The 66,353-nt window shown below is 40.5% G+C and overlaps 2 protein-coding genes and 1 pseudogene across 2 annotated transcripts; all 3 read right to left on the reverse strand.

Moving 5' to 3' along the window:
• Positions 1–2,017: 2,017 nt before the first annotated feature.
• Positions 2,018–13,232, reverse strand: LOC102431278 (annotated as a pseudogene).
• A 10,164-nt stretch (positions 13,233–23,396) lies between these two features.
• LOC102426724 (interstitial collagenase) lies at positions 23,397–30,825 on the reverse strand. Its single transcript, XM_006094671.3, has 10 exons — positions 30,657–30,825; positions 29,986–30,230; positions 29,744–29,892; positions 29,382–29,507; positions 28,455–28,610; positions 28,195–28,312; positions 26,145–26,278; positions 25,026–25,188; positions 24,156–24,259; positions 23,397–23,961 (listed from the first exon to the last, which is right to left on the reverse strand). Exons 1-10 carry the CDS (start codon positions 30,756–30,758, stop codon positions 23,852–23,854), a joined length of 1,407 nt encoding a protein of 468 aa, XP_006094733.1. The 5' UTR covers positions 30,759–30,825; the 3' UTR covers positions 23,397–23,851.
• A 27,827-nt stretch (positions 30,826–58,652) lies between these two features.
• LOC102427039 (stromelysin-1) lies at positions 58,653–66,130 on the reverse strand. The gene is made up of 10 exons (XM_006094672.3): positions 65,948–66,130; positions 64,525–64,769; positions 64,278–64,426; positions 64,015–64,140; positions 62,179–62,343; positions 61,856–61,994; positions 61,109–61,242; positions 60,545–60,704; positions 59,308–59,411; positions 58,653–59,059 (listed from the first exon to the last, which is right to left on the reverse strand). Exons 1-10 carry the CDS (start codon positions 66,050–66,052, stop codon positions 58,959–58,961), a joined length of 1,428 nt encoding a protein of 475 aa, XP_006094734.1. The 5' UTR covers positions 66,053–66,130; the 3' UTR covers positions 58,653–58,958.
• Between the last annotated feature and the right edge of the window lie 223 nt (positions 66,131–66,353).

Consider the following 66,353-nt stretch of genomic DNA (forward strand, 5'->3'; position numbering starts at 1 on the left):
CTAGACAGAGTGATATGTTTCTCTATGTCCAGGGTATGATTGCTAGATGATAAGCTCCAAAAAAAAAAAAAAAAGGCATTTTTGCCTTCAGACTTTCTTTAGCAGAATTAGATTTTGACCTGAGTTATCTGGTTAAATGTTATGTGTCTGTGACTCCACATAATTCACTGTAGAAGACATGTATTGCAGATTTAAAATACCACAAACTTAGTGGATTCAAACACACATTTATTACTTTAGTTTCTGCGAGACCAGCGTCTGGACATGGCTTAGCAGGGTCTCTGCATAGGATCTGGAGGCATTATCTGGAGGCTCCACAGAACTCTGCTTCCAAGCTCCCTTGGGCTGTATTTCTTTTCTTTTCTGTCTCATGACCACCTCCTGAGGCTATTTACTGATGAGTCCCAGCCTGTGCACAGCTCAGCATCCCTCCATCTCCCCACTACAGTTACTGGATCCCTTCCAGCAGGCGCAGTCATGCTTCTCCCAATTGCCTGAACCAAAAGTGACCAAAGGTAGGAATCACTAATACAGCCACTGCACCTCTTTCTGAGAATCCTCCCCAATTCACCACTGATGTGCAAGTTCAAGTTTGTCAATAGTCCTTGGTTTTACGTTGGGTAACTTGTTTTGTTTCAGTTTCTTAATAGATTTTTGTTCTGATACTAGACCAGCCTATGACCAAACTTTTGCTGGTGGTTTTCTCCCCCACATTATTCTCCCTTGCCACTCTGTCATTTCTTTAATAACATCTTTATAATTATATATTTATTTGTGTTCCCTTTGTTTGATGTCTACTCTTCCTAGACAAAATGTAATGAGGTAGCGTTAAATGTGCTTCCCTCACTGTCCTACACCTTGCATCCAAGACAGTGCCTGTCATTTAAGTGAATGGATAAAAGAATGAACAAGTTTCTACATCATATCTGGTATGGCGTAAAGCATAAAACTTAGAGGTGATAAACCTGTCATACCATTAGCATCTGCACACAAACTCTTATCACCAGGAACTGCCAAGTACAAAATGGTAACAAGTAACAAGGGAATACTTCAATGAGACAGTGAGGATATGAGACATTTTGTCTCCAGGGCATTCAGAGAGCTCCACGAAAGAAACTTTTGGATTAAAAAAGAGGTGGCTAAATTCCAAGCTATTTCTGTTTTCTCATCTGTAACGATGACCTGGACTACATGATTTGTGAAGTTTCTAAGATCAAATATTCTAGAATTCCATTTCTCTATTTTGTCCAGAATCAGTACTACGGGACAACTATTGACTAAGGTTTTTCCTCCTTAGATGTGTAAGGGATGCTTACAATATCTGGAAGGTAAAAATAAAGATCCTGTTGGTAGAGGGAAGGGGGAAGGGTATGTGATAGCCAGTGTGTGTTCCTACTACACTTACTAGCAGAACATCTGTTCAAGGATCATTCCACAGTGTGGTCATTTTGTTGAAAATAAATTATTCTAGCCCTAACTGGTTTGGCTCAGTGGATAGAGCGTCCACCTGCGGACTGAAGGGTCCCAGGTTCGATTCCGGTCAAGGGCATGTACCTTGGTTGTAGGCACATCCCCAGTAGGGGGTGTGCAGGAGGCAGCTGATCGATGTTTCTCTCTATTCCTCTCCCTTCCTCTCTGTAAAAAATCAACCATATATATATATTTTCATATATATATATATATATATATATATATATATATATATATGAAAATAAATTATTCTAGAAAGTAAAGAACAGGCCAAAAATAAAAATCTTTATTACACAGTAAATAAAACATCCATGGAGATGTGCACGTTCTCTGCCTATTGCACATGAGTACTTCTCACTTCCCTTTAATATAATCTAACAGCAAGTGAAGTGGTCCAGATAAATGCCCATGACATGTGAAGATGACTGCAAGGCTCATCTTCTTTGGCGTTGCACATGCAGAAAAAAACAATCATTCTGACTCATAATAAATTATGTGAAACATTATTAGATTCATTAAGAATGGATCTGTCTTTTCCATATCTCACCTAACATAACCAGTTGTTACTCTTCAATATGTGTGTCACCATCCTGACATTGGGGTCAAACTCAAACTTTGCTGATCCACTGAAGAAATAGAAAAGTCCTGTAAATATAAATGAGTAACATAATGAGGAGTTCTTCAAATAAATCAATTTTGCAACACATAACTCAGAGTGAGTTAATAATAAATGGCATTTAAGTGGTTACTCTACCAGTGGTCGGCAAACTGCGGCTGGCAAACTGCGGCTTGTGAGCCAAATGCGGCTCTTTGGCCCCTTGAGTGTGGCTCTTCCACAAAATACCGACTTCTGCGCATGGGCCATGAAGTTTCAATCGCACTGTATGTGCATGCCCACACGTGGTAGTTTGTGGTATTTTGTGGAAGAGCCACACTCAAGGGGCCAAAGAGCCGCATGTGGCTCGCGAGCCGCAGTTTGCCGACCACGGGCCTAAACCAAGGACTGTGCTAAAGGCTTTGCATGCTTTATTTCACCTATAGTTATTCTAAAAGTGTAAGGTACTGCCAATGAGGAAAGCCCTGAAAATTAGGGAAGTATTGCAATTTTCCTAAGGTAACATCTCTAACGAAAGATGGAGGAAGTACTTCATCTCATCTGTCTTACTCCAAAGCCAGTGCTCTAAAACATGAAATCATACTACCTTCAAATTGATGAAATTCTGTGATATTTTAAAAATTTAATTTATTCTCTTTCTTCCCAGTCCTTTCTTCCCCGAATAGGTCCTAAATCACAGTTTGGGAGGAGATTGGACCCAAGAGAATTAGGCCAATGATAAAATGCACTGGGGGTCCAGTTCCTGCTGAGCACCGTTAAGGTTATCTTAGTAACAAGACCATCAGCCTTATGAGAATTATGATTGTTAAGCCCTGGCCACTCTCTCCAAATTAATTAAGAAAAAAAAACAAATTTTATTTTATTTTATTTTCATCTTTTGTACTTCTTTTTTTTTATTATTGCTTAAAGTATTACAAAGAGTAGTACATATGTCTCCTTTTTTTTTTCCCCTTGACATTCCCCTGGCTTCCCCTACCCCCCAGTGTCTTGTGTCCATTGGTTATGCTTATATGCATGCATACAAGTCCTTCGGTTGATCTCTTACCCCCCCGCCTCCGCCCCCCAACCCTCCCCGGCCTTCCCGCTGTAGTTTACAGTCTGTTCGATGCTGCTCTGCCTCTGTATCTATTTTTGTTCATCAGTTTATAATGGTCTTTATTATCCATAAATGAGTGAGATCATGTGGTATTTTTCTTTCATTGACTGGCTTATTTCACTTAGCATAATGCTCTCCAGTCCCATCCATGCTGTTGCAAATGGTAAGAATTCCTTCTTTTTTACAGCAGCATAGTATTCCATTGTGTAGATGTACCACAGTTTTCTAATTCATTCATCTGCTGATGGGCACTTAGGCTGTTTCCAGATCTTCGCTATGGTAAATGGTGCTTCTATGAACATAGGGATGCATATATCCTTTCTGATTGGTGTTTCTTGTTTCTTGGGATATATTCCTAGAAGTGGGATCACTGGGTCAAATGGGAGTTCCATTTTTAACTTTTTGAGGAAACTCCATACTGTCTTCCATAGTGGCTGCACCAGTCTGCATTCCCACCAGCAGTGAAGGAGGGTTCCCTTTTCTCCACATCCTCTCCAGCACTTGTTGTTTGTTGATTTGTTGATGATAGCCATTCTGACAGGTGTGAGATGATACCTCATTATTGTTTTGATTTGCATTTCTCGGATGTTTAGTGACTTTGAGCATGTTTTCATATGTCTCTTGGCTTTCTGAATGTCCTCTTTTGAAAGGTGTCTATTTAGATCCTTTGCCCATTTTTTGATTGGATTGTTTATCTTCCTTTTGTTAAGTTGTATGAGTTCCCTATAAATGTTGGAGATTAAACCCTTATCGGTGATAACATTGGCAAATATGTTCTCCCATGCAGTGGGCTTTCTTGTTGTTTTGAAATTTTATTTTCTTATCTGCCCATTACCAGGAATTAAATCTTGTCTATTTTGAGCATATGGGAGGGCTACTATTTATTTACAAATGAATTATTTAGTGCAGACAATTGCCAACTGCAACTGAAGGCTAGACTTGGCACCTTGAGATGCAATAGAAGAGAGTGAGAGAGGAGAATGACACACAGCCATTAGTAACCTGGCTCTCACTGGTTGTATTATTATACCAACGATAATGACTAAGCTGTTAGGAAGTGTCCTTTGATTTTACGTGCAGATGTAAAACAAAGACTTGGAAACTGTTCAAGAAAAACAAATTTTAATCTAATCTGCATAAATTAGAAAGTCAAAGTTTTCAATAATTTGGCTTAAAAAGACATAAGACCGAATAGTTCGCAATAGTTTTGATTCTCCAAATCATTTTGATATAAAATGCTCCAATGTGTCCCCATTGGCAATGAAACGAGTGTCTTTGTACCAAATGCCTCTAATACAGCATCAACCTTCGGCTCATCTCCTGGAAAATCATCTGCTAACAGTCTGGGGAAGCCTTGCTCCATGGACTGGCTGTTTTCGTCAAATCTGTACTGAATGAAAGAAATACAGCTCAACATTGTGCAGAGGCCCCATTGCATGCAACAGTATGAAGTAATGTGACTGCTCCAGTGTGGAATCCTGGATAGTTCTCAACTGGTGGAAGGAAGTGTTAAACATTTTTATGGCTAAAAACGTATGTGACTTCCCTGGACTTTAAGCTTAGCACATAAATCAGAATTTTCTCAGGAACAAAGACATAATGATATTGTACAGAGGCTCCATGTGTATGCCTGAGGTTGGTTTTCTAAACCTAGACACACAGAGCCAAAGTGCTCTTCTACCAGAAAGGCATGAAGATTGCATACACATAAAACGCAAAGTGAATTAAATCATTTGACTAAAAATAAACGTTTTGTTCTCTATCACACTTGCCCCATAAACTTTGTCTTTATAGCCTGACACACATAAGCTTCCTATGGTGGCCATTGTCTAGACCTCAGTTAGTCTCTCCTGATGTCTTTTTTAAAAAGATTTTAAATTGATTTTGAGAGAGAGAGAGAGAGAGAGAGAGAGAGAGAATGAGAAATTGATGTGAGAGCGAAACATCAATCAACTGCTTCCTGGGGATGGAGCCTGCAACCCCGGCATGTGCCCTGATGGGGAATCGAACTGGCACCTTTCAGTACACAGGATGATACCCAACCAACTGAGCCACACTGGCCAGGGCTCTCCTGATGTTTTTTGGAGTCTGGATATATGAGCCAGTAATCAGCTGTTGTGAGAGCCTTTTATTATATTTGGGAAGTTGGTTCCCTCATAATCAGAAGGTTTGAAGTTAGACAAAATTAGAGGGTAAGAGTGGTGAATATCCTTAAAGAAAGAAATAATTTTCTTAATTAATTAAGCTGCATACCAAGTCATTCCTATTGTGTCTTACCTCCAGTATTTGTCCTTTACAAAGAAGTATGTTTTCTTTTCCTTATCAGAAACAGCTGCATCCATTTTCCTTATGGCTGGAAAAAACCCCGGGTGTGGATGCCTCTTGGATACCCTGCTTGCACCTCATTTCCTCTGATGGCCCAGAACTGCTTTCCTATTGAAAAAAGAAACCCAAGAAATTCTGAGAGAATCCTTTTGGTTTTAGAAATGATTTTAGTGCATTATTATGAAAAAGAGGAAGTCTTGGTTTTAATTCTAACCACTAACCCAATGGCCAGTTCATAGCTGATACTTAATAAATATTCTCTGAATGAGTAAATGAATAAATGAGTGAACAAATAAATGGTCCACTGCCCTTTCTGGGTCTTATATTTATTATTTATAACTAACAGTGCCCAGTCCTAGTTATTTCTTATAGTTTCGGTGACTTCTCAATCTAAATTTCTCACCTAGTACTCTTTCTTAAGCTTTGCATCAATCTATCAGCTCCTTTTGACTTCCTCTTGCATCTCATGGTCACCTGGTCCAGTCTGTGCTGCTTCTGAATTCCCTGGGCATCCATACACATTTGAGTGAATCAGGACAATGCAATTCTATCAGTCTCTTTCCTTTTACTTTGTTATACTACCCTTCCCATGCCAACCCCGAGCCCCTTCCTCTCATCACAGCCAGGTTATCTAATCTAGAATGTCAATTTCTTGCTTCACCTGCACTGAAGGACTTGTACCTGTCTGAGAAGTTCCAGATACACTATTAATTTTGTGTAAACATTGCTTCTGCCTTAAAGACCTTTCCACTCTCTATACACCCCACGTGTCTCCACACGGCAAAGTTCTTGTCCTTTAACACTCATCCTAACATCACCTCCTCTCAGAGATCTGTGCTGACCCTTAGGTGTGGGTCACGTGCTCCTCCTCAGCTCCCAGGGCACGTGGCCTCCCTCAGTCCCAGCTCTTACCATGCAGTATGCTGAGGGCTTCATCTCTGCTGCCTTCTCTAGAATAGGAGCACCTTTTAGTTTCAAACTTCACCACTAACAAGCACGGTTCTCGGCACATTGCACGTGATAAATAAATGCTAGGAATATTCGTGGATAGCAGCAATACCTTAGAGTTATAGAAGCCTAACAATGTCCACTGTAATCTCACATTATTTCATTTAATCCTCATAAAAATGGGGTTGTTAGAAATACATATTTTATAAAAATCCCCATACAGTTTGAAATTTAAAAATACTCCCGAATAACTTATGAGTCGAGATAAGATTTTTTTTTTAATGAACAAGTGAAAATACTATATATCAAAACTTGTGAGATAAAACAAAGGCTGGGAAGAAAGGGATATTTATAGGCATAAATGCTTATATTAGAAAAGAAGGCTACAAGTTAATAAGGTAAGTTTTAAACTTAAGTTATAAAAAGTAGTAATAGAATAAATTCAAAAAAAACAAAAATGAAGGAAATAATAAGGATATGAATTCAAAGAAAACAAAAATGAAGGAAATAACACAGATAGAACATAATTAAATATTGGTCTCTGCAAAGACCAATGGAATTGTCAAATACCTTATTATCTTATGAAATCAATAAAGAAAAGAATGACACAAAGATTCAACATTAGTAATGAAAAAGGAAACACAACTTCGGCAATAATCAAAATGACAATAAAATAATACTCTGATAATTTATAACAGTTGAGTTGAAAACAGAATATATTGAGAAATTCCTGGGAAAACGTTTATAAAAATAACTCAAAAAGTAGAAACTCAAATAGCACATAACAATAGAACAGACTGAAACGGTAGTTTAAAAGTCTGACTAAGGAGCCAACAAGCCTGCATAGTCCATTAGGTAACTAATCCATCCCTGCCCTGACACATTATGTTACCTCTTAAGGCTTTATAAAGCAGGACATTTCTACTCATCTTATGCTTCTCCAGAAATATCTTGGCTATTTGTGGTCTTTGCTCTGCTGTGTAAAATTATGGAACCAGTATGTCAAATTCCATGAAAGCTTTGGCATTTGAATTGAAAACTCCCTGTATCTATAGATAAATTGGAAATTTTACTATATTAAAATTTTCTATCCACAAATATGGGATATCATCTATTTACTTAGGTCTCATTGAGTATTTTTAAATGGAGCTTATAATGTTCTTTGTACACATCTTATTTAAGCATTAGCAATATCTTACAGTAATAAACCATCCAAAATTTAACACACTGAAGAAAATTCATGCCTTGATGAAATGATTGCAATCTAATTTATTTCAACAAATTTTAAAATTTTATATAGTACTTATCTTTCAAAATAAAAATGGTATCTTTGCTAGGAATTTCATATGCAGCATCTAAGTCTGATGGAAGAGAGAGCCAAAGTGCAGAAATCAAATGAAATTCACATTGGAGTTTCCAGGGGGATCTGCGTCAAAAATACCAGTAATACATAAAAATTAATTACAATCATCTTTTTCTCTGTAGATACATTTTTAAACAGAACATATTCTTCTCTTTATTTCAATCTATGCCAATTCAGAAGTCTGTATTAGACTGTCCTCCTTAAGATCAAAGGGTAACAAAATCTGTGGTGGAAAAGTGTTAACAATGTACTAATTATTTAGCATAGTGTCCATTCTAAAAGTCTGTAAAATATATTATGTGCTCATTTTGAAAAAAAAAAATAACAGAAAACAATAGACTTATTTATGCTTGAATGTGAATAGAACATCTTTGTAAAGAAACAAAGGAGCCCTAACCAGTTTGGCTCAGTGGATAGAGCGTCGACCTGCGGACTGAAGGGTCCCAGGTTTGATTCCGGTCAAGGGCATGTACCTTGGTTGTAGGCACATCTTCAGTAGGAGGTGTGCAGGAGGCAGCTGATCGATGTTTCTAACTCTCTATCCCTCCTCCTTCCTCTTTGTAAAAAATCAATAAAAATATTTGGGAAAAAAAGAAACAAAGGAAATTGGTAGCAGTGACTGCACAGGTGGGGAGGACTGGGGATTGCATAGGTCAGAGATGGGAGTTTTCTTTATCTCTGTCTTTGGGTGATGTTTTAATATTGTGCCATAAGCATGTATCACTTTACCTAAAATTAATGAATTTTTAAAAAAGTATTTGTTAGCAAAGGTAAAGATGTAGTGCTGCTTCTAAAGAGCCACCAGAGCTTTTTGAAGAAATTACATATGATATTTAAATGCAACAATTACTAATTCACTTATTCAACACATTTGTTGAATGTGCCAGGCCTACTCTAGGCTCAGGGGATATAAAAATTTAAGTAAAAAAAAGAACAGATTAAATCAACTATCTCCATCGACCTTGCATTCTAGTGACCAAGAACAGTCTTTGTATGTCTGGAAAAATGATCTGGATGATTTTAAGAAAATAATAAAATGCAACAAAATCAGATATAAGTGGTTTTAAAATGTCGTGGAAATATTTTGCTTAACAATCTGTCAGTTTTTCCTCTCTAAGCATTATACATTAAAAGAAGATAGGAAAATATAATTTTCTGGTCTGACCTGTCTTTAAAGAACAGGATTTCTCCCCTCAGGGTGCTGACTGAGTTGAATGACAAAGTGGGATCACACCTGGCCGTGTCTGAGGACTTGTTTGTGACTTTGCCAACAGGTCAGTCCGAGGCTTAACCCTATATTGGCTCCTCACAGGCAAACAGCCTCTTTAGTCCAGAGACAGAGTTTTAGTCAAACTAGGGGTGCCATCTAGGCCTCAGGTGTTTCAGCTCCAGGTCCAGAAAAGAGGGGAAACCATGGCAACACCACGGCCGACATCAGGACCAGATGCATTGATCAACAACCCCTACCCTTGCACAGACCAATGAGTAGAGAGCATGACCCTGACGACAAACCTAACTCCCTTAGTCACCATGATTAGTGGTTTTCCCTCTACATAACCCTCCCCTGAAAGCCATCAGGGAGCCAGGTCTTTGAGCTAACCTGTCTCCAGGTGGGGCACACTTCCTAAAATACAGTAAACCCTTACTTTCTTTGCTACAAGCTCCTTTTTGTGTCTTATTGAACTCTGATGTTGGCAGGCAAATGCCGGGGTCCAGCCCCAGCGGGCCAGGAGTTCCCAAAGGTGTGGACGGAGTCGGCAAATGATTTACCCGGAGACAGCGTTCATAGCTCTCTAGCTCTCTTTAGTCTCCGTGGATCTTCCTGTGCCTGGCTGTGGCCACAGAGAAAGATCCAGAGGCAAGCTGAGCCTTTATTTTATAGTCAGAGGTAAACAAGGTAGTGGTTTCCATAGTTACACTGTTCTTGTGAGTTTCACTTGTTTTGACCATAGTTACACTGTTGTGAGTTTCACTTGTTCCCTCAGCCCATTAGCTTCCCAGATAAGATCTAGGGAGGTCATAAGGTCAAGCCTAATTATGCTTAAGGGGACTGTGCCCTCTAAGCTGGGACTTGTTTGTGACTTTGCCAACAGGTCAGTCTGAGGCTTAACCCTATATCGGCTCCCCACAGGCAAACAGCCTCTTTAGTCCAGTAACAACTTCTGTTTTGAAAAGTAAAGAAGTAATTGGGAAAGACTTTGTATGCATATATGCAGAACCCATGGACAGAGACAATAGGGTGCTGAAGGCCTGGGGCGGGGAGGTGGGGGCAGGCTGAAGGGGGTCAATGGGGGAAAAAGGGGACGTATGTAATACTTTCAACAATAAAGAATTATTTTTTAAAAATAAATGGGATCAAAGTAAAAAAAAAAAAAGTAATTGGGGGACATTTTCCCAATTGGATATAAACAATAGCCAGGATACATGTTCATATAGACTTAATGCAATACACTATCCCTTGGATATCTGCAATTTGATATAATGAGAAGTTATTCTTAATGAAGGTTCTAAGATCAGACAAAACCTACAGTCATCAAAGAAATACTTAATGGCCCATTCTATATTTTGCTTACCAAAACAGAGAGTAAACTTTTAAGACATCTGGAAATGTTTTTGATAATAATTAAAATAAAAACATATTCTGTAGATGCTTGACTCATTGGAAAATCCAGAACATCCCATTTCTGGAATAATCTTAGTTATCAAGACTATTACTATTAAGTTATTAGTTACATTTTCTAAGTATAAAAATAATCAGCACCAAAATTATTCTGAGAGAAGTACAACTAACCCGACGCATCCTTTGTCCATTGTTTGTCATCATCAAAGTGAGCATCTCCATTAATCCCCGGCCCAGGTGGATAGGCATGAGCCAAACCTTTCCAGGTCCATCAAAAGAGTAAAAGTCACTATGTTCTAAAACAGAGAATCTTTTTTATTGAGAAGATAGGTAATTAGAATCTCTTTGGACCCTTTTTCAATAGAACATCACCAGGTAAATTGATGCATTTCACGTTTGTTTGTTTCTTACTTCTAACTGCAAATGTGATCATTATGTCAGCTTCTCCTTCATAGATCCTGGAGAATGTCAGTGGAGTCACCTCCTCCCAGACTTTCAGAGCTTTCTCAATGGCAGAATCAACAGCATCTCTTGGCAAATCCGGTGTGTAATCCACAATCTTGAATGAGGACAATTGAAGAAGATAGTATTTTCTCCTGACATAGCCCCTTATAAAATCTCAGTATTATGTGGAAACCTCTCAGGACCCATTCATTACCTGTAGGTGAGGTGAGTCTTCCTCCACTTTGGCATGCCGGGAAAGGTCCTGAATTCTCCGATGTCAGGGACTCCGCACCTGGGCTTGCCCATCACTTCCAGCGTGTCTGAGTTCACCTTCCCCATCACCTTCAGCTCCAAGAACTTCTGCATTTCTTGGATTTTTTTAAACAACAGGGCTACTGTCCTTCCTTCTAGCAAACTGTTTTGCGTCTTTTGCAAGGTTGTAGTAGTCTTCTAGGTAGTGCTATTGGAATAAAATGTGCAGTTTTTAGGTCATTCTTAGGATATTTTAGCCTTTTGGAGGACATTTGTGCAGTTGCCCACTTCATCTATTTGAAGTATTCCTCCAGTTTGCTGAAATCAAAATAAATGTCATATACTGTTTTGCATCCTTTGCAAGGTTGTAGTACTTTTGTAGATATTGCTAATGGATCAATAAATGCGGTTTTAAGGTCATTTTTATTATTTTTAGCAATTTATCCAAATTTCAGAATTTATTTTAGTCATTGCCTAGTTTATTAAAGCAAAAGTAGTTATCACACTTAATCTGATTTTTAATTAAGACCCTCATTTAATTATTTTATCTTCATACTAAATTTTAAATTCATTGCAATTTAGCTTGTTTGCCAAGTAAGCAATTTAAAGTTAAAAATTCGGGTCCTGCATGCTTAAAGGAAAAGAAGCCCTCCTTGACACGACTGTGTGGAGAGTTTGGGTGAATATATATAATTTTACCCACTTTGTTATGCTGGGGTCCAACCCCAGCGGGTCCAGGGACCCCAAAAGGTGTGGACGGAGTTGGCGAAGAAGGAATGACATGGGGTCAGCGTTCAGTTGATCAGCATAGTTGAGGTTCTCCCTTCAGGGTTCATGTCCCTGTTCGGGCGCCAATTGTTGGGGTCCAACCCCAACGGGTCCAGGGATCCCCAAAGGTGTGGACGGAGTCGGCGAAGAATGAATGACATGGAAACTGGGTTCAGTTCATCAGCATAGCAAGGTTCTCCCTCCAGGATCTCCAACCAAGTTCTGTCTAGGATCTCCAGCGAAGTTCTGGTCAGGATCTCCAACCAAGTTCTGGTGCCATGTTCTCTCGCTAGGTTCTCCAGCCAGGTTCTCCAGGTTCTCCAGCCAGGTTCAGTCACCAGGTTCTTTTGCCATGTTCTGTCCAGGTTCTCCAGTGAAGTTCTGTAGCCAGGTTCTGTCCAGGATCTTTTGCCATGTTCTCTGGCTAGGTTCTGGTTAGGATCTGATGATTATTGTCTTGTTACATCTGTATTTATACCAGCCGATTTTAATCCTGTCAATTTCTATTACAAAGGTTAGGGCGTTTCTTATCTCCATTCCAGGGAGTAAAGATTATGTAGCTTAACTACCCGCCTGGCACTTAATTAAGGGGTTGTATCCCCTCCCTAACCTCAGGGAAAAATCCCCACCTGGGGAAACAACCTTTCTCGGAGAGGTGACCTTGGTTAAAACACATAGTGCTAAGGGGAGCAAACATATTAAGAACAGTATGCTATATATGCCAGGTCCCTTGAAACATGCTGTGCAGATGTTTCTTTCCTGCAGCGACTGTGTCAAGCAGCAAGGATGGACCGGTTACCCGCTTTGTTAATATAGGCTTGGTTCAAGACTGAAGTGGAATACATTCTTTTGACAAGTAACATATGAACCAGAAATTATTTGAAAATTAAAATGAGCAAGTTCTCCCTCCCTAATTCTTTTAACTAACTAAATTCTGAAGCAAGAGACATTCCATGCATTTTTAATTTGCTATTTTCATTTATAAAGTCCCAAAGCTGCTGCTACTATTTCATTGTAAAACCTTGATTAATTCTAGCCCTTCCTGTGCCTTTCTTTCCTTCTCTGTGAAAATAAAGGAACTTCCCACCTCCAGCAACTTTAATATTGTCTAATGCTAAATTGTGGCAACACAGTAACCTCCAATCCGGTCACATTTGCTTCACCACTGAGGGGGGAGAGGGGGCAGTGGTGGAATGGCTGTAACTTAAGGAAGTACCTGGACGAGATCCATGTTAGGGCCCTCCTCCTCCTCCTTCTTCGCTGCTCTATTCAGGGGATAAGCCTAGCAGACTGACAGACATAACAGCACAAGGATGGTAAGATGGTTCATTCTCACTCTTCTTCCCTCAGCAAAACACTTTCCTTGCTATTGCTTTTTGTGTCTACCTTCTAATGGCTGCCCTTTTATAGGGTGGCCATGCTCTAGCTGAACAGCACGATCATCCGTTTTCTTAATCTGAATGACATCAGAAATGTTCACAAAAATTCAACGTAAAGATGATAGAGCTAGCCTATATCAGTAATTTCCCCCAACCTCCTAAACTTGAGTGATAAAAGAATGATAAGTTTCCAGGAAATGATACTATGTCTTGGTAAAGGGGGGAAAATTGACCAGGTAATTTTTGTGTGTTCACTGAGAGGTAGCTGACAAGCCTGGTAAAATGTCATGTGTTTAGAGGACAATTAAAAACCAGTGTGATTTTCTTTTATAAAGTCAGTATTTTAAACTCAAATATAAGTGCATTAGGAATAAGTAGATACATGGAAAGAAATTTTAAATACAATTATGGTCTAAAAATGGGAATTGCTGTCTAGGAAGATATTGTAAGCAATGTTTTATTTCTTGAGTCCTTGTTTGAAACAGCTACTCCTGATTTTCAGATGGATTTACTGGCACCGGAGGAGGAGGAGTGTGAGAAGGAAAGGCCTGTGGAGAAGGGGAGGAGCATGACGATTCTTCTCTGCTGTTCACTCAATTTTGAAGGGATATTATGGATTTCAGAGTGAATAATATGCTTCTAGTAATCACTCCCTGGAAGCTTATTAAATGGAAATAAATCAAATTGCATATTGGGCTGAAATGTTCCTCCTACTTTTTCTTCTTTTTTGCTTTATAAAAATTTTCTTTTTATCCCCTTTACCTCAAGCCCCAAGTGCAGAGGAAGAGATGGACTGAGACTTCTAATGAAGAATGATTTCAAATCCTCCTTATCTAACCACTCACTTCTGCCACTATAACTTTTTACATAGTTAGTCTTCAATAACTGTTTTCATTAAATTAACCTATTGCTATAGAGGGCCCTAAAATTCTTATTGTATAGAATTATATTTTTTTTCCACTGAAGATAAATTAATTCTACCATACCTGAATTATATAACTTTAAAGTGATGGGAGACTAAATTAATGAGTGTGCAGGAGGGATCCTCTGGGCACGGCCCACCACTTCTACCTTACTTGAGGTAGACTGGACAGGGTGGGATTTCTAGGCTCTGGGAGAGCCAAACTATGCACTGAGCCAGCCTAGTCAACCTGTGGCATAATGCAGCTGAGAAGTTTGCTCTGCAGCATGATGCAGTGTAAATGGACATCAGCTTGAAAATTAGAGGGGTGGGTGGGTGGTAACATTGACCACCAGACCTGGACTTAGAGCAAGTATCTATTTTCCGTGAGCCACTGTTTTTTCATCCATAAAAATGGGAGTGGATGTAACCTTATTCACAGGGTTAGGCTGGGAACAAGTCTCTTATTCACTACAGTGTCTTTACTAGACAAAGCTTGTTGGCATGAAACATCTGTGGCAATGCTCTCAGTCACTTAGCAAGGTCTGAGATGCCTCATCTTTGAGTCATAATTTTATTGGTGTTGGCACATCCTGTTGATGGATCTTATCATGTGGTTAGGATACAATAAAAGTTCTTGTACGAAGAGCTGTGATTAGATTGGCTATTTTCCAAGTACATGTGTCATGAGAGTGATGTTAGTGTATAAGCTTGTCCTATATTAAACCATCACACCTGGAAAAATTAATGATTTGAGGTGAGAAGGGACCTATGTTTGTCTTTAAGAAATTCATTACTTGTTAAAATTCTGGAGTATGTACTAGTATGTGTTCAGGCAAGTATAGCATTATTCTTACAGCAAGGTGAAACCTTTCTAGATATACAGCTGCTACTGTATGCCAGGCCCTAAATATGTTATTTCTAATCTTTAGAACAACTCAACAGGGTAGAGATTAGGATCAGAAAAAGTAAGTAATAAGTTAAAGGTCAGCCAGCTAACCTGATAAGAGATTACTCAGAATCCTAATTATTACAACTTATGTTTATATAAAACCTCTTGCCTTAAACGTTGGCTCTTTCCCAACTTCTTTCTCTCATGTTTTGACAGTTGTTTTACTCATTCTTAAAACTTTCCCATGAACTTGCCTTCAACTTACCTCCTTACTCTCTGTTCCCCCCCTCCCCCACCAAATATCTGATTTGACTTTTCTTTTTATCTATGTCCACCTCCTTTGTAATCTGTGGCTTTTGGCCTGGGCTGCACAGATGTTGCTCAGATAGAACATATGTCTACAATCCTTTACATTCTATAACTAAGACTACTCAAAGGTGGAAGGTGGTCCAATTCTTAGAAAAACTGGTCAATTTTCAACAACTAACAGCCTCTGATACCAAAATTGTGTGTATATATTATATATAAATGATTATATATATGATTACATATATGATTATATATGTATATGAAAAATATATAAGATTATATATGTACTAGAGGCCTGTTGCATGAAAAGATTCATGCAATAGGCCTTCCCTTCCCCTGGCTGCCAGCACCAGTTTTCCTCTGGCACCCGGGGCCCAGGCCTTCACTCTGGCCGGAACCGCCTTCACAGCCCTTGCTGCTCAGAGCCGCCATCAAAGCCCTCGCTGCTCAGAGCTGCCATCAAAGCCCTCGCTGCTGTGGCCGGAGCCGCCTTCAATCTTTGCTCCTCCACTTCACGCCTACGTATGCAAATTAACCGCCATCTTTGTTGGCAGTTAATTTGCATATCTTGCTGATTAGCCCATGGGAGGCGTAGCGAAGATACGGTCAATTACCATGTTTGTCTATTATTAGATTAGATATGAAAATATATGTGTATATATAAATATAAAAACCAAGCGACCAGAATGACGAAATGACTGGAATGACCAGAACAACCAGAACTACCCCAGCTGACCCCACCCCCAATTGACCCCCTCACCCGATTTGGGGTAGGGCTGGGCAGCCAACCTACCATGCCCCCTTCCCCCTGCCGGCCTGGTCCCGATGGCCCCCATTGGGGCGGGCCGGCCAGACCCCACCCATGCACAAATGTGTGCACCGAGTATATGTATATATATTCCTAAAATCCTAAGTCAGCTGTGGCATGACGCCAATGACAACATTTTGCAACTTCTTGTTTCTTCGGATACTGATTTTATTACAGATTTGGTTATTCTGCTGTCACAGACTGAGAAGTCCACCTCATTTCCTATGCTTTTAATACCAATTTGACTGCTTCAGAATGAGAATACAGTTTATTTCTGGATTTTTTCCCATTTTATATCCCTCAGAGTAATTTAATCAAATATTTCAGGTCACCAGTTCTTGCCATGAAAAAGATTATCTGCTGAAGGAAGGAAAGTATCAAAGTAAGGGTTAGACATATCTCAGAATTGTGGCTTCAGTGCTTGCTATAAAAATTAGAAAGCAATTAACATAATTAAAATATAGCAACATAAATAGTCATTATTATTAATAACAGTTGGATACATAAAATAATGCTACCATATTTTCTATTTGAATTAGGTTTCTTTGTTGGGTTGGCACATTGGGATGGTAGGCTTTTTGGTGGGGAGAAGCTTGTAACTTCTGGCCTTAGGAAGATGTGGGGAGGAAAAGGCACTTGTTTATTCAATGGTTTGTCCATGGCAGGCTCTATGCCAGGTGATTTAGCCTTGTGCATCCTCATGACACTCCTAGGAGTCATTGAAAGGCCACGTCATTTGCTTAGGATCACAGAGAGTAGACTGGCAAAGCAGAGAGCCACCACTATGGTGAGTCAATGAGATACCAGTGTGTCTCCTCACTAGTGTGTTCCTTCCAGGTTCAGTGAAGGGAGTGTCCCCTGGGCCTTCCCAGGGAACAGATTCCAGTGATGGGTTCTCTAATCTCATGTAATATAACCATTCTAAGGTTTTCATTTACATATGCCCTCTGACTCCTTCTGTAATATGATGCCACCTCATATACTATAAGACATTGTAACAAAGATTTGAGAATCCATGTCAGCAGAGCATCTGACAAACTCCTGGTTTCCTTGCCAGAATATCAACTGGGGTCATGAATGAGTGCAACATCTTCATAAATTCTTCCCTGTCCAGCCTTGTATTCCTCCATCCCAGTTCAATGCCTTGAAGGTACACTCCTATACACGCTCCCCTGGTTAAGGGCCAGATCCTCTAATTGGTTTGTAAGTGATTTGCTGTTATAGCTAGAATTCGAACTGTGCTGAGACCTGACCTTAGCTATTTTCCTGAAAATAATGATGGGTACAGGAACCACTTTTTGAGAAGTTAATATCTTGTGTTATTGACTCATATAAGGTATTTGTTGATTCTCTATGCAAGGGAGGCTGCATTCCTCTGGCAAGAGGGAGCTACTACTTTTGCCCATATGGAGCTTTCAGGGAAATGTAGGTGCTCAAGATTTTCATTCTTATGCCCCAATTATTCCAGCTCGAAAGGGCCCAATGCAATTAAATCTGGGACTGATTTTCAGCACAATCTATAATAGATACAAGATTTCCTTAAACATTGCCATTAATGTCTGTTGGCTTTCATGGTGTAGCTGGAGTAGGTATTTGGTTGTCCTAAGCTTATTACTTTCTTCTGTCAAATTCCCAGAGCAGTTAACCAGCCAACTTTACATGTATAATTACCATTCCTCTCATACTACTGAAGTGTCACAACCACCTGATTACTCAACACATCACCATCCATGTTTATCTCTTCCAATCAACAACAGGTGAGATTCTTAGTCACTGATGCCACTGCAGTCCAAGGGTTATCACTACCCCACTTTCAACACAAATTATCTTAACCTGGTATTCCTAGAAAACAAAGCCTAAGTGTAAGCATAAGTACCTATTGAGACATATGATCCAGAGGGCTGGATTGAGGGCCAGGGAGAGCAAAGCAGGGAAAATGAAAGAGACAGAAACAAAGATGAATTGTCAACTGGACAGAGATATGAGAAATATGTTGCTCCGTATGAGACTGAAGACCCACTTGAAATATGTTTTGGAGGACATCCTTCTGAAGAAAGAAAGTGGGGTGCCTTTATCTATTCATTCCTCTTGTTACAGAAGACCAAAGAAATACCAAGCACACTTCCTAGAGAAAGGGAGGGACCCCATTTATTAACACTAGTGGACTCCGGGAATAATTTACAAATCAGAGTGAGTAACACGCAGAGGGCTTCACTTTTTATAACCTTCTGGGGTCTTTGTCTTGCAGATATGGTTCCGCCCCCTTCCATGGCCTTACAGGAAGGCCCCCAGGTGTTGGTGGTCCCCAGGCCATATCCAATGATCTGTCCTGGGGCCAGCAATAACGACCTTCCCCTCTCCCCCCCAGGGCAGTGCATTGTTCACAGTTTTTATGGCCTGACACTCCTTGCAAGATCAGTTTCCTCCTCACTCTCAGGTGGTAAAACATTTGCTCCACAAAGGATTATTCTTTTCACTTCTAGGTTGCATGTGCAGGAACTCTGAGTCCCCTGGCAGAGCTTGATGCAACACCCACATAGGAGGCAGAAAAGGCATATGGGGCGGGGGGGGGGAGGGGGGCGCAGGCGGCAAGAAGCCCACTGCTGAATAGGCCCAATGAGAACAGCTGTCAGTTAAGAGGCAGGTTTAGAACCTTCACAGAATAGTCGCTACTGCTGTGGTTGGGATATAAGATAGATGAGGCCAAGGGAGAATCTGAAGGGGTGTCTGGTAATCTCTGTGACTCAGTAATTGTGCTCTTAGGAACATAATCAACAGAAATGCCTAGAAATGTGCAGCATTATTTGTAAAAGTTACCAAATGAGACAACCCAAAGCCCATCACCAGGGGATGAAATGCACAAGCATAATGCTGAGCACAGTAAGGCATATCAAAAATAATATATACTTGATTCAATTTAGTTCAAGAATAGACAAATTTAAGACAAACGTCAAAAAGTGGTTACCTTAGAGCAGCAGTTCTCAACCTGTGGATTGCAACCCCTTTGGGGGTTGAACGACCCTTTCACAGGGGTCGCCTAAGACCATCGGAAAACACATATATAATTACATATTGTTTTTGTGATTAATCACTATGCTTTAATTATGTTCAATTTGTAACAATGAAAATACATCCTGCATATCAGATATTTACATGACGATTCATAACAGTAGCACAATTACAGTTATGAAGTAGCAATGAAAATAATTTTATGGTTGGGGGTCACCACAACATGAGGAACTGTATTAAAGGATCGCGGCATTAGGAAGGTTGAGAACCACTGCCTTAGAGGAATCCTCCTATCTAATAAAAGAGAAACATGGTAATTAGCCGTACATCCGCTACCCTTCCCATTGGCTAATCAGGGCAATATGCAAATTAACTGCCAGCCAAGATGGCGGCTGGCAGCCAGGCACTGAAGCGAACAGGGAGGCTTGCTTGCTCCAGTGATGGTGGAATCCAACGTTCCCTGCCTGACTTGCCGGCCTCTCAGCTGCAACTCTAAGCAACTATGTTGCAAATATAGAAGCTAAACAAAACCCCAGAAACCTGCGTTAGTCAGCCGGGCTTCAGCCAGCTGGACCGCAACATTGTATCAAATACAGAAGGTAAACAAAGGCCAGAAACCTGTTTTCAGCAGCCGAGGTAAAGCTGGCCCAGAATAAAAAATGAAAAAGAAAAAAAGGAGCGGTTGGGAGCTTCAGTCACCTGCCAGCCTGAAAACGGCCCTCAGCCCCTCAGCCAGACTGGCCAGGCACCCCAGTGGGGACCCCCACCCTGATCCAGAACACCCTTCAGGGCAAACAAGCCGGCCCCCAACCGTGCACCAGGCCTCTATTCTATATAGTAAAAGGGTAATATGCCTCCCAGCACCGGGATCAGCGGAGCCGCGAGGCCTCCCAGCACCGGGATCAGCGTGACAGGGGGCAGCGACCAAACCCCCTGATTGCCCTGCGGCTCTGTGTGTGACAGGAGGCGGGGCCACAACCTCCCTATCCGCCCTGCTCTGTTCGTGACAGGGGAAGGCACCCCAACCCCCTGATCAGCCCTGCTCTGTGCCTGATAGGGGGTAGCTCCCCAACCCCCTGATCTCCCTGCGGCTCTGTGTGTGACAGGGTGCGGCGCCCCAAACCACCCCCCCGCCCCACGGGCCCTGCTCTGTGTGTGACGGGGTAGAGCCATAACCTCCCCATCGGCCCTGCCCTGAGTGTGACAGTGGTGGCACCCCAACCCCCTGATCGGCCCTGCTCTGTGCGTGACGGGGTGGCACCGCAACCTCCCTATCGACCCTGCCTTGAGTGTGACAGGGGGCAGTGCCCCAACCCCCTAATCGGCTGTACCCTGAGCGTGACTGAGGGTGTCATCTCAACCCCCAGATCTGCTCTGCTCTGTGCATGACAGGGGGCAGCACCCAACTCCCCAATCGGCCCTGCTCTGAGCCCGACCAGGGGCTGCACCTAGGGATTGGGCCTGCCCTCTGCCACCCGGGAGCAGGCCTAAGCCAGCAGGTCATTATCTCCTGAGGGGTCCCAGACTGTGAGAGGGCACAGGACGGGCTCAGGGACCTCTCTCCCTCCCGAGTGCACAAATTTTTGTGCACCGGGCCTCTAGTAGAGTATATGGAGTGGATACTCCTGTGCTGTTTTCCAGGACTTTAGCCCCAGGGCAGCCATCCTCCTGGCTACTGTGAGGTTTGGTGGCTTCAGCTCCCAGTGTTCCCTGTGCCTTTGTCAGACAGGGAGCTATGCCCCTCCCCTTGAAACCAGACCTCAACTGATGACTAATTGACACAGGGGCACAAAAGGCTCATTCCTTTGCCTCAAGGTGAGACTAATTGTGATTCAGTTTTTGCTGGGAGCTCCCTGCTCCTGAGATCAGAACAATCTCTGCCTGAGACCACATACTTTACCATTCTTTAGCATTTTTTCCTGCTCTGAAAAGTTTCCCCCACCCCTCTTCTCCTGGGAGCACTTCTCCCAGTGACCACAATGAAAAATTCCCATTTCAGGCTCTGATTCTAGTGAGCTGAGCTAACACAGAGTTGACCATTGCTGAGAGAGACTCCACAGGGGCCTGCTGTGATGCTGGTAATGCTCTATTTATTGTTAACTTTGTGATAACTCATTGATATAAACATTTATGACACGTGAGTTTTCTGCATTCACGTTATACATCAATATAAAAATGTATCCTAGAAAGAAAGACTTGGCCAAACACTGTGAGTGATAGGAGCAGAAATTGAATATTGGGGACCAACTAGAATTGTAAGAAATATTAATCATGCTCTGTTAACCGTGAGTTTTGTTCTGATTAAAGAAGGCACATTGTAACTGTCTGGGAGCTCACCTGGAAATGCAGCCCATCCTCCCCATCCGGGAGCTTCCTATTATCAGGGAAAGATTAACAACCTTGTTGCAGAAACCAGAGCTGCCAGCCCTTTGAAGACCCCCAGCCTTTGTATATCACTAGCCCTTCGAAGGCCACCAGCCTTTATATACCCACAGGCCATTGCAAATCTCCAGCCCCCATTACCTGTAAACTGTCCATTTGGCATATACTTTTTGCCTACTTTCCCACGTAAACTTTGTCCTTCTACCCAATATAAGCATCTGGCTTATGGTGGGGTGCAGAGCAGATTTTTGAGGCTGACCTACTGCTTTCTCATACTGCCCGAAGTATTGGATTAAAGACTCATATATGATTCAACCCTGTCTCTGCTTAATTGGCTCAAGTAGTGACAGGCAGCACGGACCCATTGATTGTCTGGTTACATGAGCACCTTCTGAGCAACTTGAAATTCATGGTGCTGGAAGCTAACCGGAATGACTTCTACGTATATAACACCCTCCGGAATTAGGCATGATAGACTAGATAGCACTTGCCTAGAAAAACTAGATTATGCAGGTTTAACAAAATCTAAAATCTTATGTGGATGCAAAAAGGCCACATACTAAACCTGACAAGCTCAGGGGAGGACTGTGTAGCACCTTACAAACTCAGAAACCTAAACTAACTACACAAGATAGTCTTAAATTACAACTTTCTAACTAAAAGCAGCTCATGGTGGATAGTCATGTCCTAGGTCGGTATTTTTTCCTAACAAAGGTCAATCTTTACCTTAACTGAGACTGTCTGTTGTCTTTTTTACATCTATGATAACATACCTGCTAACACATGTTTGGAATATCAAAGTAATTTCCTTTTTTTCTGGACCCCTCAAAGCACAACCATGGAACCAGAGCAGAGAGCACAAATCTCATTGTTATTGTATTAATGGTTGACTGTGAACTATCTTCTTCCCACCAATGTAAAAGAAGTAGGTGTGTATTTCCTTTACTTTTTACCCAATCCCAGAGGTGTCCCCACTTTGCTTTCTCCTGCCTTCCTAAGGTATCGTCAATGGATTTCATGTAACCCCCTTATGCCTCCTCCTTTGATTCTAATGTATAAAGTAAGGTGCAAACTGCCATTCCCTGGAGCATTTTCTCCATTGGTTGAGATACTGCTTCCTGGCAATTGTCATCACTTTGGCTCAAACTCATAAAAATTCTTACAGGTTTGGACATTTCTTACATTGACACTTAGTAGCTTAACACAATAAAAGACTGAAGTTTGGGGTAACTGTTTGGAGTAGTGGCCCAGCAATTCCGGCTTCTTCCATCTTGTGGAAACTCTCCTAAGACATGCTCCTAAAATCGGCACAGCAGAGGAGGGAGGCCCCTGGAGAAATTTGCACCAGAAATCAAATGTTTCCATCTGGAAGTGATATTGATCACTTCCAGGCACAATCCACTGGCCAGCACTAGTCAGGTGCCACTGCCCATCCCTCCCGACACCAACTACAGGAAGTTGGACTGTAGGAAAACATAACCCTCCCGTGTGCCTGGAAGAAGAGAGAAGAATGTACCCTTAGAAAACTCTACCATGCTGTTACTGCTTTTACCTAAAATTAATTTTAGAATCCTAATATGGAACATGGAAAATAGACTTTCTTCCCCTTCTATATGATATAAATTCCATAAGAATGAAAAATATTTGAAGTTTCTGTATTTCCAAATTTCCCACATGAATATTTTGCATGGTTGTCTACTTCCCACTTCAAATTTGAAAATTTAGCTCTGTGAGTGGGGCATTATAATCAGTAATAAAAGTATTATAACTTAACCATAATAGAAAGTTTTTAAAATAGTAGAGACAAAGATGGCTTTATTATAAACATAAAACATTTTATTTTCTGTAACAAAAGCTCTCCCTGGCATTTCAGGGTGTTAGTAGGTAGTGGCTGCGCACTTTTTCTCAAGCTGCTTTTTCTCTGGTGTAGACTCTGATCTCTGCCTCTTTCTTTCTTGGGAGGAGACATTCATCACCGTGGCTGCTCCCAGGTTTAATGTAGAGTCTTACACTTTGTAAAAGAGCTTCTGTCTTTGCAAAACTGGCCCATATGTATCGATAAGCTATGAAACTTGACCTTTCTTAGCACTCATCTGTAGAACTAAGTTATAAAAGTACATAAAATATTGCATTCTAAATCATGCAGAATGAGGTGTAAATAAAATTATACTAAATAGCTCAGAATTTCTAAAAAATATATGGCTTTTCAGGAAAATTCCTTCCTTGGGCTCTTGAAATATATTTTTCTGTTCAATGTTGAAACAGTCGATCAATTTCGTCTACAGTTGAACCAGCTGTTAGCTTTCTGGAGAGTCAAAATTCTCTTTGTTTTAGGATCAAATTTGTACTGCCTTGTTCCACGGAAGAAATAGAGAAATCCTAGAAAGAAAACAAAAGATATTTACTACATTACACAAGTCATTTCTAGGTTTAACTTGAATTCTTAAAAAACCCAAGTCATTTGTGAGAACAAAAATTTTTTTTTGGCATTTGCTGTTCTAAATAATAATACTGATGCTGTTTTATGGCAAAAAAAAAAAAAAAATAGAGGAAATAGGTATATATTCACTTACCATCTTTCTGGAAAACTGCATCAACTTTGTTGCCAATTCCAGGAAAGTTAGCTGCTATCTGTTTGGGATAACCTGCATCCATGGATTGTTGGTATTCATCATACCTGGTCCGGAAATGATTAAATGTGTCAGAACCATTTGTTAAACAAGCAGCCTTCTCAAAATCACTATAGGGCCGTGGTCGGCAAACTGTGGCTCGCGAGCCACATGCGGCTCTTTGGCCCCTTGAGTGTGGCTCTTCCTAAGCCTTAGGAGTACCCTAATTAAGTTAATAACAATGTGCCTACCTATATAGTTTAAGTTTAAAAAATTTGGCTCTCAAAAGAAATTTCAATCGTTGTACTGTTGATATTTGGCTCTGTTGACTAATGAGTTTGCCGACCACTGCATAGGGTATTCACCAACAAGAATGTCATAAGAACTAATTCCATAGATCATGTGTACAATGGGGGTGGGGTGGGATGAGGTGAGGTAGGATGTTGGGGAGACTAGAAGATTTATAAGATCCCTCTAAATCCAGCATCTAAATCTAATTTTCCAGGTGATGCCACACTGTGTCTTATTAAGGTATAATGTGACTAAAGATAAGTCTCTTTTGGCTGAAGTAGCTCTCTCTCTCTCTCTCTCTCTCTCTTTTCTCTCTCTCTCTCTTTTACTTCTTCTTTTTTAAATTCATCTCCAACTGACCCCTGGATTCCTGGGACAGCTATTGCATGATGATTATTGATCAAGAGACTTGGATGCTTGACTGGCTACAGCCATTCATAGAAAAGGCAGCTAGCCAAGGCAATATGAGAATCATTTGTGAGTGGTTCCATTTAGAACTTTCCTTCTATGTAGAGAAATCTGGTGCCCTAACTTTTTCTTTACCTCCAGATCTTGTCAGCAACAAAGAAGTATGTTTTCCCAGTCTCTTCCTCAAAAACAGCAGCATCGATATTCTTCACACTTCTAGGGAAGCCAAAGGAACTGTAGATGTCCTTGGGGTATCCGGGCAGCATTTGCTGCCCCTGAACGGCCCAGAACTTGTTGCCTGCCAATCAAGAAACAGCGGTTAAAACACCCTGAGCACCAGTAGGCAGTGAGCAGATTTCTACCTAAGTTAGTTTCACAGACTAGAGCAGTGTCCTGGCTACACATCAGAATTAACTAGGGAGATGGTTAAAAATACAGATGCTGGTATCCAACCACAGACAAATTAAATCAATATATTTAAAAAAGTGTTCTTGATGATTCTAATATGCAGCATCTTCGAGAATGGCTGGTTTATGGGGTTGGAGACTTCTATCCGGAGCCAGGCATTGACATGACTAAAGAGTTCATGAGGCCACCTCAGGGATAGTCAATTTATGGAATTTCAGGACCTCTCCTGCTTTAATGTACATACAAATTGCGTGGGAAGCCCGTTAAAATTCAAGGAGGTCTGGTGAGACCTGACAACATGAATGAACCTCGAGGGCACTCAGCTGAGTGAGATTCTGTATTTCTAACAAACTCTCCAGGTGATGTCAATGGTGTTGGCCTGAGGGTCACCCCTTGACAGCAAGGCTGCATGCAGCATCCCTATCTGCTGCCTAGGAGCCCACCCCCTCTGAGGAGAGTCATTTATGTAAAAATAGCTCTAGGACATTACACAAATCAAATGCTTCTGTTGCATCCCCTCTACAGCATTGATCCAAGTCTCTGTATTTCATTTCTCAGCAGCCCCAAGAATGTAGAGAGGGTTCAAAATACATAACTAGTATTCATAGAACACAATTTCGTAAGTCTAGCGTCATAAATAGGCCAGAACATTTATATCTCCAGTCATATGCTTTTGATTTAAAATGACTCAGAAATGCACTGTGCAATTCTTAATTAAGGTGATGGACTCCCTTAATTGATTTGGTGAGATTTATATTTTTAAAATTCCTTGGAGAGAAAGGAGGTAGTATTCGCTTCTATCTCAGCCAATGAGAAATTAATTCATACAATCATTGGAAGCATTACCTTTGAAAAACCGGACTTCATCTCTATCTGCAAACTCATAAGCAGCTTGAAGTCCATTTGGCAGATTTGGCCAGAAGGTAGTGATGAAATTGAGCTCAGGTTCCGGGTAGTAATAACTTACGCGTATGTAGAACCTGGTTTGAAAAACAAAGAAAAGGGTTTTTATCTAATCTATAGCAGGTTATGACTGATATCCAGCTCCTTCTTACTGCTGGCCTAGTGGTGTGCTGGTAAATGTTTAACATCTGGCTGTCCAAGGTGAGGGTGGCGGGGAGTCCTGGTTTGCAGCATTTGCTTATTCCCAGATTGGAAATATTCCCACAATGGCAGATTTCAAGAGATTTGCGTGTCACACCACTGTGTGGTATTTCTGCCACACAAATACATTAGGCAAGAATATAAATAAAGAGTAAAATGAGGCAAAATAATTACAAAAAGGTGAGTTGTTCTTTTTAATCCTTTCCTGAGTATACGTTTATTGATTTTAGAGAGAGGAGGAGAAAGAGAGAGAGAGAGAGAGAGAGAGAGAGAGAGAGAGAGAGAAACATCAAGTGAGAGAGAAACATCGATGGGTTGCCTCCCCATATGCGCCTCTACCAGGGATCAAACCTGCAACCTAGGTATATGCCCTGACTGGAATTTGAACCCACAACTTTTTGGTGTATGGGGTGATGCTCCAAGCAACTGAGCCATCTGGCCAGGGCCAAAGAGGTAAATTTGAATTATTTTTATTACCTTTAGTTAAATATAATTATAAATTGATGTAATTTAAATTTTTTAAATTCATTTTTAGAGAGAGAGGAAAGGAGAGGGAGAGGGAGAAGGAGAGAAACATCTATGTGAGAGCAAAACATTGATCATCTGCTTCCTGCATGCCCCCCATCAGGGATAGAGCCCATGATCTAGGCACGTGCCCTGACCAGGAATCAAACTGGAAACCTCTTGGTGCATGGGATGACGCCCAACCAACTTAGCCACACTGGCCAGAGCTAACTTAACTCTTAAGAATGTTTGTATTTAAAAACCAGCTTGCAAAATTCTCAAAATTTAAAACTTGGCTTTGGCGAGCCCTTAGGATTCTGCTGCAGCACACCATTGGCTGGAATACAACACTAACATCCTACACTAGTGTACACTTTCAACACACAGGGCCTTCCCTACATCATGCCCTATCTCACACAAACCCTTCAAGAAAGCATTACTCTCCTTTTACAGGTGAGAAATTAAGGCCAGGGAGGCGAAGGGAGCTATCTAACGCTGAGCAGCTGGTGAGACAAAGGTTAATTTTAAACTCAGGTCTGGGAGCCCCTCCCTTTGTCTTGCTTTGGTTGGTGGTTTGCAATGTTGATTCAACAGTCCACAGTGACTGGAGAAACAGCAACACATAGACTGCCATTGGCCCGTCAGAAGCATTTCCATATTCGAGGCCACAGGAAGGACTGTGTTTGCTCTCATCTACCCAGGAGAGGGGCCTCCTGAACTCATGGGGATTCTCCCGCCATGGCTCCTGCCCCTCTCTGGGCCTCTGGAGGCAACAGAGACCTGTCACCACCACAGGCTTTGGGAGGATTATCTTTTCCAGAATGGAAGGGGTGATACTTAAAGGGGACCAGCATGATGGTGCCATGAAAATAACTGATTTCTCTTAATAACGCACTAACATCCTGATTATCATAAAGAATATCATAAGTGATAAGAGCCCCGGAGAAGGTGTCAGAAGACCAACTTTGTATCCTCAAAGGATCTCTTTCCTTCCCTATGCCTTACTTTACTGATCTGTAAAATGGGATTATATTTACTGACTTTCTGCTGCAGTGTTTTGGTGTTTGTTTTTTTTTCCTGATAGTCAAGTGGCAGAATACATGTGGGAAAACAAAATTGTTATAAATTAATTAGGTTTGGCCAATGCAAACAAGTGCTATCACATAATTATGTATGTAAACAAATGTAAGATAAGCAATGTGTGAGGCATAGTAGTGGCCCATATGGATCCGTAGTAGTGAATGTTGTTATTATTACAAACACCAAACAAGAAGAATTGATGTCTTACCTGTCTTTGAGGAACATCACTTCTCCTCGAATCGTAGTGATAGCATCAAAGGTTAGTTTACTATCACACACTTTCGGTGTTTGGGGGCCCATTGGCTGGTTGGGATTTTCAGAGCGTCCTAAAGAAAAAACAGATCTGAAGTTAGTGCTGCCTGGCTTGTGAAAAGGACATAAACAATGAAAGGCAGCTTCTTAAAAGATACTGTATCTCATGGCTGCATCTAATGGCCCCTTGTCTGTGATGGTTTTCTTTGTACTCACCATATATGGTCTGGATACCATCGATGTCATCCTGAGAGAGTTGAATATCACCGCTGAAGAAGTAGTTGGGGAACATCAAAGCCCCGATATCAGTAGAATGGGAGAGTCCAAGAGAGTGGCCCAATTCATGAGCAGCGACATGATACAAGTTGTAATCTAAAAGGGCCAGTAAACCCATTTGCAATTACTTGAAATGTTTTCAGTTTTTAGATATTTAATGAAGCAGTAATCTACAACCCTACAGAGAGTAGAACTAATGCTCTTATTTTCTTCATAGCTTTAAATATATATATACTTTTTCCTAAGGTGAAAGGAATGCGTTAGTTAAGAGTAAAGAGCTTGGTTAAAGCCTAACGTCTATGATTACCCTGATATAATAAAAAGGCAAACTCAGTCGACTGAGGGTCTAGCACAGACTCATCAGTCTCACCAATGATTAGATAACACATATTTCACAGAGAAGCAATAGATTTCTATTAACACAAATTGTTTTTTCCTATTTACAAAACTGACACATCCTCCATGTTGGAAATTGTTTTTTCCTATTTACAAAACTGACACATCCTCCATGTTGCAAAACACATAAGCCTCTCCTCCCTTATTCCATATAATCTTACAACCACTATTAAATTTTGGTGTGTCTGCTAGTAAAAGAAAATTTTTTTTGGAGACGCCTATAGGTAAACCATTAGGATTCTCAACATTTTCTTAATAGAGATTTTAGTGTGGCCTATCTGTAGCCAATAAAATGCTGTTACTAACAGAAATATTATTTTCTTACCCTTTTCTAAATGTATCATGACTTTTCTTAATGGTAGTAGAAAATACATGCTTCCATTAATGCGTTCTTTCAGTTAAACCAACCAATTATTATATGCATCACAAAGGGGTGGGGAAAGTTGAGAAAGGCAAGATTAGTTGACTTACCTCTGAAATCTTTGGTCCATGTTTCATCCTCATCAAAATGAACATCCCCTCCAATACGTGGGCCTGGCTGAAAAGCATGAGCAAGGATTCCTCCAGGTCCATCAAAGCGAGAGTTGTCACCATGATCTGCAAGAAACAGAATTCAACAAGTGCCCTCCTTGGTTTTTAGGGTAGCACGGGAGAGAAGCTTTTGCTTTGCCATGAGGCCAACAGACTTCTATCCAATGTGATATAATTTCCTCCCTTAAGCCCATAAAATCAACACTCCTCTTAAACAAGAAACTCTAGCTGTGAAGCTGAAGAGATTTAGGGGCCAGGTGAAGTTGAGGTGAGAATACATTCATGCTACAAGAAGAGCTTACCTCCCCTGACGAAGGATATCAGTATGTCTGCTTGGCCTTCAGAGACCTTGGAGAAAGTTAGGGGTGTGACAGCACTCCAGAGTTGAAAGGCTTTCCGAATGGCATGGTCCACATCTGCTCTTGACAAATCTGGTGTGTAATTTTCAATCCTAAAAATGAAGTGGAATAGAGACATATAAGACCTCATTTCTTACAGCTGTGATGGGAGGTAGCATTCTCCGTCTGCTGCTCGGTCTCTTTACCTATAGGTCAGGTTTGTGTGCTCCCACCGAGGGTTTCCCTCAGTGAGGACAAACGGGGCCATGTCTGGCACCCCACATCTGGCCTGCTTCATCACCGCCAGGGTTTCAGCATCTGGCTTCTCAGTCACTTTCAGCCCAAAGAATTCCTGCATTTGCTTCAGTTTGTCAACCATGAGGCTGCTCTTTCTGTTCCTTCCAATTTGTTCCCCGTCACTCTTCAGGTCGTAGTACTTCTCCAAGTATTGCTGGGGAAAGATAGCATTACTGTAACACTGGACAGGAAATCTTTCTCAAGATTGATAGTAAGAGAGAGAACTACTTTGAAAGACTGTGTTTAGATTTCACGATCCTTATTATCTTTATCACTGCTGGAAGCTATAATTCAGAGGTAAATCTCCTTACCATCAGTTACTATGAAGTCAAAAATACAATCTGTAGAGCCAAATTTGCATATTGTTCCTTGGTTTCCTTTCACTTCCAGCTAGAAAAGGAGCGTCTATGCATGCATACATACATTTTGGAGGAGAGTGAGCTTTCTAACAATAATGTCTCTTTGTAGAAAATCCACAGTTAAATAACTACTACTACTACTAACTACTACTACTCTGTTATACTGTGGAAAAATGCAAATAGAGGCTTTTCCATTTCTGGCATGGAAATTCAGCAGTTACCTGGACCGTCTGCTCAGCATCCTCTTGCATTTTTAAAGGCGCTGCTGGGAAGCCATGAGACCCCACGCCCCAGAGCAGCAGCAGCAGGGGAAGGCTGAGCATGCTGACCTCTGTCTTCCTTCTCAGCTAAAGAAATCTGATGGCTCCCCACCTGCCTGAGGCTCCAATATCTCAGCTAGGGAGTTCCCTTTTTTATAGAGAGCCCTTGCTCTTCCAGAAAGCCGGAAGTGGTCTGACTCACGTTTCATAACATCCTCTTGATTTACTAGTAGCAGTGAATCGCCTTAGCAATCATCAGAAATGTGACTCCAAGTGGATTATTTGGGTTCGCTTGGTGTTGCAATCTTATGATTAATATCAAGCAGGGCGCGTGTGAAGGAGACACACTAAACCACGTAAACAGTTGTTTTTTTTTCGTTTGTTTCTATTCTGTTTGAGAAAGGCCTTGTTAAACAGGACGCGGATCACAGAGTATTCCACGATGTCTTAAAAACAGGTCTTGATTCTGCTTGTTGTAAAGTGATCCAGGTTGTACACACACCTTGCTTCCAGGGCAGAGGGCAGGAGTGCTGACATCACAGGCTCTATGCCTATTCAGCACCTGTAGTGACTGAAGTTTGTTGAGCTCCACTGGCATTCACCTTGGGGTGGTTTTCCTGGGTTCGGTGGGGTTCCCTGCTAAGCTGCCTACTACAGTATTTGCATAGCACCATGGTTTCCCTTAATCTTTATTCAGGCCCAGGATTTGAGAACCTTGGCTGAGACGACCCTCGTTCACAGGTGGCCTATGAGAACTCTCTGCCCTGTGTAGATAGACCCTGCCCATCGGCATCATGGGAAAAGTAAGATCCTTCTCTGAAACCTGTTAGAATGTACCAGGTCAGGCAGGGGCTGGCAAAAGATCAAGTGTGAGTCTGGGGTCTTACTTTTAATCATCCTTGTTCCCCTGGATGTGAACACATCTTTGCTCCTTGGGGCCCGGCAGCAATTATTTATTCTTACATGTCTGCATCCATTCATATATTTATTCACTCATTCAAATGATCTTATTTAGCATCTTCTGTGCACCAACTACTATGGGAGAGGCTAATTCATAAACAGACATTTATGGGACAACCTAAGATGGCTTCAATGGAAGTCTGTATACAGTTGCACAGATTAGTTTTACCAAAAAGGGCTGGGATAGGAGAAGCTTTGGAGCTGGTCCCGCCCTAAGTTTCCTGACGTTCATAAATCCTCCTACTTCCATCATAATTTTTGCCAAATCTTTGCCAATACTAGTGCCACCTGTGATATTATTTTTGGCTTTTTCTTTAAATTTACTTTAAGAGCTTTGCCTCTTTTTACGCTATCATATCTCTGAAGTCCTAGCTACATGAACTATTCTTTTTGCATGCACATGGAAATAAACACATGGCTATGTTCCGAAAAATGTCCATTCACGTATCCATGTTCGACATCCAGTTGTCTTGGTGGTATCCATTCCAGTCTTGGAGAGAAAAGTTGGTCTAAACCTGTAGCTTTCTGTATTCGCATCCTACCTTCCTTCCTTGAAAGTGTTTAAATGAGACATAAAGTTGAGAAACACTTTCCTGCCTTCCTCCTCGTAGCATCGCCCACTTTCCCACATCAGTTTTGCTTTCTCAGGACTTTTCTCACCTTACAGACTTCTGTTTCCCTCCCTACACTAAGAGCAACATCATATGCATATATGTTGCTTCATATTGTGGGACTGATATAAAAGAATGTATTTCTTCACTTAACCACAACTTCCTCATCCATGTGGAGTAATATGCGAGTTCAAAGGGGGCAAGGAACTGGAAGAAGCTCTCACAAAATGAGATCCTGCCCTTCTCACAGAAGGAGATAGAGGGCAGGGCAGTGACCAAAGAACACTAGTGATTGAAGTGACCTCAGCGCAGGCCAGGAAAGCAGTGAAAAGGGCTCTTTATACTGGAGGTTGAATGCAGACTGTGTCTCGAAGTCAAGGAGTGGCTGACACACCCTGGCTATTAGGGAATCTGGTCAGTGTGAGGAGGTTACCCTCAGCTCTTTGGCCTGGGAAATGAGAGTTATCTCAAGACAATAGCATTGTGACCATCTGGACTGGACAATGAGAGACCAGTCGGGAGCCAAAAACCAGGACTACAGGCTTTATTAGGGGAAAAAGACCTGCCGGGCTGTCTTGCAATGGGAGAAAGCAACCCATGCAGAGGTGGGCACTCCTTTTGAGGGGCAGAATGGGAAGGAATGGGGGCTTGGTGTACTCAGCGCACGCTGATTGGTGGCTTAATGTATGGTCCATATAGAAACAAGGGCTTAGGGTATTTGGCAGGAGAAACTTATATCAGTCTAAGTTCAAGTTGGCAGGAGAAACTTATATCAGTCCAAATTGATTGATGGTTCAATGTATAGTCCATATAAGGTACATGGTTAGTCACTCAGGTATTTCTGGGCTGCAGGTTACATCATACTCTGCCCACCAGTTGGGGGAAGGGAGGATCTATCAGACAAGAAAGTACCTAAGGTATCATTCTGGGAGAGTTTCATAAAATGTTGATGCTGGCAAAAGTCTATATATCCTGCAGTTTAGAAGTTTTCCAACTTTTAAAAACTACTATATTCTTTTTAAAAATCCCTTTGGGAAAACCAGCTCATAAACCAGAAAAAGAATAAATGCTCTGATGGAAGTGGGAAATGGAGCCTGGGAGTCCTCCCTACATCACTCCTACTTTGTCCCCGGTCCTTTCTCTATCAAACTCCCCAATTTCTATGGAACAATGAGGGTTCAGTGGCATGAAGCTCAGAAACCATGCGTCTGGTACAGTACCTTGATTTTCCAAGTGAAGAAACTAAAGAACAGAGGCGTTACCTCCAGGCCCGGGGCAACAATTCTGATGGGAGGGAGGACACGGTGGGGAAAATTACAGGTCGAACTTGGACTGATATAAGTTTCTCCTGGCCTGAGTCCCGAGCTCAGGCCAGGAGAAATTTATATGTTTTCTTACAACTTCAAGGATGCTATGTGGATTGGAAACTGGTTACTTAAAACAACCTTTTGTTGAATTTTTTCCTAAAATAACAAAGAATTTTAAATTAAGTTTTGGCTAAGCAGCAAGCTTCAGTTTCGCCTCATCCTGAGTCTCGAAATCTCCAGTTAGGTATTCATGGCAGAACACATGTAACTTCTGGGCTAGGGCTAGTGTGTGATCTACCTGCGAGTGAAAAAGAAAACATGAACATCTAGAACAGTGGTTTTCAACCTTGGCCGCACATTAGAATCACCTGGGAATCTTTTTAAAATCCTGATTTCTGGGCCTCATCCTCTGGAAATTCTGTTTCTTTGTTACTAATGTTGTGGCCCCACCCCATAACAAAGAAACAGAATATCCGGAGGATGAGGCCCAGAAATCAGGATTTTAAAAAGATTCCCAGGTGATTCTAATGTGCAGCCAAGGTTGAGAACCACTGGTCTAGAACAAAGAGCTAGGGAAGAAGTCCTACCCGGATCCCAGCAATGCCTGGACTTGGCCCAGTTTCCAAGAAGCTCAAACATGTTGACATTTCTTTGTTCTTCACATCCAGATTTTTTTGTTTGTTTATTGTTTTTCTCTACAAGCTGCTTTTTTCTCAATAATCCCCTTTTGGATGTACTTTTTGGGGAAATTATTCCTGTACACTTAATCCCCTGGGAGACTGACAGGTTTAAGAAACTCATGATTGTGGCCATGGCAACTAACTCCTGACTGTTCCCAAACAGGCAAGTTATCTCCTTTCCATGGTTTTCTTGGTTGCTTCATACTGACTGCTCTGTGAAAACTCTCAAATATGTTTGTATTTTTCCATATTACATTCACTCTTGGAATTTCAATTTTGTTTCACATTCTTTTATGATTGGAAATCCAACATTTTCAATTTTATAATTCAATGTGTCAGATATATTTTTTATTTCTTCAATCCTATATGTCTTAAAATGGTCTTTAGCTAGAAACTTAATATTTAATGCTGTTTTGTTTGGGGAGTAACACCAGGGAACGATGTGCTCCACCCCATGTACTCTCTCTACCTACGGTTGGGTGGTAGCTTTATGAACAGCCGCTGTGAGCCAGATACTGCTGGGGTCCAGCCCCAGTGGGTCCAGGGGTTCCCAAAAGTGTGGACGGAGTCGGCGAAGAATGAATGACACGGAGGCAGTGTTCAGGTGATCATCATAGCCAGGTTCCTTTTTTTTATTGTCATCTAACATCTGTATTTATACTATTTGGTCCCAATCCTACCCATTCTATACAAAAGGCCAGGGGGCTTCCCAACTCCATTCAAAGGTTACTCTATTGTTCCACTAAGTTACAAGGAAGTAACTGAAGGAGGTCACTCCAAGCAAAGATCAAAGCGACCAACCACCCCTCTGACACTCAGTTAAAGGGTTTACTGATAAAAATCCTCACCTGGGGAAACAACCTTTCTTCTCCTAGCCAGGTTCCTTCCCCTATTGTCCTCTTACATCTGCATTTATCCTATTTGATCTTAATCCCATCCATTCCATTCCAAAGGCTAGGGCGTTTCTCATCTCCATTTCAAGGTCCCTTGAAACATCCCTGCAGAGACTGCCTCAAGCAGCCAGGGTGGATCGGCTTCCAGCAAGATACCTAACAGACACTTTGTACCTGTTGTTGCCTCAGTTCTCATGGTTACCCTCCAGGTGGGAATGATTGACACATCAACCCTGAGTCACTTATTGACAGGTGCCTGTGTAACTCCAGTCTACCTCTTAGCAGTCTTCATGGTGCCCCTGTCACCAGAGATGAGGCGCATACTCTGAGTATAGAAATCCGCCCCCCCTCCAACAATATAACTAATATTGTGAGATACCAGGCTGGTTACATTACTTCTGTCATGTCTACAATTTCTCCATGCCAGCACCTTGTCCCTCAGGACTGAAAGAACCTTTAAACTACCTCTCACCTTTATTTCCTTTACTAAAATCTATGAAATTGCAGTTTATAGTTATTACCTCAACTTAGTAGGTGTTTACAAATGACTGTTGGATGAACCAATGAATGAATAAATCAATGAATAGCTACAAAATGATATAAATAAGAGGGTCGTTTCTCATTAGGCTCTGTTGCCTGCAAAAAGTCTTATGCCCTTGGTTAGATTTTTATTCTTTAACCTACTCTCCTAAGATTCAAATTATTTAAAATATCATAGAAAAAGATGGATAATGTTCATTGAGTGGGGATTTTGAATGAAGTGCTAAATATTTACTTTTGGCTATTTGCCTGCCATACTGTAATTGTTTACTCTCTGATTATTTTGAGCATTTCATTGATTTGCTTGCCAATAATATTTTCCCATCTGGACAATTTCTTAGATACTTTGGAAAATGCTTATAGGGAGCACATCCTGGAGACCAGCCTACTTTTGCAGACTTTTATAACCAGACTTTTGCAGTTATAGCTCTCCTCTAAGGAAGTTCAAACCTAGGGCCCTAGTGGGGCTCAGGGCTGCTTGTACCATTGCTCAGCTCAGACATGTTGGAACCATTCTCTCTCAGCTCTCTGTCTGTGCACATGGAGTTGAGTAGTGTGAGGAAGCTCAGGGCATCCCTATGGGATTTTGATAACGGGGCAATGCCCAGAACTATGACTTGCTTATTTTTGGAACCTCTGATGTATGTACCTCTGCTGCCTTCAGAACTTTTGCCTATAATTTAGGCCTCAAATTATTCCCTATTACTGCAGAACTTTTCTGTGTTTTAGATAAAGTAGAATGTTCAGTAAGCCCCAAGCCTTTTGTCCAGTTTTTTTTTTTTTTAAAAAACTATCTCTCAACTACTCATGCACCTGGTATAATTCATTACACTGAGAGTGGGGCTGATCAGCTGATTTTCTAAGTCAACCCTTATGAGTTCTGGGTAAAAGAAATAGCATTTAACATTTACTGCATCTTTGACAACTTTAACAGACATGACTGTTTTAGCCTCACAATAATTCTATGGAATAGTTAAGGCATATGCTATTACTTCTATTTAACCAATGAAGAAACTGTGGCTACTTTTCATGATTAAGTCTTTTGTTCAGGTTGTTCCACTCTAAAGTGGTAGAGATAGAAACTCGAACTTAGGTCTTTGGTTACAAAATCAGGTGACTCAGCTCTTACTACAAAACATACACCATGTGGCTATTTTTATATATATGGTGTTGGGATACATTTTTTAGTTCTAGTAGAAAATTATTGTTGAAATAGCCAATGAGACAGCATAGTTTCTGTTTGCTAAAGCTGATATCTCCCCTATGATTTCAACCCTCTGTCTTCCACATATTTCCTTTGGTGTAGATCTTTTCCCTCATCCTGTGAACATGTCTGCCCATGAAATAGATTGATGACACAGTGATAACTGCTATCACAAGCTGCTACTCCTCAAGCATCTTTCTGGTCTTTACCATCAATCTATCACTGAAACTTATGTTGACTTTAACCCCTTGCACTGCACTCTCTCTTTTTCTTTTTCAGTTCAATGCTTTATTGTAAATTGACAGGTACAATAAAGGAAACTAAAAGTCACATAGTTGTGATGAAAATCAACCTAATGGAATGAACAAATTCTTTTAATATTTCTTTGACTTTTGTGTCTAACATCTGCACACCATTTGTCTAACTACTTTTATTGGTACATTTTTCTTTCTTTTTTTGTAATTAAATTTATTGGGGTGATATTGGTTAATAAGACTCTATAGGTTTCAAGTGTATAATTTTATGATACATCATCTCTATATTGCATATGCTGCACTCTCAGTGTTTACTACTAACTCTCACCACCAATGGCTTTTTCTCAGATCACATTCTCATTGATCCATTTTGGCATTTGATACTCAGTCTTGGAGATTCTTCTGTCCTTGTCTTGGGAGTTTCTGCACTTCTTTTCCTCCCTGTAACTTTCTGATTATTTCCTCTCCTTAGCTGCCATCTCTTCCTTTCTCTCCTGTGGACTGTAGCCATTCACCAGGGTCTGGCTCCGAGTCTCCATCTTCAATCTCTGTTTTTCCCAGGACAGTCTTATCTCCTCCTATAACTTCAGTCAACAGCCTCACAAAAAAATTTTCTTACACTCTGGCCCTAGTTTTTTTTTTTTCCCCGAACCCTTATCTCAGTTTCAACTGCCCCAGGACACCTCTACCTGTGTATATCTGATATTATTTTCTTTTAAACCAGAACTCCTATTTCTCACTTCCCCCATCTTATCTAGCACAGAGCTTCTTCTTCTTCTTTTTTTTTTTTTTGACAATTTGCATATTAGGCTTTTATTATATAGGATTACTTTGAAACAAATGCCCCGAATCATTTTATCTGCAATCATTCAGTAAATACCTCTTAAAGATAGAGACATATTTAATTAACATAACCTTGATTATAAAATCTAACAAAACTGAACAATTCTTTAATATTATCAAACCTCCTTTTAAAGTTCAAATTTCCAATTATCTCATAAATGTCATATGTGTTTTATTTTTACATTTGTTTGTTACAATCAGAATACAAACAGGGTCCGTCCACACATTCTGGCTGGCCAATATGTCTTTTCTATCTCAATCGATAGCTTCCCCCAGGTGTAATTTTTAAATTGGAATGTATTAGATGAAAAGACAAATGTATTTCTTCAAACACCTTCTCTATTCCTTTCTCCCTTTCTGCCTCTTTTGGCACACCTACTATTTTGTATTGTTACATTTCACATTGTCCCACAGCTCCCTTAAGCTGTCCTCCTGTTTTTTAATTGTTTTTTCTTTTTGGTTCTCTAATTGAGTGATATTTTCAACTGCCTTCTAATTTACTGATTCAGTCCTCAGCTTCCCCTAATCTGCTGTGTATTCCTTCCAATGTGTTCTTTACTTGTGTTATGTCATTCTTTATCTCAGACTGGTTTTTTTTCATAGTTACTATATCTTTTTTCATACTGTTGAGCATTGCCGGGGTTCTTGCTCCAGCATCTAGAAGGGTTCAGCAATCTGGAGAAGGGCTGTGTGTAACTTAATAAAGAGTCTAGAGACAAAACATAATTTTGAAAGGCATTTGGGGGTCAGAGGAACCTAATTTAAGAAACTAAGATCTCCTTGTCTCAGGACCCCATGCTTTTTATTAACACAAATTGTCCTGAGGGGAGGTGGAGATATACACTTCAAAGGGTCAGGGTTTCATATACAGAGTCCATTGTCAGATTTGGGGGAATCACTTACAGCTGTTCAGGTGTTTGGCCAATAGGAGGCAATAACATGTAGATTGAGATGCCCTGAGCTGTCTGGCAGCAAACACTCAATTTAATGCATCCTTTTCAGGTTTGGGGAAATGCCCTTGCCACTCCAGATGACTCAGCCCTGCTGTCATGCTGGAATTGGCTCCCGGAAGAGCATTTTTAACATCATTACTCTGAACTGTGTTTCAAATAAATTTCTTATCTCTGCTTCATTTATCTCTTCTTTTACTAGAGAATTTGCTAGTTCTTTCATCTGGGGGTTGTTTCTTTGTTTCCTTATTTTGGTTGTCTGTTTGCGACATCCGCCAGTCCTGCAGTTCCTATGTTGCCACTATTGTGACTATGTTTTAGGTAGATCCTCTATGCCTCTCAATCTCTAGTAGCACAGAGCTTCTTAAGCCACAGACATGGGGTCAAATGCCAGCTCTGCCAATTACTAGCTAAATGACCTATGTATTGATGTTATCATCTAAAAAGTGAATAATAACATCTGCCTTAACATGCTTTCTGAGACTGAAATAAGATAACATGTGTACAACATATTAGTATAATGGTTGGAACATAGAGAGCACACATAAATGTTTGTAAGTATTTTTATGAGTAAAATTCTCAAGATTTCCCTTATCTACCAGGGCAAATATAAACTAACTGCAGCACTGAAGACCCTCCATGCTCAGGTCTAAAAATGACTCCCCTGTCCCACTCTTCCAAACAAACATATAAAAGAATTACATTGCTTCCCAGATATGTCTTATACCTTGTTCCCCTACTTTGTCATATGTTTCCTTTCTCTTTATTTCTACCTAATATAATTCTACCCATTCTTTAAGGTCCAGTTAAGTGTTACTTCATTCCCAAAGTTTTCTCTTTCCTCTCTCTGTGAGATAGTTCTACTTTGAATTATCGTAGAATGTTATACTTTTATTAAAGCACTTTTCATATTATCCTTACCTTGACATCATTCTCCTTTGTTGAAAGGGGGGCTTGTGTTTTATTCTTTTTGTTTCCATTTCCATTTTCCAGGGCTTACCAGCTTTGTACAGATATGATAAATAAGTCATCAGGCCACATGCTAGGGATTGTAAAAATAACCAGATACCAATTTTGTTCCCAGGAGTTAATTTTCTCATGAAATGGATACAACCTGTTTATTATATAAATTATAATTTCTTCGAGTAGTTGTTAACATTTTTATTTATTTATTTTGAGAGAGAAAAAGATATTTGTTGTTCTACTTATTTATGCATTCATTGGTTGACTTTTGTATGTGCCCTGACTGGGGAGCGAACCCACAACCTTGATGTATCAGGATGACACTCTAACCAACTGAGCTATCGGGCCAGGGTCTTACGTACAATTTACATTATACCTATGAATATTTACATAGGCATATATCTCCAAAATTATTATGGAAGGCAACAGGAAAAATAAGATTCATAATACAAGCATGTGCTTCCCAGCCACTTTATCCAGGAATCTATTGATGGCTAAAACAAATAAAATCAAAGTCCCATTTTGCTATTCATAGAAGCATGCTTCTTTCTGGTACTTCTTAGTACTGATAACAGATCTTGTCATATTGGCATAAGTATCATCAATTGGGCCTCTTTAGAGAGGTAAGTGAAGAGAGATGTAAAGGAGCTGCGTGGTTAGATAGCTGTCTGAACTGTTTCAATAAGCTCTCTCTGAGGGTCTTCTGTTGAGTCCTGGGGAGCGGATAAAGGTGCAAGGCTATCGAGCCATTTGGACACCAAAACATGAGTAACTGTTAGTCGGGATTTGGTGTAAGAGCAAAGGCACGCAACTAGTCAGTTCCGGAATCGCATATGACACTGGAGAGGACTGGGGAGATTTATTCCATTATAGAAAGGTGGCTAAGTTACTGAGTCTTCAAATTGCCTGTCCGAGAAAGGAAGGGTGTTATCCAAGGCGTCTCTTGAGATAAACTTAACCGTGCAGGTGTTCGGACATTAAGTAGTTGCTAGGGAAGAGACTACTCTAAGCAAGCAGGACTGAGGGTAGGCATCATCATCTGACCTTATATTAACATAATTAAGACTGCCGGAGGAATTACGCCACACAAATACTGGTGTTCGGGGACCCTTCCAATAGCCTATAGTACCCACGGCAGTCCAGGGGGGAGTAAGGGAAATCTGGTAAACAAAATGCATAATAAGATCTCAAGTTTAACATTAGTTCCAATGGGCATGTCAGTAAACAAACTCGTAAACACACTCGGTTTCACTCTGGCGGGGGGTGGGGGTAGGGGGGGAGGGAGGGGAGGAGGAGTATCTCCCCACCCCATATGGTTATCAGGAGAGCAGTCCTGTCAGCTGTTTCGCATCAGTTCCTAAGACACACAGAGTAAAATGATTTTTAACTAAGTTCTAACAGTATTTCTAATTTCTAACTAAAATCAAACAACATTTCTACTTTAACATTGCCTTATGAAATAATTTAATCTTAGAGATCAGTTGAAAAAACAACCAACTTCTGCTTCCTTATTTCATATTTGTGGTCTTTGAAGTTGGGGTAGCATAATATTATTTTCCAAATAAATCACATGCAATTAGAAGAGTTTCCAGCACAGAAGAACAGAATGTAAGTGCTAAAGAAGAGTTAGCTTTATTATTATTATTATTATTTTTATTATTATTATTATTGTATTTGTCCTCTACCAACTAAATTCAGTGTGAGGTACAGAGAAAGCCACAGCCTGTTACTTCCAGCCAGATTCTGTGGCTGCCTGGGGTTGGCATGGGTTTCCCGTGAAAGCACACAAAACACAGTGCCCGTCCCTTAGGCACAGCCTGGTACCCCTCCATGGTTCTGGGAAAGGAAGTTAGGTTCCCAGGCTACCCATCTTTCAAAAGGAGAATGCCTATGGTGGGGCAGGAGAATGTGTACAGGTAGAATAAATGGAGCAGCTCAGAAGCCTCTGTCTTAAGTGCTACACAATTATGGAGCTGTTTTACTTCCTGGCCTTGGAGCTCAACCTCAAGTCAGGGAGTCCTCTCTAATCCCCCAGAGTCCTGTTTCTCATCTCTCCCAAGGTCCTGCTGTCACGGTTGTCAGAGCAAATCCACATATAAAGGAATATAAAGGGATTGGTATAAAAAGGGATCAATGTGAAATGGGACCTGTATGTATTGCATATTTTACATATATTTGTATGCATGTGTGTATATACAAATATGCACACATGCATACATATATACACATACATGTTATTCTATAGAGTATATGTCATAGTGAAAGGGGGCAGAAATAGAATGTTGGGGAACCAGCTTGTATTGTAAGAAGTATTAATCACGCTCTGTTAACCGTGATTGTTTTGTTCTGATTAAAGAAGGCACATTCTAACTTGGCTGGCAACTGCACTCAGGACCTGGGAGCGTCACCTGGAAATGCAGCCTGCCCTCAGAAACCAGGCTTGCCAGCCCTTTGAAGATCCCTACCCTTTTCTGCATACCTGCAGGCCTTTGCAAATCTCCAGTCTGCTTACCTGTTAACTGCCCATTTGGCCTACCCTTTGGCTATTTCCCCAAGTAAACCCAGCCCTTATATATCACTAAGTCCTTTGAAGATCCCCAGCCCTTTTGCATATCTGTAAACTGCCCATTTGCCCTTTTGCCTACTTTCCTTTGTACTTCTACCTAGAAAAACAGCTAGGAGAACAGATTTTTGTGGACGACCTGCTGCTCTCTCATACTGCTGGCAATCCTATATAATAAAGAGGTAATATGTAAATTAACTCTCACACCCTCACAAGATGGCTGCCTGTGACCAGGCTGGCAGTGGGGTTAGTGAGGGACGACCAAACAACTGAACAGCAGGCTGCATGGGACCAGGCCGGCACACAGAGTCAGTGAGGGGCGATCAGGCTGGTGGGGGGGCAGCTAGGGGGGACAAGGCAGGCAGGCAGGCAGGAGAACAATTAGAGCCAATGGTCCATGATTGTGAGAGGGATGTCCATCTGCTAGCATAGTCCTGATCCTGGGCCTAAACTGGCAGTCGGACATCCCCCGAGAGGTCCCAGATTGGAGAGGGTGCAGACTGGGCTGAGGGGAACCCCCTGCCCCCATGCACGAATTTCATGCACTGGGCCTTTAGTATTGGAATAAATGTTCATATATGATTCAACCCTGTCTCTGCTTAATTGGCTCAGGTAGTGACAGGCAATATGGACCCATTGTTTGTCTGGTTACAATAGACTAATATATTGAGATGAGAAATTGTATTTTTTGCATAATTTCCCCTGATCTTGCCAAGAGCTTCCTGTTCCCTAGTCTCAGAGGTGTCTTCAGGACTACATTCAAAATCTACTTGATTGAAGGTAATATCCCTTTCCAACCTTTGGGAAAGCTCGAGATCATTTAAGGAGGTTATGCCAGTGTCTTCAACTAAGGCGGTAAAGAAAAAGGGTCTGAGGGAAGCATGCGAGGAGCAGTTTTCTTAAACTGGAAAGGGAAACACTTGGGCAGTTCCCAACAGGCGTAAAGACTCATGTGCTACTTCCGGCTCCTTGGAAGCTTCTGAGGTGGGTCTAGGGAGACCAGATACCTGAGAGCTGGATGGTTCGGGTCATAGCATAGGTGAGGAAAAAATGGAACTCAGACGATCTTCCACGTCACCACTAGGTGGGCAGAGTGGAAATTTAAATCCAGGCTGTCTGCTTCCAGTCAATGCACATTCCAGTATCAGTGATTTGTGCACAAAACAGTGGCTTTCTCATTGTAGTGACCAGACATACCTCCTTCTGGGGAGGAGGAGTGTAGGAGAATCCTCTCTCACGCACCCTCCAAAGGGTGTGGTAGAAAAAGCCCAGAATTTTGAATCAAATTACATAGGGTTGAATCACAGCTGAGCAATCTTGGATGTTATCACCTGCAAAAAGGAAATAATAATGCTGAGCCCATTTGTTTAAGATAGACTTGAGTTGACAGGTGCTTCATAAATTGAATGACTACATAGAGGGTGGAGCATAAGTCGGTTTACAGTTGTTCATAAAGCTAATAATACAATAATTAATAAATAATAATAATACAAGAATAAACAGTGTTTTAAATACTCACAACTATAAACCTATTTTTGCCCACCTCGTATTGCAATCATCATTACTTTTTTATCTTTAAGACTGTCCCCATAATCAGGTACTGCATAGTAATACAAGATAAACAAGGATGCACAGACATAAAACCCATTTTCTAAGTCTATTGTTAGTATTTTTTTAGAGCAGATCTCTCTTTTTAAAAAAAATGTTTTTATTTATTTCAGAGAGGAATGGAGAGGGAGAGAGAGATAGAAACATCAATGATGAGAAAGAATCATTGATTGATCGGCTATCTCCTGCACACTCCACACTGGGGATCGAGCTGGCAGCTCTAGTATGTACCCTGACTGGAATTTGAACCGTGATCTCCTGGTTCATAGGTCGTTGCTCAACCACTGAGCCACACTGGCCAGGCTATAGTGAGTATTTTTTTTTAAATAAAAAGAAATATTTTCCTAGAATATTAACCAAAATACGATTCATGCATTACAAATTCAATGTATTCCTACGGATTGATTCTCTAGGCAGTTTGGTTGCAAATGTAGAACTGTTAGATGTACAAGAAACAGAATATAAAAACAGAAACAGCATTTTGATGTGACAGAAAACTAATTTTTGTGTAAGGTAGATTTGAACTCAAATCTACATTTTGCATCATTTTAGACCTGTAACCTTTAAGCATGTTAAGCATGTTAACCTCTCTGATATTTCATTTTCTAGTGGACAAAACAGAAATAATAATATTAAGATCTGCCATGATGGCATGGAGGATTGTTAAATCCCTGAATGCAACATACATCATGCTTGTCACATAATAGCCACTCAGGGGGTATTGTCCTCTTGAACTGGAAAGACACACAAAACCACCTACTTTGTCCCTCTTACATTGAAGATGAGCAAGTCCAGCACCTACATTTTCATTCATTTTACTTCATTGAAAGGAAAACTGTTGGAACTATGGTTCAAGAGCCTCGATGAGAATGTGTCAGTATACTCAATATTCATAGTAAGTGATTACCTACAATGTAAATTAAATATGACTCTTGAGGAAATGCGTATTGCACTATTAGATCAGGTCAATGGGAATATATATTTTTTGCTAAATGTGCATCATAAAACAACACAGTAAATTACCTTCTTTATTAACTTTGGAACTTTGCCCAAGAAACAGCCATGTTATAAAGTGTTGTATCATCATCATCACCTTTATTGCCATGTGCTAAATGTGATTCTAGGAATAAATGTCAAGGTGGAAATTATTTTTATTGCATAAGTCATGGCCAGGAAGTCATGTGTCATACAGACTCGCCTGTAGTTTTATCTGAGGAAAGTGAAACACATTTCCCCCTTAATCAAGCTGAGGAGGTTTCATTGATAAATGTAGGTAATGTTAAGAGTCAACAGTTTCTCTGTGTCCTGTCACTTACCAGGACCACAGCCCAGGGGGGAATTCTCACCCAGAGCAATTTTCTACTGACCTACGTACAGGGATTAAATCACCGATGTGGACCCTCAAGCTCCTCTCTTCTCTGAACCCTTGGAGGGCCAGGTGCTTATTCCCTATGATCTTTGCCCCTCTCTGAAGCATTTTTAATCTACTTCAGAGATGCTTAAGAAATTTACTTGGGTGCAGGAGTAAATTAATAGTTTAATTTATCGATGTTAGCCTGGATTTGCTACTAAATTATTCATAGACTGAATTAATTAATTAATATTCTTTGAGAAGCATTGTCTCTATTGTTACATTTATTACATAAAATTTAATGTTCATAATTATATGATTATCAAGTTGAACCTTTACAATTATAACTCAGAAAAAAATAAACCTTTTCTTCAATATAGTCAAACCAACTTTCTGGGATTCCCCAAATATGGTATGTTCTTTCATAACTTTGTGCCATTGCATGTGCTGATTCCTTTCTTTCCACCTTTGACCTCATAGATTCTTACTGGTTGTTCATATCTAGGGTCAAGCACTGTTTCCCTCTCAAGCTTATTATTTATTCATTAAAAGCAATAGTTAAGTGACAACACAGTGCTGGGCAGTGGGGATAGTCCAATGTGGGACATATCTGAGAGAACAGTCACAGCATGCTGTGTATTAATGGGCACACATAATAGGAAGATTGAACACGGCCAGAGGGCAGGATGTGGAGGTCAATGACTGTGCCCCTGAGAAGGTGACCTATGAGCTGGGTCAAGAACAAGTGAACTGGGAGAATGGCAGGCTTGTTTTCATTAGAAACCAAAAAGCCAAACTGAATCCAAGGGAGGTTTATTTGAAAGAATCAGAGGAATCTCATGGAATCCAATAATATGAAGTGGTTTGAAGGGGTGGGTTAGGCAACCAGAGTTTTATCCCTCAAATCCCCTCCACCAGCTTTTCTCAATGGTCCCTAACCCAATTCTTGCCCCTCAGAATGTAGCACCCAGTAGGACAGAGCATCTAATTGTTGCTGTTCAGCCAAATCCATGATTAATTTCAGCATAACAGGCTGTAAGAACTTTTGCCAATAGAGGTATTTACTGTATTTATTTATTTACTTTAAATATATTTTTATTTATTTCAGAGAGGAAGGGAGACGGAGAGAGAGAGAAACATCAATGATGAGAGAGAATCATTGGTTGGCTGCCTTCTTCATACCCCCTACTGGGGATCCAGTCCTCAACCCAGGCCTATGCCCTGACAGGAATCAAACCATGAACTCCTAGTTCAAAGGTTGACGCTGAACCACTGAGCCAGCTGGGCTGTCTTTATTTATTTTTAATAAGGACACTTGAACTCTAATATGTTCCTTTCCTTGGAGACTCTAGATAACAAGGAGTAACCAACTTCAGACAGCTTTACTTTTCATTGTAAGACTCTAAAACTTTGCCCCGGGGAAGCCCACAGCTTGAGTTTTAGGGGATAGTTTATCAATGATGGTGGTTGAACCAGCTGCTTTTCTTCCTCTCCTTATTGACTACTGACTTCACCTGGACATGGCACTTTCCTCTGCCCTGCTGGGACCCCACAGCTAATTCCACATATTCCCCAAAGGTCTGTGCCTTGCCAACGCACTCCCACTTTATGGCTAAGCCTAGAATCATTTTTGTTGGCAGGCTAATTGCAGTGGATTTATAATAAGGAACTTGGGGAATCTCTTGGAATCTAACCTCAGGACTGTCTTCCTGAGAAATAGGGGAAGATTACAGGCTCTCTCTGTGTCTGTTTCGTTCTCTCAGACTCTCTCTTTCTCTGTCTGTAAACCAACTTTGCTTCAAGAATGATGTTCCCCCATAGTAAGTGCCTGTGCAGGACTTTGACATGCCCTGGTCCTAATTCTGTACTCTGGGTCTAGTGTTTATAATTCTGGGAGAGAGCCCAGTCATATTCACTGGGACTTTGGGAAGATATGTCTAAATATCCCCCCAAATATGCCATCCACACTATGCCAGGGAATGGGTACAGCAATCATAAACTGGAAGAGGCACCTATAGGGAACTTCAAGTGGTTCGGCATGGCTGAGTGTAGCATTTAGGGTGGGATATTATGAGGGATGACATAAAGAAGCAAACGAGGATGGAATTGTGAAAGGCCTTGATGCCACCATAAGGAGTCAAGGCTATAAGAAGCCACACTCTCTCCTCTTCAGGCCCTTACACATGGTACACCTTCTACCTGGAGGGGACACCATTCCTCCCCTCCTTTATTCACTAACTATTTGCCTTCAGCTTAGATGTACATCCTCTGAAATCCTTCCCTGACCTCCCAAACCTGGGTTGGTTGTGTGTTTCCCTAGCACTGCGTGTTTGCTCTGAGCAGTGTTCATATTCCTCTCTGTATTCTGATTGTCTCTTCACTTTTATATCTCTTTCACTAGAATATAAACAGCCACCTTGTCTGAATGTTTGTTGTTGTTTTTTTGTCCATAGCACAGTGCCTGATAACCTTAGACATTCAGTAAATATCTGTTTAAGGAATGAATAAATCAACAAATGAGATGATGTGAAATCCAGCTGCAGCAGTACTAACCCTTTTCTTTTTTGAAGGTTAAATCTGATTTTTGCTTCTCAGGTAGATCAGCTGGCACTCCCTTGGCCCCTGGTTGGTGAGGAATGAAAGCCTTCCTGAAGGTTCTCTGCTCTCCACCCCAAGACTTCATGAAAATTCTCTCCAGACACCTCTCTCCTCCTTGTTCCCTATCCTCTTCCTACATGACCAATCTAGATTACTTTCCATATGTGAGTCTATATTCTGTCATCTTAATCCTTTCCCTTCTTCACTCATTTCTTCCTGATTTCCTTCCTTGACCTGCTGAAACATTCCTCCACTCAACATCTGCTCATCATTGAATCATCTGTCAGGATTTACACATTCCTGTCCCAAACTGGCCTTCCACCAGCACATCATGTCCTCCTCTCTATATCAGACACATTTATATGGATGTAGCAATTCACATCCCTAACTCTCACAAGTAGCAAGAAGAGGCAATCTATAGCCCTAACCGGTTTGGCTCAGTGGATAGAGCGTCGGCCTGCGTACTCAAGGGTCCCAGGTTCGATTCCGGTCAAGGGCATGTACCTTGATTGCGGGCACATCCCCAGTAGGGAGTGTGCAGGAGGCAGCTGATCAATGTTTCTCTCTCATCGATGTTTCTAACTCTCTATCCCTCTCCCTTCCTCTCTGTAAAAAATCAATAAAATATATTAAAATAAAAATAAAAATCATCACTCTCCCCTTAAAAAAAAGAAGAGGCCATCTATAATTATAGATTATGATATACCTGCTATATTGACTTATTTCACTGATGACTCTGGTGCTTCAAATCCATATTGTAGAACAGTGGTCAGATACATGTGTATTGTGCATGTGTTCTGTCATTCAGTGTTAGAGTGCCCCAGGGCTCGGACCTTGGGCCACTTCCCTTCTATATATTCTTACTCCACTGTTAAAATCATCCCATTTTAAGACTTAAAAACCATCTATGCACTGATGGCTCCCAAATTTATATCTCCAACCCACATATTTTCCTTAAACTCCAGGCTCATATATTCAACATCTCTACTTGGATGTCAAATAGACATCTTAAATATACAACAGGTTTCAAACTGAACTTCTTTTTTAAAAAAATTTTAAAATATATTTTATTGATTTTTTACAGAGAGGAAGAGAGAGGGATAGAGTTAGAAACATTGATAAGAGAGAAACATCAATCAGCTGCCTCCTGAACACCCCCTACTGGAGATGTGCGCGCAACCAAGGTACATGCCCTTGACTGGAATCGAACCTGGGACCCTTCAGTCTGCAGGCCGATGCTCTATCCACTGAACTAAACCAGTCAGGGCCCAAACTGAACTTCTGATCTTCCCCAAAGCAGGCTTCACCCACAGCCCTCATCTTAAGAGATATCAACTTGGCAGCTTCATCCTTCGAGTTGCTAAGTCCAAAAGACTTGAAGTCATTCTGAACTCTTTTTCTCATACTTCATAGAACTTCCATCATTAAATCCTGTTGGTTCTACTTCCAAATATACCCAGAATAACTTCTGTCCACTTCCACCGCTACTACCCTGGCTGGAGCCACATTCTCTCTTGCCTGGAACACTCTAATAGCGTCCTAACAGGTCTCCATGCTTCTACCCTTATTCCCCTACAATCTAATTGAACAGAGACTCTTCCCTTTATCCAAGGCTCTTTTGATGCACACTCTTTAATGGCTTCCCCATTTCACTCATAGTAAAAACCAAAGTTTTGCATTGACCCAAATAATCCCACATGATTTGCTCCCCACCTCAATCCTTACCTCTTTGACTTTATCTGCTTCTGGTAATCCCATGCCCCTCCCACTTACTTCACTGCTGCAAGCAGTCCTCTTGCTGTTCTTTGAACATGCTGAGCACCTCAGGATTTTTAACTCTAGCTGTTCTCTCTGCCTGCAGTGTGCTTCTCCAGATTCACTTGGAAGCTCTCCCGCCTCTTTCATCTTTGTTCAAATATCACCTTCTCAGTGAGACTCACTTTAACTGCTCTATTTATACTGCAACCCATCATCACCACCCTAGCCCTCTTCACGTTTAATCCCCTTACTTCACTCTACTTTTTCTTCTTTTCCCATAGCACTTATTTCCTTCTAATACTTGTATATGATATAGTACAGTTAAGTCTCTAATTCTAGCTTCCTGTCTGCCTTCTTTGTAGATATAAGTTCTTAAGAAGGCAAAAATCTTTGTCTGTTTTGTTCACTGTTTTATCCAAGCTCTCAGCAGTATGCTTGGCAAATAGTGCTTGGTAAACATTGCCAAAAAGTGAACAAATGAAGAAATAAACAAATATCTCCTGTCTGCCTTTACATTTCTTTCCATATCAGTGGTATCATCCCCAAATTGTGAGCCCCAAAAGGGTAGGAAGCATTTCTGTCTTTTCTTAGCAGAGTCGAATTTTTGACCTGAATATCTGCAAACTATAATCTTGTGGTTGTGATTCTCCTTATAAGAATATCACTCACTCACGAGAATGTGATTTGACTCTGACTAATCACAAGATTGGAGTGGGCTGAGAGCATTGTGAAAAAGACTCTGTTATTTGCCTCAGAGCCAAATGGTAACATGCTAGGACTTTGTGGGAAAAGAAATTCAAAACAAGTTAGTGTAGAGAAAAATTTAAGGATTAAATTTTCATTTTCAGATGTAGAACTTGTCAAAGATATTGATTTAATATTCTGCAACAGAGCTATAAAATTGTTTTATGCCTTTAAAAATCTACTTGTGGTCTCACGTCTCATGTTGTCCTAGGAGTGTGGAGGCCGTCCATCAGGCTCTTTTATGAGTCACCCATGCCCTTTCCTGTGGTATCAGACTTTGCAGTGATTTCTTAATGGATTAATCCAACTGACAAATCATCAGATGTTCTTCAATTATGAAATGGGTACTCTTTGAATTAATAACAGACCATATTCTTATATACTTAGATGCACATGAAATATTTTATTACATGACTTAACATTCCTTCTCTAAATAGGAAAGGAGTATAAAGCAGCCTTCTAGGAACTTCTCAAGTTATGAGCCTTTGACTTTTGAATGTCACTTCAACCCACCCCTTGATTCAATCTGCTACACAGTCAAGCCCTTCCTCTATCTTTTTTCTCAGTCTTACCCTGTTATCTCTGTCACTTGTTTCTTTCCTTGTCCCTTTTGCCATTAATCACATTTACAGATCAGTTCATGTCAAGACCAAGAGCAGGGAGGCAGCGGAGTGGATCAAATGTAAGCTTGATATCAGTCCAGATGGATTAGATCCCTGGCTCTGTCACTTACTTTCTGCATGGCCTTGAGGATGTGACTTAACCTCTGTGAGCAGCAGAAATCCTTATATTTGTGAAATTGGTTTAATAATATCTACTTCACAAATGAGAATTCAATGAGGTAGTATATATAAAGTATTTGTTTCTTTTCTGCTTTAAAATAGGGCTAGTAAATATATAGTCTTTCTATTGGATTTGTTAATGTCTGAGGGCAGCTTTTTTGTATGCCTAGTAATACAGTTTTACTGGTATTATAATTAATAATCAATTTATTAAAGACAAATCTTGAAGTTTCTTAAGACTTTAAGTTCAATTTTTTAATCTTGTTATTGTGTTTAGTAATGTAGCTAATGTGTATAAAGATAAGTACTCACTTTCACTATCTCTTTGATTAATATTTAGTTGAATCAGATGTTTAAAATATTGAATTATCCTTAAACATTTAATAGTATATACAATCATAAGTAGTATTTTAATCAACACTTTATAATGGTGATTTTAATATAACAAATTCTTTTAAATAATCCAAAGCTATTATGCAGATTATAAATCCAACAAGGTATTTTTAAGTATATAAGTATCTGTTATTAATATTATAAAGCAAATAATTGAATGTATTAAATAATATTCTCATACACTTTTCAAACAACTTAAAAACAGAAAAAAACCCCATATCCAAAACAGTAGGATGATTACAAAGCATACCACAGTGTAATTAAAAGTCTCAATATTGTATTCATTATTATCATGTCTATACATATTTATTATATATCCTCCTCCCAGAAGTGGCTCATTTGCTCTCAAACTAAAGGGAAGATAATTACTATTTCAAGTCCATAGACCCTAAAGTTATAAATATTGATCATTATCAGTGATTATAGATTAAGACAAAGGACTTTTGTACTGACTCCAGGAGGTTTCTACCCAAATTCCAAGTTATCAAATGAAACACTTTCTTCAGTTTTACAAACTATTGATTTCACACTATTCCTGCAGGATTTCAGAAGATTTAGTATGCTCTTCCCACGGTCTCCCTTCACAATGGAATCACAATGAGTCTCCATGTTGCTTAACTTTTGGATATGGGCTTTTAAAAATGCTTCTGAGATCAAAACCCATCTGTTCACTGATGGTGAGATTCTGTGTCTTCTTTATTTTTTATTTTTTGTCATCTGTGTTAAGTCAACCATTCTGTTGGTTTATTACCAAGTTCCAATCCGATTCCCAGCTTCTGCTTTCCTTTCCCCTCAACTTAGTGTTACTGGATCACTTTCTATAAGTGCAAGCATTCTCTAAATTTCCAAGGCAAGAAGAATTAAGCCAGTTCTTGAACATCATTCTGGGATTCACTATCACATCACCATTAGGGTTAGGCTTGTCCTGACATAGACTACAAGTCTGGTCTCTGGTCTTGGTCTCTTATTGGTGTCAAGAAACACAGGTGAATGGCTTGTCAGCACACAAACACACTTGTCTTTCTGGAACAACACTGCTTGGGGAAATTCACAGAGGGGAACAGTAGCAGACGTGAGGTTCCCCATTGTCCATTATAATTTGGAACAGCACAGAGAAATATGGAGAGGTTGGGTGCAGATGCAGATAGGAGAACCCTGTCCCTTGGGTTGTGGGGATTTTGAACTGCAGGATTGAGAAAGAGTCAGCCCCACCTTTTGTGGCTGTGCAGAATGAAGTAGCAGAACATCCAGTTCAGAGCAGTGTCAAAGCTTAGGCCATCCATGCTGATTTATTGTCTGTTACCCTAGACAAAATAAGACAATAACCTTGGAAACCAGGGAGATATGCCCCTCACTACGTGACCACGGCAAAGTTACTGAATCACCTAAACTTGCATTTCTGTACTGTTGAGACAAACCACCAACTCATTAGTCATTATGAGGATTAAATGAACAGAACAGTACACATCAAGCCCCTAGTACAGTGCCCGGCCAAAGACACACACACACACATACCACATATTCAGTAAATAAAAAGTTGTCTAGTTTCTTTTTTCAACAAGGAACAACAGACACACATAGAACTAGAATCAGGTCTAGCAGTATAAAAAAAGATGTTTTGCTTCCTTCCTAACCCAACTTCTTGTAAGAATTATCTGCACTTATATTTTCACCTTTTCACCTCCCAAATTCTGTCTGTGGTGGATGGACAGAGATTGCTGTCTCTGTATCTTTTCCCCTACCCCACCGTGTGACAGCAGCATGGCTGGGGTGACACAGACTCATCCTCCTTGCCACACTGGCTGTTTTAGGATGACCACGTGATCCAACAGAGGGAGGTTCAGAAGTGTGGTTTGAAGACTGGGGGTAGTGCTTTGTGGGGTGTGGTTCCTGGGACTACAAATGTTATGCTGCTGTGAGGACAGCCAGCCTGAAGGTAAAACTTTCCCCCAGCTTTATTGAGTTATAACTGACAAATAAAAATAGTATAATTTAAGGTATAAAACATGATGTTTTCATATAACTATACATTGCGAAATGATTACCATAATCAAACTAATTAACACACCCATCATCCACATAGTTACCGTGTGTGTGTGTGTGTGTGTGTGTGTGTGTGTGTGTGTGTGTATTGAGAACACCCTCAGCATACTTCAAGTGTACAACACAGTATAATTCACTATGGCCAGCATCTATAATAATAAAAGTGTAATATGCAAATCGACCGAACGACTGAACAGCACAATGACCATCTGGATGACCTTCCAGACGACCACTCTATGACACCCACTGGTGCCAGGCCAGCCAAGGCGGGTGTGATGTGATTGGTCAGGGGCCCAGCCATCACCCCATGATTGCCCTGCAGAGGGAGGTCCAGGCCACCGGCCGGTGGGGTGAACAACTGGGGGGGCTCCATGATCACTCCAAAGAGGGAGGCCCAGGCCACCAACCCGGTGGGCTGCAGCAGGTGGGCGGGACCTCCCTTTGTGGTGTGCCATCAATCACCCCAAAGATGGGGCCTCTCTCTGTGGGGCAATCCATCGAGGAGCCCCGGCTGGGTGGGCAGGTCCTACATCTTTGGGGTGATTGATGGCGGAGCCCCGCAATCAATTGCCCCAAAGAGGGAGGCCCAGGCTACCCAGTGGTGGTGCTGAGGCGGGTGGGCAGGGCCTCTCTCTGAGGAGGTGATCCATTGTGGAGCCCCAGCCAGGTGGGCAGGGCCTACCTCTTTGAGGTGATTGATCACGGGGCTCCTAGGCTGTGAGAGGGCACAGGCTGGGCTGAGGGAGGCCCCCCTCCCCAGTGCACAAATTTCATGCACTGGGCCTCTGATATTGTATATTAGATCCTCAGAACTTTTTCACACATATAAATGAGATCATGCAGTACTTGCTGTTCTGTGTCTGGCTTATTTTATTTAGCATAATGTTCTCAAGTTTCACCCACAATGCCACAAATGGTAAGATTTGGGTTTTTAAAGGCTTAACAATATTCTATTATATATACATATACTACATTTTCTTCATTCATTCATAGATTATTCCTATGTATAGCTATTGTGAATTATGCTGTAATGAACATGAGAGTGCTGATATGTCTTTGAGATACTGATTTCATTCCTTCAGATATGTACCTAGAAGTGTATTGCTAGATTATGTGCTAGCTCTATTGTTAAATTTTTAAATAAATTGCATACTATTTTCCATTATGACTATGCCAATTTACATTGCCGCCAAGGGTTCCTTTTTCTCCACATTTTTGCCAACACTTGTCTTTTGTCTTTATTATAAACTTTTTAAAATATATATATTTTATTGATTTTTTTACAGAGAGGAAGAGAGAGGGATAGAGAGTTAGAAACATCGATGAGAGAGAAACATCGATCAGCTGCCTCCTGCACACTCCACACTGGGGATGTGCCTGCAACCAAGGTACATGCCCTTGACCAGAATCCAACCCGGGACCCTCGAGTCCACAGCCTGATGCTTTATCCACTGAGCCAAACCGGTTAGGGCTGTTATAAACTTTTAAATTTTATTTTAGTTTTATAATTTTTTTTATTTTATAGGTAGCTTTTTTCTACCTGTAACCAAAAGCATTTTAACTTACCAATATTTCTACCCACTTCAAATAGAATTCAACTCTTGTCACTCCACCAATACTGCTACTGTACAGAGCATCCAATGGGCCGCATGGTGAAGAATTCAGCAAATAGTTTTCCTGCTCCTCCATCTCAGCCTTTGAAGGTTAAGTTTTTCATCAGATATGCAAGTGTGCTCAAGGATATTCATTGTGCACTGGGAATAATGGTAACGTGTTGGAAATAATGTACTGATATACCAAATACTGAAAACAATCTATTGGTGTACCCAATTTAATTTAATTTATTTTTATTTCAAATATACGTTTTTCAAATGTATACTTTATACATTATTAAATTATTTTCTTTATATAATATTTCTATTTATTTCAAATGTATTTATTTAATTTATTATTATTTGTATTTTAAAATTTTATTTATTTGACATAAGCATTTACTTAATTACTAAGTTAGTCATAATAAATAATCTATTTATTTCATAGGAAGCAGCCAATGTAAGAGTGAAGCAATCTACATGTAATAATATGGGATGGTTGTGAAGATATATATGAAGTGAAAACAGCAACAACGAAAGCAGTGTGAATTTGTATGCTAGCATTTTAATTTCAAAAGACGTTATTAGTGCTTGTGTATGTAGCTTTGAAAGGATTCATAAGAATCTGCTTGGTTGCTTCTGAGAAAAGGACCTAGATGGTGGGTGGTGGTGACAGGATATGAAGAAAATTAGCTTCTCATTGCATAATGTTTTTTAACATTTGTTTGTTTGTTTTTTTATGTTTTTAACTTTTAAATTTGCATTGTGGTTACATATTTATTATCAAAAAATAAACCAGATATAGGTCCAGAGACATAGAAGCATGGAATAGACTGATGAATCTCAGAGGGAAGGCAAAGGGGTTGAGGGTGGGATTAACCAAAGAACTCACATGCATTTATGTATAACCCATGGACACAGACAATAGTGTGTTGTGGGCCTCAGGGAGGGATGGGTTGGGGGTGAAGGGGGTCAATTAGGTAAAATATGGGGCATCTGTAATTGTTTCAAAAATAAAGATAGCCGAAACCGGTTTGGCTCAGTGGATAGAGCATCGGCCTGCGGACTGAGGGGTCCCAGGTTCGATTCCGGTCAAGGGCATGTGCCTGGGTTGCGGGCACATCCCCAGTGGGAGATGTGCAGGAGGCAGCTGGTCGATGTTTCTCTCTCATCGATGTTTCTAGCTCTCTATCTCTCTCCCTTCCTCTCTGTAAAAAATCAATAAAATATATTAAAAAAAAAAACACAAAAAAAACAAAAATAAAGATAAATTAAAATATAAAATAAAATAAAATAAATAAACTAAATAAATTTAAGTTATTTTTAAAGTAAAAATACTTTAAAATTCTGCAACCTAATTTGTTGCAGAATATTACTGTTTATTAAAATTTCATCTTAAAATCTTCCATATGGTGTCTTTCATACTCATGGTTTTAAGAACAATTAAATGCTGATAAATCTCACATATTTACATCTTCTCTTTCTTTAAACTTGAGATTTAATTGAAATATACTGTGTATTATTTGGGGTATACAACACAATAATTTAATATATGTATGTATAGCAAAATGATCATCATAGTAAGTTTAGTTAACATCTGTTACCACACATAGTTACTGTATTTTCTCTTTTGAGTTTCAGACTCATTTACCTCAAGGCCTCCTTGTATATCTCACAGACATTTCAAAAATTGACAAAACTAAACAATTCTTCCTCTTACCCTTTTCTTAGAAAACTGCTACTCTCCCAGTCTTTCCCCTTCTCAGTAAATGCTGTCACCTACACCCCTTATGCTCAAGGAAGCTATCTGGGAATTATTCTGGACACTTCCCTCTCTCTTAAACTCTATATCTAATTAATTATGGAGTCCCATGGACTATCTCATATGTATATCTTATTCTTGTCTCTGACTCTCCAGTGAGACCAGTATAGTCCAAGCCATTAAACCTTCTTAATGCCATTTCCCTCAAAACTTCTACTAAAACCATTTAGTTCAAAGTAAATCCTGCTATTATTCTAACAAGGAAGTCAAATTTTTTCTTTTAAGTCTTTTTAAATATATAATTGCATATACATGTTTGCTGTTATTTGCATATATTCTTTCTTGTTGGATTATCTCAATGACAGGAGGGATTGTATTATTTTCTTCAGGCTCCTATGCCTAAAAACTAGCAAAATGCCTGGCACATAGTATATGATTGGTTAGTTATTCTCAAATAAATAAGTTAAAGGATGGATGAACTGCCCTGGCTGGTTTGGCTCACTGGATAGAGCATCGGCCTGGGGACTGAGGGGTCCCAGATTCGATTCTGGTCAAGGGCATGTATCTTGGTTACAGGCACATCCCCAGTAGGGGGTGTGCAGGAGGCATCTGGTCGATGCTTCTCTCTCATCGATGTTTCTAACTTTCTATCGCTCTCCCTTCCTCTCTGTAAAAAACCAATAATATATATAGATATATATCTTAAAAAGAATGGATGAACTTCTACTTGGTAGCAAATGATATTCTAGACTTAGTACTTAAGGCATAAATCTGTCTTAAGGTAAACATTTGCCCATAGATTTCTAACAGGACAGATATAAAATGAGTACAAGAGAATAGTTTCATGTGCAAATAGGGTGGATATGAGCAAATATGTTTGCCACGGCAGGGAAGGGACACCACTGAGGGCACATATAGGTAAAAGGAAACGATGAAGAACAGGTTTAATTTTTCCACCTGAAAAATGAAGTGTGTGAAGTAGGTGATTTGCTATAATTATAAGATTCTGCTTCTCAATTTTCCCCAGGCCCTGTCCTACAAGGTTGCGACGGCCTTAGATCTTTCTCCTGGGGCATATCAGGAACACATGATATCCGGGTGGTAGGCCCCTCTGGGGACGGCACCTCAGTTCTGGATGAGCCCATTGTAAGGCCACAGCCATGGAGACCCCTTCTCTACCACCAGTGGCCGGGTGTCCCCGGGTGTCCCAAGCTGCCTACTGCTCAGTCCACAGTGTACCTGAGACTGTGAGAACATTTTTTCTTTCTTTTTTTTAAAATTTATTTATTGGTTAAGGTATTACAAATGTGTCCTCATCCCCCCATTAACCCCCAACCTCCACCCCCACCCCCCACTCATGCTCTCATCCCCCTGTTGTCCGTGTCCATTGGTTTGGCTTATATGCATGCATACAAGTCCTTTGGTTGATCTCTTCCCCTTACCCCCAACCTCCCCTACTTTCCCTCTGGGGATTGATAGTCTGATCGCTGTTTCTCTGTCTTTGGATCTGAGAACATTTTTTCTTGAAACAAACAGTAAACAAAACAAGAAAGCAAAATAACTGAAAAATCCTCTTTATTAAATAACAAGCGAATAATCTATATACAATCCCTGGTGTGTTGCACAGGAGTGTTCCCCCGTGTCCTGCAGAGGTTACTCCACGTGACCAAAGTGCAAGCTCAGCAGCTGGTTGAATGCCCTGTGATACTTGTGAAGCTGGCTGGGGAGACACACGGTTCGCACTGACATTCTCAGTCACTGCGCATGCAGGAGAAAATGCACCATTTTCAATTCACAAAGACTCTGAAGAAGAATTACCAGCTTCCTTTAAAATGCCCCTCTCGTGCCTTCCTACGCACCTCTCCTAACAATGAAACCAGCTGTTACTCTTCAAGATACGTGTCACTTTCTTTGCATTTGGGTCAAACTCCAACTGTGACGATCCACTGAAGAAATAGAAAAACCCTGCAAATACAGACAAGGGAAATAGTGGGATGTTTTTTCAAATAAACAAACTTGGCAACATACAAAACCTCGGAATAATAGATAAGTAGGAGTGCAAAGTGTTTTAGAATTTACTATGCACCAGGGACTATGTATTAAGCATTTTACATGTGGTGTTCCCTCCCCGCCCCCTTTTATTTCTGCAACAGTCCTTTGATGCTATCAAATGTTTCAAGGGCCTCATTGCCAACAAGATAAGTATCACTTACCAAATGCTTCAAAAACAGCATCAACCTTTGGGCCAACCCCTGGAAAGTCTTCCACTATTTGCCTGGGAAAGCCCGGATCCATTGACTGTTTCTTCTCATCAAATCTGCACCAAATAAAAGAATGCAGCTCAGCATTGCATAGAGGCCACGTTACCAAAATTCTTAAACCATGTTAAGTTTAATGTGAAATTCTAGTAAACTTTCCAAGTACTGCAAGTAAATGATAAACATGTTTAACACGGCAGAAATATGTGACTTTAGTGGTACTGTAAACTTAGCTCTTAAAAAAAATTTTTTTTTAATTCTCTTCCCCCAGAGCAGAAGCAACATCCAGAAAATGCTGTTCATTATTATATTTCTTAAGCCTGGGCAGAAAGAACCTTAATCATTTTTCTATCACAAGGACATGAAGGTATGAACAGATACATAAAGTGAGTGGAATCATTCATCTACATACAAATTTCAAGTTCCCCATCATACCTGGCTCATCTATGCCCTCCCCACCCTGCACACCAGGGTTTTCTATGTCAGTCTCTTAGAAAATGGGATTAGAACAAGAAACAAAGCACAGGAAACGCATTTGGGACTTATTGGGTAGACCCGGGTTCGTCTGCTCAGATGTCTCAGAGTCTGGGCAGATGTCTAGGAATCAGCCTCTCTATGAGTCTTGGGTTCTATGCATGAACCTAGACTGCCTCTGCTCATTGTCCTCTGAAACAGCCAGAGGCAATTAGTGGGTGAGGTTAAAGGAAACCGTTGAGAATCATATAGTAAAGTTGGTAAGACAAGACAAACACCCAACAAGACAATGACTAGATCTTTGGGACAATGGCCTGGATTCTCAGGGCTTCTTTCAAAGAAGAAAAGCCCAGTTTGGTTTGGAGTCCAGGAGGGAAACCTTCATAGAGGTGGTGGGACTTGAGCCAGGACTTGAGGACGGGTGGGGGTGGGGCAGGTGCAGGTACAGGTACAGGAGAGAAGAGGGCACTTCTGGCGGTTTGGGCAACGGCACAAAGGGAAGCTCCCTCCTATTGTCCATGGGACTCAAAACAGAAGAGCTCATGAAACGCCTGTTACCAGACACTGCTTTTTAAAGTAAGCACCTCCCCACACTTGTCTAAGGCCCCATTCTTCCTACTGAGAGGGAAGCAGAGCTGCGTGAGGCAGGGGATTTCCCTAGAGAGAAAAATATGTCCCTGATTAGGCTCCATACACAGTCATTCTGATCGCATATTACCTCCAGTATTTGTCCTCTACAAAGAAGTATGTTTTCTTCTTTTGTTTATCAAAAATGGCTGCATCTATTTTTTTTACACTTGGCGGAAAACCCAGGATGTGGATGCCTCTAGGGTAACCTGCTTGTACCTCATTTCCTCGGATGGCCCAGAACTGCTTTCCTGTTTAAAAAATAATAATTCAGAATCACATGGAGTTTATAACAGTTAAAACCTTTGGGCTTTAGAAATATGTTTCAGCACCTTTGATTTTATAGTAAAGAGGAAGCCAGAATTTTAGATTTAATCACCAGCTCAAAGTGGACATTTAACAAAAAAATTGTCCATTGAATGAATGAGCACAGATTGAATGAGGGACTATACAACTGAGCAATTTATATTACTGTGCTCATTTTTATCTTCTGTAAAATATATAATTAAAGCAATACCAGTCTCTGTCATTTCATCATTAGCTGGAGTAATAAAGTAGACAGAATTTGTCACAATAGAAAAAATTAAAGGCCTATTCAGTTTTCCTGTGAGAGGGTTTGTTTCAACAGGTTAAAAAATTATTATATAATAATCACCTTTAAAAATGAAAACAATATCCCTGCTAGTCACTTCATATGCAGCATCCATTCCTGAAGGAAGAGATGGCCAAAACGAAGAGATCAAATAAAATCCAGGTTCAAGAGTCCTTAGGGATTTGCGCCAAAAGTGCCTGGAATACATGTAAAAAGAAGTGAAAATTGAAAAACAGTCTTCTATCTTTAGCATATTTTCCTGCCCAACCCATCTGCTCCCATTCCCTCAGCTTCTAGGCTGGGTGATCGACAGAGATCAGGTATATTGCCAGTGGGAAAATATTTTTCTTTTTTCTTCAGAAAACTGCACTGGACCTCCTGCCATAGGACTACAGAGTACCTGTCTTCTGTGAAGAGAAAGTTATCCTACAATGCAAGTTAATTGGCTGACTATAAGCCTTAAATTCCTGCAATTCATGTAAAACAGTGTATATGTTATATATCATCGTTTACGTTTTCAAAAAGATAGGCAGATATGTGTGTAAGTATCTGACTTAAAAGCAACCATGACTTATAACATTTGGAACAATTAGAGGACAAAAATTAAATCATGCATGTAAGTCTTCAACAATGAACTGGACAGTTTTAGGAAAATGTGGGAATTGGAGCACCAGACCCAAATCATTTCAGTTCAGAGGAATCATTTCTGTTTATAATGTGTAAAAGTCTCTATTAAGTTTCTGTTCGTTTTCATTTTCAAGCGTTGCACATCAAAAGAAGAGATAGGAAAAGATAATTTCCTGGTCTGACCTGTCTTTAAAGAACAGGATTTCTCCCCTCAGGGTGGTGACAGCGTCCAAGGACAAAGTGGGATCACACTTGGCCGGTGTCTGAGGTCTTGCGGATTCTGTGGGCTTCACAGGGTCATCAGGGGAAGCAGGGGGAGGTCCTACAGAGAATAGACATGGGGATGCAAACATTAGGAGGAATGTGATGCTTCTGTCAGGGCATATACTTCCCAAACACTCCCAAAGGGTTTTGAGCTGACTGCAAATGCTTCCTGCAGCATTTTAAAGCTTTCCTGACGATCATCACGGGGAGGTAGGATGCCTCATTTCCCCAGCATCACTCACCATACAGGGACTGAATGCCAGTGACATCATCTTGAGAAAGGCGGAACCTGGCCAGGTCTGTGGATGAGTTGTAGACTGGGTACATCAAAGCTTCAGGTTTGTCCGAGTGTTGGAGACCCAGGGAATGGCCAAGTTCATGAGCAGCAACGAGGAATAAATTGGTCCCTATTTAGGAAATCATAAATAAGAGTTACTTATGTCTTAAATGCATGTACATTACAGATGTCAGCTGTGTATTATATTTGTTTACTTTCAGGAAGCACACAGGGCTTTTTATGCCTTGAGTTTTGGTTAATCAGTCAATTGACTGATTACACACTTAATGGCAGGCTGTTTTTTCAAGGCCTGTTAGTGACATCAGTCTTTGAGACAAAGTGTCTAGCCATGTCCAACTATTCCTCTCTCAGGAGCCTGTTAACTTTATGAGAACCAGGTCCCTTTTCTTGTACTCTGGAATAGAACAAACTTATTTTTCTTCATTTGTCAATGAAAAGTTAAGTACTGTCTTACTGGATTAACCTTTGTTGGTCACAGTCTAAATTAAATGAATCACAGTTTATTTATCTCAATTCTGAAATCCTTAAACAATCTTACTGCCATTATTTGCCATCTGAATATTGCCTGCATAATTTTTCTGCCTCATGATGATTATTTAATACATATTGGCTCCAAAAATAATAATGATAGGTGTCATAGAATTTGTAAAATTGATTTAAGACATAATATGCCCAATCATGTCTAGCATTTGTCATAAGAGATTTTGGCCGCACAAACACTTGCTGTATTCAGATTTTTTGTCTTCATGTTATAAGAATAAATTAGAATGCTGATAATTGGAAGGCTTTGGGTAATTAGGACTGAAATGCCAAGTCAGTGGACTTTACTTTTAAAGTTCTCATTTGAGACTTTGCAGGAATGTTCCTTTGAAGGAAGAAGTTGCTAATTCAATCAAACTAAGGCTTTTCTCCAGCATTAACTAACCTCACATTTGTACTCTCTACAGGGATTCTGTTTGCATTTTTATTATAAATCCCAATTAAATTTCAGGAGTATTTATTTTAGCCAATTATTTGAAACTTTGGAAGCTATACCTCAAAGTATCCTATATAATAAAAGGCTAATATGCAAAATTTTCCCTCCACCGGGAGTTCGACCAGGGTATGAGGTCTCCCGGCCAACCACCCGCAACCCCTCCCCTCAGCCAGCCCAGCCCAATTGGCCCTGATTGGGGCTGGCCGGCTGGACCCCACCGTGCACGAATTCATGCACTGGGCCACTAGTCCAGTTATAAACTGAGAAACATTTTATTTGGGGGTTGCTCCTTTCCTTCAGAATAAATCCAAAATAACCCTTCTTAACCTAGAGAGAGTAAAATGTTATTTTAACCAGCAAAACCTGAACTGAAACCTCAGTTTCTGGAATTTAATTCTCATTTCTGTTTGGAAGAGTAAAGAAGTAATTGGGGGACATTTCCCCAGTTGGATATAATCAATATCCAGGGCACATGTTAGTGCAGATTCAATGTGATACAATCTACAATTTGAATATCTGCTGTGTGATATAATGAGAAATTGTTTTTACTGATGGTTTAAGATCACACAAGAACCACATTCATCAAAGAAATACTTAATGATGCTTCCTATAATGTTCTCACGTAGACAGAAAATAAACATTTTTAGACATCTGAAAATGTTGTTAATAATGATTACAACAAAAATATATTCTGCTGGTCCTTGACCCATCAGCAAATATAAAACAACCCATTCCTTGAATGTTCTTAGTTATTAATAATTTTCCAAATATTAAAAAAATCATTCTGAGAGACATGAAACTAACCTGATGTATCCTTTGTCCATTGTTCGTCATCATCAAAGTGAGCATCTCCATTAATTCCTGGCCCGGGTGGATAGGCATGAGCCAAAACCTTTCCAGGTCCATCAAAATCGAAAAAGTCTCCATGTTCTAATAGAGAAAAAAATTTTTTTACTGGAAAGAGGGGTAACTACAATCACTTTGGAAACTTTTCCAATAAAATACCACCAAGTAAATAGATGCATTTCGTGTTTTTGTTGTTAATGTTGCTTGATTTTGTTTCTTACTTCTAACTGCAAATGTGATCATTATGTCAGCCTCTCCTTCACAGATCCTGGAGAATGTCAGTGGAGTCACCTCCTCCCAGACTTTCAGAGCTTTCTCAATGGCAGAATCAACAGCATCTCTTGGCAAATCCAGTGTGTAATTCACAATCCTGAATGAGGACAATTGAAGAAGATAATATTTTCTCCTGACATAGCCCCTTATCAAATCTCAGCATTATGTGGAAACCTCTCAGGACCCATTCGTTACCTGTAGGTGAGGTGAGTCTTCCTCCACGTTGGCATGCCGGGAAAGGTCCTGAATTCTCCGAGGTCAGGGACTCCGCACCTGGGCTTGCGCATCACCTGCAGCGTGTCTGAGTCCAGCTTCCCTGTCACCTTCAGCCCCAGGAACTTCTGCATTTCTTGGATTTTCTTAACAACAGGGCTACTGTCCTTCCTTTTAGCAAACTGTTTTGCGTCTTTTGCAAGGTTGTAGTAGTCTTCTAGGTAGTGCTATTGGAATAAAATGTGCAGTTTTTAGGTCATTCTTAGGACTTTTTAGACTTTTGGAGGACATTTGTGCAGTTGCCCACTTCATCTATTTGGAGTATTCCTCCAGTTTGCTGAAATAAGTGTCACATTCTGTTTAATTTTTTAATTACAGACTCTTCACTTCCGTTTTATCTTTTTAACTAAATAATCTCTACAGCTTAGTTTATTACCAAATTGAAATTAAGTAGAACATTTAAATATAGATCTAATCAATTTAAAGGAGAAAAAACAAACTTACTTCTTTGGACATAATTGTATATTTCAGGTATATTTATCCAGTTCCCTCAATTTTCTCTTTTGTGTGTCTCACAAGGACTTGGCTTAAGAAAAGGAAATGGACAAATCCCTGTGTCTAAACATGACACTAGCAACATAAAAATCTAGTTATTTGTACATTGGATTAAAATATCTAAAGGTTCCTTATGGGGGGGGGGGGCTGTCCAGATCAAGTCACCCCAAAATGTGTCTGTGTGATATGCAGATTATTTTGAGCTAAAGGCAATTTTAGCCTCCCACCCTGAACTTACAGAGAAACTTCTGCCTCCCACCCTTAACATCCAAGAAGAATTTGAATTAGAGGGCTTGCCCATAAAATACTACCACAGATAACCTTTTGGACCCACCTATATGTGAGGGCAACCTATTATTTACTAATCATCTCTCCTCATCCTGCAATGACCCTTTGAAACCGCCAAGGTGCATTACCTCATCCCTAGCTCAGGATGTCTCATATACCTCAATCCCATTTCTGTCTCTGAGCCTCTCCTGTAGGTGGGGTCTCTGGCTCATGTATGCAGAGTTCCCATACATCTGTATGTATGAAATTCCGTTATTTTCTCTTATTAAAAAAAAATACCCAAAGAAATTCCAAAGCAAGATACATCTCCTCCACTCTCCTTGCTATGCCGTCTGTGACCTTAGGAAAACACCTGGCCTTCGCTTCGCCCTACATGACAGGAGGTGCCCAAACAGTGTGAAACCGAGACCTCTCCCACATGCAACACTCTATAACTCTCTGTGCATGAGCTAGCCGTGCACCGTAATTCAAACCACCCTGCACGCGTTTTATGAATGGGAAGCAGAGGTGGTTTCCCCACTTGGCCCTGTGAATGAGCGTGAAGGCTGTCTCCCTTAGTTACCTGAACTAGGTCCATGCTGTCCTCCTCGTCCCTTGCAGCTCCGTTCAGCGGAAGGGCTGAGCAAACTGCCAGGCTCAGCAGCAGTAGCACAGGAAGATTCTTCATCGCTCCCGGCTGCACTCAGATCTGGGTTGTCTCAGTGCCTTGCTCTTTGCCTACCCTCTTCTAGGTCCTCCCTCTGGAGCCCCACCTTTATAGGGTGACAGTGTTTGTTTAGATCGGCCTCAGCAGCCTGACTCACTATCACTGTCATCCGGAGAGCAGCAGAACCACTTCCAAAAATCCCAAACCTAACGTAGGACGTTACAAGCTACTTTACTAATTTCTCTCAACCTTTCCCAATTTGCAAGTCAAAATAATGATTAATCTCCAGGAAATGCTTCCTGTATTACGAAAGAAAAAACTG

Source organism: Myotis lucifugus, unplaced genomic scaffold (genome assembly GCF_000147115.1).
Source record: "Myotis lucifugus unplaced genomic scaffold, Myoluc2.0 scaffold_139, whole genome shotgun sequence".
NCBI lineage: Eukaryota > Metazoa > Chordata > Mammalia > Chiroptera > Vespertilionidae > Myotis > Myotis lucifugus.

Coding starts and splice junctions, on each gene's coding strand:
- LOC102426724 (XM_006094671.3), bottom strand. CDS start 30,758: ATGCTCAGCCTTCCCCTGCTGCTGCTGCTCTGGGGCGTGGGGTCTCAT. Junction 29,508..29,743: donor GATATCCTTCGTCAGGGGAG/GTAAGCTCTTCT, acceptor TGTTTCTTGCAG/ATCATGGTGACAACTCTCGC. Junction 24,260..25,025: donor GTTGCTGACAAGATCTGGAG/GTAAAGAAAAAG, acceptor TTTCCGGACCAG/GTATGATGAATACCAACAAT.
- LOC102427039 (XM_006094672.3), bottom strand. CDS start 66,052: ATGAAGAATCTTCCTGTGCTACTGCTGCTGAGCCTGGCAGTTTGCTCA. Junction 64,427..64,524: donor AAGACTCACCTCACCTACAG/GTAACGAATGGG, acceptor GTCCTCATTCAG/GATTGTGAATTACACACTGG. Junction 61,243..61,855: donor ATCCTGTTCTTTAAAGACAG/GTCAGACCAGGA, acceptor CATGTATTCCAG/GCACTTTTGGCGCAAATCCC.